Here is a 72,089-nt window from a genome sequence, read left to right as displayed (position 1 = left end):
GCGTCCGAATCAAAACTAATATACAACAACAAAATAAATAAATAAATATTTGTATCAGACAAATATTTGTTACAGATTCTTGATTGATAAAAATTCAAAAGATACCAATCTCAGCACCAAAATTCTAGCAAAATTTGCACGATTTTTCCCTTGTCGCTTACACATTCGGTTGTCGACAAATTCTACAAAATAACAAATTTGTCTATGAAACAAAAGGCATTGTTGTTATGATTCGACATCTCAAAACACTACAAATTGAAAATTTTTGATACCAATCCTTAATTCCCTTACACTAAGCTGACTTCATAGACACTTCATAGACTTCATAGCCAACTAAGCTGACTTCATAGACACTTTTGAACCAACATTGACCAACATTGGGAGTAAACTATTTGGCATTTTTGTTTTTATTAGAGTGAATAATCTTGAATAAAATTTCATAACAGTAAAATTGCACTTTTGTCCACAGAATGTTAAACAAAAAAAAGATCTGAACCTTAAAATGCTTAATGTTGAACAAAAAGAGGGCCAAACCGCTGAAAGTTTGGAATTTAATCACTGGATTGAGGGAATTTTAAGAATTTTTTCTGAATCTTTACGTTTATTTTCCGTAATAAATTAACATTTGAACCTGAATATGAAGAAACTACTTACCCGTACCAACCTCCAAGTGTGAATCAGTAATGGGCAATTGTAAATGCAAGTCTCCCATGTAAAAAAATTTGCTCGCCTTCTTGCCTGAAATTTGCTTCTTTCAGGCGCATTTTAACGACGCAAAAGACAAACTTTTAACCGTCACGGTGGCGCAATAGGGAGAACAATCATCTAAGGAGCGTGTGTCCTTGGTTTCGATCCCCGCATGGAACTTTATTTTCGCACTTGTCTTAGACTTGCCAAGTCTTGACCAAGTCTGACAAGTCTTAAATGTGTTATGATCATAGATTTGAATCAGTACTGATACATAGACTTGGAATTATAATTGTGCAGTTCTGAAATTGACTTGGCATTAAGTGCGGAAGAAATAATTTTCTATTTAAATTGTTAAATGTGTGCGTTGATTGTTGTAGCAATAAACCAGTAAAACCAATAAGATAATTGGTTTTTGAGGAAGCAAATAGAGATAGTTAGTCAATATTGCTCCTTTTTGTTCAGTCGAGTGAGCCTTTGTGTGCCTCTGCTTAACAGAGCTTTTGCAGGGTAAAGGAAAAAAGTTGCGAGGTAAAGTTCTTATAGAAGTTTAAACTTAATATACAAAGGTATTTCCGAAAAGAAATCAGTTTTGTCATTTTTCTTTGAAAATTTTGTTAAGCAACAAACAATTTTGATCATTTTTTTCTGGTGAGAAGATGAGTACGGCTCTTGGTGTAAAATTTTATGTATGAAACAAATTGACTAAAATTTAAAAAAGCCTTAAATCAGACGTAATGAGATTTAACGCCTAATCCCAGAAAATTGAAAGAAAGGATAACAAAATAACAATAATATGACATAAGTGCAAATTTTTATCTACTAAATTAAGTAATTTAAGTTGTGAAATCCTTTTTACAAGCTTTGTTGTCAATCTCAATTATATAGAAATCAATTTTTTTGTTTTAAATGTCAGAAAACTAATTTGTGGATTTGGGTAATCAATGAGTGTACTTGGAATTCACAAATGATGTCAAATACACGAAATGGACAAGAACACCATTTTTCTTTGGTAGCGAATTTTTTCATTTTTGCCATTTTAGTCTCGAGAAAAAAAATTGATCTCTTGCCAAAAAATGTCATTTTTTCATCTTTGTTTTGCTTCTGTACTAATGAATGAAACTGATGCCTGAGAGAATTCATTATTTTAAAATTGAAAAACATTAAGCAGTTAAACAAAGTGTTGGAAGCACTGTTGTTGGGCTATCAGATTTGGTTTAGAAAGAAAAGTCCTAAAATCATTTATGGTAGAAAAAGAAAACAAATTTTTCATGCTAATTTGAACAATCTTAACCTTTTAATTGAATTATTGTACCTTAACGGCCAAATGAAAAATTAATAGTTTTGAATGAAAAGGAGGAGAGCTTGTTCAGATAGTATGATTTATACCAGTTTTGCTTCAATACATTTACCCTGCCAAACCAAAGGATATTTAGATTATATAGAATCAATAATATTTAGAAAAATTATCATGATGTACAGTTTTTGTCATAAAAAATGACAACTGAAAAAAAAATTTTAAAGTCCGGTTTGAAGTTGGTTAAAAAATTCAGGATGATAACATTACATAAGCCTAAAAACAACTTTTAAATATTGCAATATAGAACACAAAACATGAAATAGAAAATATTCGTTCTGATATACTAAGGATTATCCGCAAGCAATTTCAACAAGCCAACAACATATTCAAACCATGATTGCATTTGTTACATAATTGATATTTTTCCTAATTAGCGCTGAGAAAACAATAAACATAAAATGACTAACAATGAGAAAATTGCTCTCGAATGACAGCCGGTGCATTTTAATGCAGGGGTTGTAGCCAAGATAAATTGTTCTGTATTGGTGTAATAAACATCAGCCCGAGGTAGGCTACGAACCCCAACTTCAATTGGTGTTATTTGAACAGCTTTATGTTGGGGCGAGAGCAATTGAAAACACTCAAAAATCAAAAAAGAAGTGCGTTAAAGAAGAAGTGCGTTCTCACTTGAGAATTCAAATTTTATTCTTGGAGAAAAGCGCAAAATGGTCAAGCGAAAAATTTGCATCAAAAAGAAATACACGTTTACAATAATTGCTTCTCAATCGAGAGCAATTAATTAGAGCAAAATAACACTAAAAAACAACTGCAATCATTTCTGTGTTAAAGACTGTTTAAGAAAACTGCGTTCCATTTTTCTGAACAATTGCAAATTAAAACAGTTTAAATGCCTAGCCAATGTTTTCTTTCTAATGATTCGCAGCATTGCCGAAACCAAGTCTAAGTATTTAATTAAAACCACGAAATATGTCCAAACTTTTGTTAAATATGTAACAATTGCGTCAAAGGAATAGAGAACTGTTCGATGAGTTGTAAAAGATCTTTTTCTAGCGGCAAGAGAACCGGTTACCTTTCTGTAACCAATGGACGACGAGATCAAAATAATCAGACAAGAACTTGCAGAGCCGTGCAGGAAACAATGGATTAATTTGACTCTAAAATTAAATCGACTAACGTCGGACAAATTGCTCTCCAAGAGCAGATGGGGCACTTTGATTCAGAGGGGCTGTAGTCCATGTTTTCATGGTTGCAAAAATTTCCGGCTAGGGAGGGGTTCGCACCTTAAACCTCCGATGTGTTAGCTTAAAGCATTAACCAGTCGGCTATCAGGGCCAAAATTCCTTCAAACTTTGTTCAAGGGCAACAGAAGACAAATTAAGCTTAAACTTGAGTTTCAATTAAACATTTATACCCAGCTTACAGTTCGGCTATTGTAGTTAAAAAAAAACGTGATGAAAGGCAGCATTCAAGTAGAAATGTGCTCAATCAAGCTACGTGGTGCTTACTGTTACAATAGGTTAGAGATCCTCGGATTTATTTATATATGGCTTGCTAGGGCATTCAAAATAACGACGCTTTTTCAAGAAATCGAATCCATTTAGTCATCGAGCTTTCCAATTTTTCCAATATCAAGATAATTCTGTCGAAATGCAATTGAACCAACTTCGCCTGGTATTAATTGATTGATCCTAAACTTGTGGCCGCTTTGTAAAGTAGCCTCTATTGCTCTGGTTCTCGTTTGGTGCTTTTTCTTCTAAAAAAACTTTTTTTGTGTGTGTCGTGCAAGCAATAGCGGAATAGGACATCCATTTCTTTTTTCTTCAGTTGATGAACAGTTTTCTCAGTTCGTGCAATTTTAACTAATTAAAATTTTATCCACGAAAACGGGTTTCACGAATTGATCAGAAGTTTCCCAGCAACATTGACGTCTCTTGTTAGAAAATCTCTGCGTATCATGTCAATGAGTACGTACCAAGTCAAAGTGAGAAACATTAGCGATTAACGTCGGAAGAAATGCTCTCGAATAACTAGCGGGAACAAATCTATTGCGGCCTGTTTCATATACCTTTATGACCACTAATGAAATTTAAATTGAAATAATTTACAAGAATTTTGGCGCTTTTTTCATTTGACTTTTAGTAGTAAATTGCCGCCACTTTAGTTCACCTGATGACCCTTGTGAATGAGAGAAATTTAGATCACATAAAACGCAAAAGTCAAGGGCGCAGAAGTCACTTGAAAATTCAAAACGGTTAAGAGTAAATTTTGAATACAAAAAGGCACGTTAACAATAATTGCTTCAAACTTCGTTCGAGAAATTAATCAGAATTCTAATACCGTACACAGAGATTCTCTGAATCGGCACTGCTTAAAACATTACGTTCCTTCCAGGCTAAGAGGTTCATCAGAGTCAAAGGCTGTCAAGTTAGAGTTGACCTTTAAAGTGAAGATGCTGATAGAACGACCCATCAGATCATTTTCTGGCGCGACCGGGTGTTCGCGTTACCTCACGGACAACCTAATGATACTATGCAAACTCAGGAGATAGCAGAAAAAAAAGAGTGAACTAAAACCAAGTCTATTGAATTACAATGATAATTGTACAAAATGTAACATTAAGATAGCTTAACAAATTTGCTGTGTGAAGAATAGAGTCCTTTATGTATAAATAAGCAACTGAATTAATTGATAAATTGGGATACCATTTCTGCAATATTTACTATTGACACTATCGATCGATTATTATGTCAGTAGTAGCCAAAAACAACAACAATATAGTAAACATCTACTAACACTATTTTTATTCACTCCATTTTACAAGTCACAGCAACAAAGCCCCCAGAAATATTGCTCACGAAAAAAATGCTTTCATTATTGTTTTTCACTATTTTCGATCCTTACTGAATATTTCCCGATCTATTTTCTTAACTCTGATATTTTGTATCAGACGTATTACAAGCACTTTTTTGTTCGTGTTAAAAATTACTCAAAAAGAATCTTGCTACAAAAATATAACTTTTTGAACTTTTACAGTACATTGTTGTAGATTCCTGATTTTTTTGCAAATTTTGATTTGACCTCAAAAATCACGCCGATCATGTTCGCATATCAACGCAGCATGAAAAGAACAATGGCAGAGTGAACGTTTTGTTGTTTCGAAGCGAGAATTTGAAAAATGCTGCTTCGATAATTGCTCAACTAGCAATCAAATAGCCATTAAGAAAGGAGAGTTGTTCTTTATTACCATTGTTCAGATCTAAACCAGGCGGCGAAAGTTAATTTAACAGTTGAAAAAGTTTGTTAATTTAGCTTTTATTACAATCATACGAATATCTTTTATACTGTTGTGCACAAAACGAGCGAAAGTTAAGAGTCAATTTAGAATATTATATGTTAGTTATCATTTTATGCTTAAACTAAACTCCGGAAAATTGAGCGCAAAGGCGTGTAGAATTAATAATTGCTTTTTCTGCTGGCTTTAATTTTGTCTCCAAACATCAAAGTTTGAGCGAGCAATATTTTTTGGAGGCCCTGAGCGTCCGTCGATATGAAATACCTGAACTAATAATAGTAATAGAATAAAACTAACACCAAAATAACGCACAAACACTTAAAGCGGAGAGACGAAACAAAAGCCCAAATATGTTAGCAAAAGCTAAGTAAATAAACTACACAACTCATTATTACCATCCCAGGTGAAAGACTCACTATTATTACTAACTAATTGCGAATAAACAATAACAACAACAACTGTTGAACTGAGTACTGACTTATTTTTGAGGTTCGAGAAAGGAAAACACCAATATTGTGATATAGTTAATTAAGCTAAAGTAGGTCGGTGGGCGGGGGGGGGGGGGGGGGGGGTGGTTCAAATCATTTGATCATTTAACATATCTTTCACAAAGCCTAAGAACTATATTTAAAAATGTAATAATAACGATTAATGAAGGGTAATTATACGTTTTTAAGTCAAATGATTCAAAAAAGTTGTTTTTTTTTGGGTGGGGGAGGGGGGGGATGAAAGACTTCTGATTTTGTCTGAATCTGAATTTTCATTCATCTGAATTACGCATTTGACAACCATGAACAATTTCACGCGCAACAATTATGTTCTATGAGAAATTGACTAAATGTACACAGCATGTGATAAAACCATAAATCAGAAATGAACAAAATTGCTGAGGGCTAATAGGAATAAAAATCAAATTTAATTCCATAAAAAGCACGGTGGTTATATAGAACGTGGTTAAGCAAAGCTAAAATATCCAATTTCCATATGATATTAAATTACAACAGGTGAATTTGAAAAGAATATTAATTAAAAAAGCGAGAATTAGTTAAAAACTAATAAAATAATCCTGACCCAAAAAGCAGAAAATTACGTTGAGTAAGAAATATTACAATAAAGGAGTTGAAAATTTTTGTTTGATTTTAAATGTTTTGACACAAATTTAAAAATGATATCGGCGATATAGGCGATTGGTGATTAGAAAAATTGTTGGAATGTATAAACACGTTTCAGTATTAATCGAGTATTAACAAAGTACAAAAGTACACCAAATATATAATTTCTAATATCTTCTGTGTAGTCGAGTGTGGAAAGGAATCGGCTATTTGTATTGAATTATAGCATAGCAGTTGGATTTTTTTGTTTGTAAAATTGTAGAATTTTTTGAAATTCGCACCAAGCAGTTACAAAGCAGAGCAGAGTCATGTAACACAATGAGAACATTTTATGTTCTAGGGGTCAGTTGAAAAATGGCTTTAAGGTGGGCTGGGGGGGGGGTAGCAACAAATCTGGGTTCACTCTACAACAGATGGGGAGGACGTATGGGATGGGGTTGGGGTTGAGCAAAGGAAGGACAAAAAAAAGAGCACGGTTCGGGGGCGGGGCTTAGGTGGTCGAAATGCACAGCAAAGCAATGCTCAGAAACGATGCTGTAATAGGCGCTTGTTTTTTTCAGCTACATTTACGAGGCCAGCTCATTACAGACTGAATTTCGGGAACTGTTGGACGAGACGGGAAACGGGTGGCTTATGGTGGTTGAGTTTTCAATGGGCGGTGGGGGGTTGATTAAAACTTGGGGCAAACCAGTTGCTCCAAAGTAGTTCAAACAGAAGACAAACATAGCCCAAATCATTTTATATCACAAAGGATTATATGGTTTTGTCTTGATCAGTTGATACGATTAAAAAAATCACGACTGAAAAGAAGATCTAGAAATTAAAAATCTGTTTAGGCTATGTTGACTATCAACCAAATGAGACATTATACAGCAGTTTTATAGGAACAAAAAAACAGCATCCGTTAAAATTTGAGTCTGTTGCATAACAATGCACTCATTGTGTTGAAAAAGCACTGAGGAATAATAGATGTATAAGTTCAGGAAATTTTTAATTTGAAACGAGTGGTGGTCGTAGACGCGTAGGAAGAGGAGTGGGGAGGGGTCACATATAATTCTTTTCAGCTCCCTTTGAAAACTCGAATGAAGCAATTAAGTTTAAAATGTCACATTTAATTGCTTATTTTGCAAGCATAACTCTTTGAAGTTAAAAAACGGGTCACCATAAACCGCAGGTACTTTCGAAACCTCAAGAGAAATTTCGGAACCATAATTAGATTATAAAAAGAGAAAACTGCAAAAATTGATTAATTGAACTTCGCATTTTGAGGAATGAGACGAAATTATGAACTAATTAAATTGCAACAATTACAAATTTATTTAGCACCAGTGTAGTTTTTTTGAGGAAAGTGTAGGTTGTGATATATAAAATTCTGAAAATTGCACCCCTCCAAAAATGTTTATAAGGGAGGGAGGAGAACAGATTATTTTTCTTAAAATTTCAAAGGGAAAAATTTTAGTTAAACTGACTTTGTATGACAACATAACATTTTTAAAAATAAAAGCACAACATTGTACCCCAGTTTGCTAAAAAAAATCTAAACAAATTTCAAAATGCGCTCACAAAAACTGAAACAAATCTCAGTGATAACTTAGAATCAAGTGTGTGTTCGAATAATATAACCAGTTTAACATAGATGCCGACTTAAATGGTGAAAAATTTTCCTCGAAAACGGAAAAACATACCCTACTTATCCGAAACGGAACCTATTAAGTATAACGAGACCCAAAGCTGTAGTAAAATTGGGGGTTAGAAAGGGTTTTTTCAAGACTTTTTCAAATTTTGTTCAATTTGGAAGAAATGGATTTTAACAATAAGCACGCATGGAATTGTCATAAATCGAATTCATGTGCCATCAGCGTCTGAGAAAATTTTGTGAAATTGTTTTCATTGTTTTAACCTTTACCATTTCTCTTTTAAATTCATCTATTTTTATTCTCCTGTTGTGTTATTGGCCTCGATTTCGTCTCCCCTTGTATGTCGTTGAGACAAACTCAAACAACAGGCGTTTAGCTCCCACAATAGCTCTTTGTTTACAAAATACAAATTATACCACACACACGCGCAAACAAAAACGACCGTGAACATGAAACATATTGTGTATTCTAATTCTGTTTATTATCCTCATTGCTAAATACCAAATTGCAGAAGCAAAAAAATTTGAAAGCAATTAGGGAAACGCAACAAAAATGAAAGAAAAACAAAAAATCTCAAAAATGGTAAAACGCACGAACAATAACGTATTTTGATTTTACGTTTTTGTAGCTACATAGCGCTTTTTGACACGCAGCACAAAATAGATTTTGAAGAGGCATTTGAAGGGATATTACGTTTTGTCTCATCTTAACAGTGCTAAAATTGAAATTGCCTGGGAATAGCATATAACGCATGGAAATACTCAAACAAAAGAGAAGACATTGTTCAAAATTGCTCAATAGTAATAAACCGCCTTCAAACATTGTGTTCACATTTTTCGTTTGTTTTTCTCCAATAAAAACTGAAATGTTATGGGTAAACAAAGGGCGTGTCAATTAAGAATGAAAAATAACCAGAAAAACAGCACCGAAATAAAGACTACAGTTCGCAAGGAGCAAAAGGCCATAAAATAATGATTTATGACAGTTTGAAATAATACTTTAAATGCATCTTTTCATTTTATGACAGCAGTTATTCTAAGTGAAGTATTTCAAACGAAATAGAAAAAGGAGAAATTTGCGCTTGTTTAAATAGAACTCACCCCACCCTCCTTGTTTAAAAAAAAACAAACAAAAAATCCTTTATTAGGATTTGAATAGCTAACTCCCTCATTTTTTCAACCGTTTTCGGTATAAAGTCAGTTTAAGTCAAAAAGTCGCCCATTAAATATGTTTGCTGGAAATAAAATAGCAAAATCTGTTGTATTCCATTGAATCAATAAATGTAAAACAGCACGAATCAGATTTAAATTCAAATTACCGGCGAAACAGCGCGTTAATTCGACCCGTTATCTCAATTAAAATGCCCACTTGGTGATAAAGAAACGGGATTGGGTTATTTTTAGGGTTCAACTACCATGATTCCAACCCACCTCTTTAGATCTTGTCATGACGGGAATTCACTACATAGCAGACAAAAAGCACTTTGAATTATTTGGCAGACTAATTTCGAAATTACTATTTTTGTGGAAGTTTCTTTGACGTCATAACCAATTGGGGAAGAATAAGGAGAAAGGGAAAAAATTAGTGGTCACATTTCACTGCTTAGCTGTCACTTGATATTACACGGTGACATTAAGAACCGCTAATTAGTGCATGGGGTTGGGATAGTTTAAACACACTGCCCAGAGAGGGATGGGAAAAATAAGGAAAGGGAAATGGAGGCTTCTCAAATCGGGTAAAAAGGGATATAAATGACGGAAGAGCAATCTGACACTGATTTTAACCCAGGATTATTTTGAAGGCGGGCGAGAGACCATATTTGATGGGTGGGCGAATGGGATATCGCGGTGGTGGTGGTGGACCGGTAGGGGTAGGAGAGGGGGGGGGGGGGGAGGGTTGTGTTGAGGGTTGATATTGATAAGTTTAACAGAGCAATTATTTTCACTCCATTTATAGTAACACTATCGCACGCCCACACATGATTAAGAATCGGGTAAGAAATATTTGCCCAACTTTTCCAAGCCCTGAGGTTGAAGCATGTGATCTGATTATTTTCGAATTTACATGTATAAAAGTAGACAAAAGTATACTTTAAAGCACTGCACATAATTAAACTCTTAAGAGCTGAGCTGAAATTTTGGCCAGGGAAATTTAATTAATCATGGAAAGCATTACCGTCATCAGATCGATTAATTCACCTACATTTTGATTCAACCAGACATATTTTCACTATATTACGTCACAAAATCTACACAGCAAAGTAAGCCATTTTGTTACGTCATCGATACCCAAATACACAATAAAACAAATCGGAATCGATAAGGAATTATTTCAATTAAAATCCACACAAAACGTCTTGTATTTACTAATCCCTAGGGCTTCTAATTTTCAATTATGTTAGGAGTACAAAAGATGCTTAAACTTAAGTAGAATCTTCAGTGACATAAGTAGTGAGAAATGGGGGGGGGGGGGGGGGTCTGTCGCACACTTTTAGACACATTTCTACCAAAACCCAGCTCCGTGCGGGATTCGAACCCGCGCCCGCACAAATAGGTGGATATGGTCGAATGTGTCTAAAAGTGTGCGACAGACCCCCCCTTTTGTCACTACTGACATAGTATAACAGGCTGTTTTGTTGTTTATCTTTGAAAGTTCATTTGAAAGTGATGTAAATTTTCGAGTAATTTAAAATGTCACTGAGAGTATGAATATCTGACGGAATTGATTGAGTATTCTTTGTCATATAAATGTCAGATTTATCACTCAACTCAAAAACTTTTGAGCTCTTCAGACAAACTACTTACTACTGAAGATACGTAATTAAAATAACAGCAATATACTCTTGTAAAAATGAGCGTCCTTTGCTTTCAACGCAATCTATTGTTTGATGGAGCTTTTCAATATTTCATTATTTTAGAAGTTGGCCTAAAATCTGTTCTTTTTAGAGCTCTAAAAATGACATTTAGATTACGCTTCTAATCAATAATTGAAAGGGTTTAAAAGTTCATCAACTTTCTTAAAGTAAACGGAGACTTCAGATTCAAAAATGTTGGAAGATAAAAAGCTTGGCAATTTGCTTTAAAGTATGCCGAGAAAAAAATCAAATCAAAAATGAAAAAAATTGTGCATAGTTGATGTGTAAAACGCTTTGAAGTATGTTAAATCCAAAATTTGTAAGCATGAATTTCAATTCTAAGTTTTTCCGGGAATAAAAAAGTTTTTGCATTAATCAAATCGCAATAAATAATTTCACTCGAAAAAAAAAGATCGAAAACTTGCGAAACGACTTTAGTTTAACAGTGGGGTCCGTTTTGTTGGATTTTCATCTCTTCAAATCAAAGAAATTACTTAACAAAAAATATTTCAGCTCAATTTTCAAAGTTTTTCTTAGTTTAACTTGATGATCCACTTTAAGACATATGCATGCTGGCGGCATCTTTTAAAGTAAACTGATTGAGACAATAGTGAAAAACGGTTGCCTTGTTTTGAACAGACGCGGTGGGGATCCCCGGCTGAGAACGTGAACAACAATAGCAAACTGTCTTTGAAGACTAGAGAGCCAAATTACCATCAGCCGACTTGGGGCATCAAAGCGCAAATTCATTTTAGATTGCTTCAATTATTAAACAACTCCAGACTAAATCGCAAAACACTGCAGTTAGTTCACACCTTTGCCACGTGATTAGATTAAAGAATTCATTCACTTTTAATAATATTTTTCAGCTCTCGTATTAAAATATCTTCAGGAAACGAAGTGATGTTAAAATAAATTCACTCGTGCCTAAAAAGTTTCCCTTCTCAAAAACTTAGTTTTTTAGCAAGAAGTCTATTTAACAGTTTTAAAATGTTTTGAAGTTTTATGCTAACTTTTCTCTAACAGAAAATAAACTATTTCGAAAATTTTTGCCGATTTATACAAGCACCAGTCAATAAAAATAGGGAAAAATAAAGTGAACAGTTATTTAATGGAACAGTTGGTTTTGTAGCAGTTACAAAAGCTACAAACTATTTGAGAGAAAATTCCAATTAAGGAAGGCGGTTTTGAGGTTTGCTTGGATTAAATTTTTCTTTTTTATGGAAACTTAATGAATTTTTGAGGAACTTGGTTTGAAGGAAACCTATAATTAAATTTCCTAGTTCGGTTTGCTGATTGCGGAAGAATAATTAATCTATTTTTCACTTTATTTATTGAAAAAACTGATAACTTGTCAGGATTTTTCTCCCTTTCCGTTTCGTTTTGTCAGTAGACCGAAAACCGGTCAATAAACTCGCTTTCTAGTTCATTTAATCCCTAATTGACTTTCTCCTAATGTTAGTAACTAAATAGATTTAAAGCGAGAGATTATTAACCAATCAGAATCGAGTATTTAAATACGCATAGAAATCGTTCTAATTTACGTACAAAGCTCGGAAAAAGTGCAATTAACATAATTTCAAGTAAATCTAATCATAAGACCTATCAAATAAGACATGATTCGGCTCAATATTTTTCGGCTTTTTGAATTCATTGGTACAAAATGGTGACTGGCATTGAACTAATGCGTTATTAGACAAAATACCGGCCAAATGAGCATCAAAAATTGCCGTCTAAAAAACCACTTGTTGCTATGATCGTCGTAATCTTAATACGTTAATGATGCTTATACGTTATTGGATTGTACTTTGCTTTGCTTTATATATCATTCGAATCAGTTAAATTGAGCATCCGAAAGAGTGTTTTGTCACCTTTATTTTGATGCCGCTCCCGGCTTGTTGAATGAAGTTCGTTAGGGCAAAATAATTACGATATGAAGCGCAAAACGAATTGACATGTCCTGTCAGAAGCTAAGTTTGTGCTCGGAGGCATCACCTCGAAACGTGTGGGAAGAAATTTACATTTGGCACCGCCATTTCTTGTATTTAATTACATCACAAACGCAATGTTGCAACATCCAAAAGTTATGCAGCAAAAATTAGACATGGGCAAACGAGAGCTGCGTTCTTGCCGTGCATGTCCCAGGATCTGCGACGTGAACAGATTGAAGGACAAACGATGAGTTTGCAATACTGGACGTAATCCAATTAGCCGCGCCATGTGTGCAAGAAAGAGAGTCGAAGTGTGACCTGGATGAAGGATTCCAATTTTTCAAGGAAATCATTGAGATCAACCCGAAGAACTGTGGAGTCTGGTTCCACAAACAGCAAATTATTCAAATGAGTGATAGCGGAAGTAGGAACAGTCTCAAACACTGCTATTAAGCAAACTCCGCTGTATCAAAAACTGTAAGAACAAAACAACTATTTTTGTGGCAGTAAATTAAAGTAAATATTGATTTAGACGGCAAGAGACCCAACCCGATAATTCAGGGGTATTAATATCAAACAATTACTGTGAAAAATATTCGTAACCGGTAACCATTAACCTCACAAATATAATTTTTGAGACGCAAAAACATCGATTTTGAAAATTTTTGGTCGAATTGTCGAAAACTTGTAAAAAAAGATCAAGTCGTTCCGTATATCAAAAAATTACCTCAGATAAAGAGAAAAATGTGAGAACATAATGCTAAATTGTTCAAATTTGAAAATTTTTGGTCAATTTTGAGGCAAAAAAAAAAAAATTAGAAAATCAATACCGAATATTGATAAACCGTATTTTTGTCCAGTTCACTGGATTACCGTTCCGTAATCAAGAATTTGCAGAAAAAATTGACCAAAACTTGAAAAATTTGGACAAAAGCATAAATTTTTGACAAATTCGTCAAAATTTTAGTTTTTCAAGTAGAAGGTTCGCTAATTGAGTGAAACTCAATACACACAGAAAACTTGTGGAAAAAAATCCACAACCTCCGGCCTAAAAAAAAAAAAAACTTTCCAATTCAAAGAAATTTTTCTCGTCGCCCTTTTATGCAACGTTTCGTACGCGTCCTTTTTGTTCTTTCACTCGTCAATTGTCCGTGTTCCACTTTTTTTTTCAATAACGTCGCTCTCCCAAAACGTCGCTTTTCGTTTTCTTCGCTATTTTTTCCGATTTTCTATGTAGTATGTCATATGTGATGAAGTATATTGTTGTTTTTGCTGTAGTATGTTGAGTATGCTAGTATGCTGGTTTGTTGTTTAGGTCCTATAGCTTTCTAGGGTGTGACTTAAGTTTATTCTGGAGTTACGGCTAGATAGTTTCTTCACTCTTCCAGCTTTCATAGACTACAAAAGCGCTGCATATTACTTAACTTTTGCTGTAGTTTGTTTAATATTGTTGGTATGCTGATCGGTTGTTTAGGTTTGAATACTGCTAGGGTGTGACTTAAGTTTATTCTAGAGTTACGGCTAGTAAATTTCTTGCTCTTTTCATCCATTTAGTATACTACAGCTTTGCCGTAAATTAGTTCGTTATTTGTATATATTAAGCCCCATAATGACTTGTGCTAGTTTGTCTCTTGCAGTAGCATCTCTCCTCCTTCCTAGGGTGTGACTTAAGTTTGTTCTGGAGTTACGGCTAGTTTGTGTGGTTGAGTTTGTGGCTGTGGTCTGCTAGCATAGTGGTTCCCGACCTCCCCGCTCGCTGCGTAATCGTCCCCCGCCCGTTCCGACCCGCCTTTCCGTTTCGTGGCGTACTACTCGCTCAACGCCTCCGTTCTGTCCGTCTCGTTTCCCGTTTCTTCGTGCGTCGCTCGTTCAGCGTTTCCGTCCCGTCCGTTGCGTCGCCCGTTTACTACCCGCGTTTTCGCCAGTTCCGTTCCGTTCCCTGTTGCGTTGCCCGCCGTTCGCCCGTCCTTCCCGCCCCGTCCGCTTCGTTTCCCGTTTCGTCGTGCTTCGTCCACCCAGTCCTCTTTACCCGGTTGCCTGTGTTCCTGTTTAGTCTCACGTTGCTTTCAAGCACGTTAGACGCACTCTATAATTTCTTACTCACTTTCGCCGAGTAATTCATTACTCGGTAACTTCTTTTCTGCTCTTCGACGTCTTGATTATCAAGTCGTCGTCATTTGGGTTCGGTATAACCCGCATTCCACGTGGTTGGTTGATGGTTACTCTACCTTGATAAACTAGCCATTTCAATATCATGGCCGAACAACAGCATAAATTGAAAAAGCTCTTTAATGCAAGATCTAATTTAGAATCTGAGTTATATAACATCCACAAGGACATCACAGATGCCATAGATCGTCAAGACAGGAGGGTTAAGGTTGAACGCTTGGTTTCTAAGTTAAAGGATGTCTTCAGTAAACTGGTGCATAAGAATGAAGAACTATTTGACTTAGCCAGTAAAGCGGAGAACCCAGATTCAATTTACCCTGTCCTTGAGCAATGGTTGGATGATGTAACCAAGAACAACGATAAATTCTTGCTTGCGGCTAGAAGCTATATTGACTCAGTTGCTGACCGAGACACCGTATGTGAGGGCGCTAATCTTCAAGGCCAATCTAAGAGAAGTTCACGCCGAACAACATCATCAATGTCTAGCCAGCGTAAACATGAATTTCTCATGGCAAAACTAAAACGCGAAGAGGCCGAGAAACAAGAACAAGCTGCCATGCGCCTCGCTAAACAAAAACACGAAATTGCCATGAGAAAAAAGGAGCTTGAAATACAAATGGAACAGATGGCACTTGAAGAATTGGAGGAAGACCACCGCCAGCGTGTTGCAGCAGCTAAATTAGATGAGGCTGATTTAATGGATAATCATTCATTGTTTAGTCACCACTCAAGTGAACTGAATTTGTTTAAAGATAGGGGATCAGATAGAAGTCAGGGACTTGTTCAGGATTGGGTAAATTCGTTTCCAGCAGGTAATTCAAGTGAGTTAAACTTTTCTCGTCCTGGTTCAGCAACCGCCGACCCTCCTGTTAAAGATACTTCCCCTAGTAATCCTCCAGAAAACCCAAGTGATGTTGCCGATAACTTACATCATCTTGAAATGCTTTCTCAGTACACACGGCCAGGAGTTGCAATTTCTGTTGCCCAGCAGGAAGCTTTATATCGGGAATATCTCCAGGCTCAACTGCAGCAATCACTCATTGATCAAAGAGTCGAGCAGGCACATAGTCCCTCAGGCAGTGGTAAGGTGAACCAAGTATCAGTCGACGTACAAAATGTTGCACTTCCACCACTTCAGCCACCTATGCAACCTCCCCGGCCACCGTCACCCGCTATTGCACCAACGAACGCCATCTTTGTACCTGATTTTTCAACAAACCCACAAATAAATCAATTCTTGGGTCCAAAAAGCTCCAGTGTGCCTTGTCAATTACATATGTCAATGCCTCATGTTCCGCAACAACAGAATCCACCTCAAAGTAACATTCAACACCAAACACAAGTCCCTATTGCCCATTCCCCGCATAATGTCCCTCCACCTCTAAACCCACTCGTGAACCCGCCACCCGTAATCCCGCCTCAACAATTATTAAATCCTCAGCCTCCCGTGATTCCGTCGCCCATTCCAGCGAGCACAGCAACATACTTACGCATCCCCAACATTCCACAACAAAACATTGTCCATTCACCTCAAACCCGCCTGGTACCGTGTCCTACAGCACAAAGACCTCCCCAGAACTGTAACCTTGATCTAAACTTGTGGAGTTTTCCACAGAATAAACCCCCAAACGTAAACCAGGCGACAAATAATGCTACCGCCTACAAAAATGTTCAACCGTACCTACCCCCAAGCACAGCTAACCCCACCATCAGCCATCCCATCTTGCAAATGAGTGCACAACATAATCCAAAAAGCAACTACGCAGCTAACTGTAGCATCCCTGTTAACCCCTTTAGTACAACTACTAACATCGTGCCACCCTTCGTCACGCCGGTTATACATCCAACATACGGGCATACTGCTCCAATACCATTGTGCTGGAGTGGCCCACCGCATCCCACGCCTCCAACGTCAGTATCTGAAAATGCAAGCTTGATTAAGGCATTCACTGACGCCTTAACTAGCAAGAGGAATGACCCGCTACCCGAATGGAAGTTGTCCCAATACAATGGGGATCCCCTACAGTGGCACGAATGGTATGGTCAATTTAAAAGCGCAATTGACTCTCAGTCCTTAACTGATGATGTAAAACTGACATACCTTAAGACCCTCGTTACAGGTAAAGCTAAAACAGCTATAGCTGAGTTCGCCTACTGCGGCGCAATGTACAAAGACGCACTGAGGACCTTAGAACGTAAATTTGGCCAACCACAGGCGGTCGTAAGTGCACATTTGGACAAACTCAACAGCTTTCCACCATTGAAGATGCACAATAGCGATAACATCATTAACTACTCGGGGTGCATTTCAAGTCTTGTCGGGGTATTTAAATCGCTGTCATACGATTCGGATTTAAAGAGCGCTGCGCTTCTCAACACCGCCGTACAGAAGCTACCACCCAATATGAAGGAGTCATGGTCACTCTTCACGGTCAAAAAGCATTGGGTGAAACCTACTCTTCTTGATTTCAACGATTGGTTAAAAGAGAAGGCCGAAGCGCACGATTTAATGAAGACTACCGCACTTAAAGCAAGGACTGAGGATACCAACAACTCAGTAACCAGATCAAAAGTTGCTTCAAAGGCATTTGCTGCAAATACGCAACAGAAGAGTAACTTCAAGCCGCAACAGAGATCTCCGTCAACATCAATCTCTAGTTGTATTGTATGCAAAGGCAGCCACCGGCTGTGGGAATGCCGTGTCTTTAAGGAAAAGACCCCCACACAGAGAGCCAAGGTCGTGGCTGAGGCAAAGCTCTGTTTCTCTTGTTTGCGTGATAAACACATGTTTAGGCAATGCCCAAGTCCCCGTAAGTGTAGGAAAGATGGTTGCAACAGCTCCCATAACACCTTACTTCATGGAGCTGAAAAGGTTTTTCCAGCTAAACCCTCAACAAACAACAACATCGATACTTCGAAGTCGAACGCAGGTACAAGTAGGCCATCTACTGGTCAACAGCAACCAAGCAAAACAACCACTTTGTCTTCCGTGACGGATGTCAAAGGCCTCCTTCAGGTCACGGAACTGAAAGTTACTAATTCTTCTGGTCTTAGTACTACGGCGTTGGTTTTATGCGATACCGCTTGCAGTAACTCTTGGGTGTCCGATAGTCTCGCAGCTAGACTCGGTTTGCAGGGTACCGCATTAAAACTGACCGTCAAGGGTATAAATACGGAAGAACTCATAGACACTAAGGTGGTTCAATTGACTGTGACACCTCATAAAGATCAAGACTTCGAAGCATTCACTGTGCGTCCCTACGTGAGGGAAACATTAAATGTAGGTTCCGACATCATTGACGTCAAGTCCATGCAGGAAACTTACCCACATTTGGCAGTTCTAGATCCAGTAAAATATAGCTATGGAGAAATTGAGATGATACTTGGACAGGATGTCTACCATGCCATCCGCCCGTTAGAGTATTTTTCAGCCGACGAAAAGTGCTCACCGTTCGCTGTCCGCTTGCCCATAGGTTGGGTTTTAAGTGGCCCACTCCCGTCAAGTTCAAGTTTAGTCTCGGTGTGTTTCAAAGCAAATATTGAACAGGATTTTGAATTAGCATGTCAGGTTAAATCTTGGTATGATATGGAATCGTACGGCGCGTTCAAGCAAGTTGACCCACGATCCGCAGCGGATGCTCGCGCGCAGGAAATACTTGAAACAACAACTTTCTATAACGGCCAAAGATACGATGTCGGTATGTTATGGGCTGATGACAACATCCAGCTCCCGAATAACTACTTTTCGTCACTGGTACAGCTCAAGTCTCTCGAAAAGCGGCTATCGAGAGATACATCTTTGAAAGAAACTTATGCTAATACCATCCGTGAAGACTTGGAAAAAGGCTACTTGATTACAGTCCCTGATGCCCACAAGGTAGAGCAGCGGTCGGATAGAGAGTGGTACCTACCACATCATCCCGTAATCAATCCGAACAAACCGGGGAAAGTGCGTAGGGTATTAAATGGTGCAGCAAGGTTCCACGGTACTTCTTTGAATAAATCTTTGCTCACTGGCCCCGACCTCCTCCAAAACCTAATCCATGTACTACTTAGGTTCCGTCAGCATCAATTTGCCGTGTCCGCAGATATCGAGGGTATGTTCCTTCAAGTGGGTGTCCCTGATTGGGACCAGCCATCACTGCGTTTTTTGTGGCGGGAGGACCCCACAACAAATGTTGTAGTGTATCAATACACGCGCCATATATTCGGGGCTAAAGACTCGCCCACATGCGCTAACTATGCACTGCAACGCACGGCCCGAGACAATGTCAATCAGTACCCGGAAGCAACCAAAGCCGTCCTAGAAAACTTCTACATGGACGATTACTTGGATTCGGTGGAGTCACCTGAGAGGGCTCTCAAAAGATCGAAGGAGTTGGTACATCTTCTCCATCTAGGTGGGTTCAAGCTTACCAAGTTTGTAAGCAATGTACCAAATCTGGCTGATCGAATTGATGGGTCAACTCAGTCTACCGAACCAAAAGTAATTGTCTCATCCAAGGAGGATTCTTCGCACGTGCTTGGGTTGAAATGGGATCATAACAATGATACTCTTGTTGTGAGCCGGGGTACCTCCAGTACAGTAACTAAGTCTTTAACACAACGCTTGGTATTGAGCCTAGTGTCTAAGGTGTTTGATCCCATCGGCCTAGTGGCACCATTTACTGTTGGTGCCCGATTGTTACTAAAGGACATCTGGCGTGTCAGCGGGCAGCACTGGGATGAAGAATTACCAAAAGACACTGTTGAAAGGTTTCTCGAATGGAGTGTAGATCTACCCAAGCTTGCCGCAATCACTATACCAAGGAGCTACTTTTCCGGAAACTTTGAACACCTGGAACTACACATGTTTGGCGATAGTTCACAAGAAGTTTTCAGTGCCGTTGCATTTCTCCGAGCTCAAGTAACTACTTCGAGTGGGTCCCAAACGGAGCTTGCGTTTGTCCTGGGTAAAGCTCGCGTAGCACCTATGAAGGTCATGACTGTTCCAAAGCTGGAATTACAGGCAGCGCTTCTGGCCGCTCGATTGAAACAAGATATCTGTCGAGCTCTCACAGTAAAAGTCAACAGGGTTTTCATGTGGACCGACAGCACTACTGTCTTGCAATGGCTTAACTCTGCAACCAAGCACCCAATATTTATTGCAAACCGTGTTTGCGAAATCTTAGAACACACTAGCGTTGACGAATGGAATCACGTTGCCTCAAGCGATAATCCGGCAGATGCTGGCACTCGTGGTATGTCCGCTGAGGTTTTGCAATCAAGTAGCTGGGTGAGAGGTCCAGATTTCTTAAGAACCAAGCAATTCCCGTTCGAACCAAGCACTGAAGTAGTTAAAAACATCAAACTCGGTATAGTAACTAAGGAAACTGACGAAACCAATACATCGTTGGCCGCATCCGTAACCAAGTCAACTAAGGAACCGCCCCCGCAACTAATTCCCTTCGATAAGTACAGTTCTTATCAGAAGTTGCTACGGATAACAGCGTACGTACTCCGCTTGTTACCTTCTCACGAATGTTACCGTAATGTCGATGGTAGCATCATAGACCCCATGGAGCTTGACGAAGCCGAGCGTCATCTCCAGTATCTTGTGCAAGGGGAGTCATTCAATGCAGATAGAAAAGATCTTCTCGAAAACAAACCCGTTAAACGGAGTAGCCGTATTGCCCCGTTTTCTCCCTTTATTGGGCCAAACCGTCTAATCCGATCGGCAGGCCGCATCAAGCGGTTGGTCGAAGTTGACTTTGATGTAAAACACCCTATCGTTCTGGACGCACGCCATGCATTTGTAAAGTTGTTCCTCAGGCACACGCACGTTAAACATCATCATCAGGGTATTGATTACCTGCGGGCAAAAGTACAAGAACGTTATACCATCCTTAAATTACGTTCCTCACTACGTTCCATTAAATCTAACTGTCTTACGTGCAGGATGTTCCGCGCTGCCACTATTCAACCCATCATGGCTGACCTCCCAGTAGAAAGACTCGCATACATGTCTCCTCCCTTCACGAACACCGGGGTCGACTACTTCGGCCCGTTTTACGTTACTGTACGTAGGACTACCGAGAAGAGGTGGGGTTTCCTCTTCACATGCTTAACTACTCGTGCCGTTCATGTTGAAATCGTTCCGTCCATGGACGCCAGTTCGTGTATAATGGGAATGGAGCGGTTCGTCTCCCGTCGGGGTACACCAGCCATTATTTGGTCAGACAATGGCACTAACTTTGTTGGCGCGGAAAAAGAACTACGCGAGAACATCGAAAAGTGGAACACCATCAACATCGCAGTGGAACTTGCCCACAAAGGCATCAAGTGGAGGTTCAACCCGCCCAGTGCGCCACACCAAGGTGGCATCTGGGAGAGGCTAGTACGTAGCTTCAAGCGCGTACTTTACACAATCCTTGGAACACGTCGCCTCACAGATGAGGTTTTAAGTACCACTTTTTGTCTGGTCGAACATGCACTTAATTCACGTCCGATAACGCCCGTAAGCGCCGACCCGTCCGACCTAGGCGCATTAACACCTAATCACTTTCTCCTCGGTAACCAAGCACGTAGTCTCCCGTCCATCATCGGCGTAGATGAGTTTGATCACCGTAAACGTTACGCACGCGCGCAGTCTTACGCTAACGCTATTTGGTCTCGTTGGATCAAAGAATACGTACCGGCGCTGAACCGACGTTCCAAGTGGCAGACGCCTGCCGAGCAACGCCTTAAGACCGGCGACTTGGTCTGGGTAGTTGAAGAGACCAACCCGAGGGGTTACTACCCAACTGCTCGGATCACTGAACTTCGTTACGGTTCCGACAGCGTCGCACGCTCCGCCGTATTGCGCACGCCCTCCGGATCGCTCGTTCGCCCGCTTGTAAAATTAGTACCAATTCTCCCAGCATTTTCTTCTGGGCCGGAGGATGTTAGTAACTAAATAGATTTAAAGCGAGAGATTATTAACCAATCAGAATCGAGTATTTAAATACGCATAGAAATCGTTCTAATTTACGTACAAAGCTCGGAAAAAGTGCAATTAACATAATTTCAAGTAAATCTAATCATAAGACCTATCAAATAAGACATGATTCGGCTCAATATTTTTCGGCTTTTTGAATTCATTGGTACAAAATGGTGACTGGCATTGAACTAATGCGTTATTAGACAAAATACCGGCCAAATGAGCATCAAAAATTGCCGTCTAAAAAACCACTTGTTGCTATGATCGTCGTAATCTTAATACGTTAATGATGCTTATACGTTATTGGATTGTACTTTGCTTTGCTTTATATATCATTCGAATCAGTTAAATTGAGCATCCGAAAGAGTGTTTTGTCACCTTTACCTAAATTTTTTATTGACGCAAGAAGTCATATCGATCACATAATGTGGGGATGAACCCCCACCTATATTCACAAACAATCAACTCTCTTTTCAAAAGCAACTTACACAAACAAAAGCAGAAAAGAAACCGCTGAAAAAAGCTTCTTTGTAAAAAAGGCAATTTAAAATCGAAATTGGCTCCGCGAAATTGGCGGATTAGGAGGAGAAATTAAAGTGACTTAATTTCGGTTATCTTCAGATTTGGGAAGCAATGTGGTGAATTATAGGAGATGGTGACGATAATGCGTTTTGAGCAACAAATAAATTGGATTCTCTACTTAGGCGGGACTTGTTGAAAAAGACATGAAATTTGAATTAAGAACCGCTGTTGTTGAAGCATCAGAAATAAAATGAACCGCAATAAACCGACATTTGCTGCTAAATCGTTCAAATTTTGGGCAATTAATTAGCAAAGAATACATCTCGCTCTTTAAGATATGATCAAATGAAGCAAGATTAGATATAGCAACATCAGAGTTTGAATCGAATCAATAATTTTTGAACATGACAGGAGGAAAATATGTCTTCATTTCAATATGTCTTCATCATGTCTTTTGATGAAAACTGAAAATATAGCACATAGTTGATATTGTTTAATAATGCCCTCCAAAATTCAAGGTAGTATTTTTGAGAGCGTTTCAGAGCAAAGCGATTTTGCAGTAACAGGTATCGACGGGTCATAATATTACTATCAATTATATCCAGCGCTGAGCAAATAATTAAACCTCAAAAGGAAGCAATTCAATGTAACAAAAACTCAAACTAGACAAATGTGTGTATGAGGGCAAATTTCTAAGCGAATGTTTCTTCATCTGATAAAAGTCACATTTCTTCTTTTTTCACATTCAGTTATTGTGAACAGACTTTGTATAAACTCACTTCAAGGCGTTGAGGATTTCCAGTTCTCTTGTTGATCTCAGTTGGCGCCCACTCGGCTGGCCAGATTAGCAAAGGGTGGCAGGAAGGTATTAGAAACTGCATTTGTGGAGTTGTTGGCACTTGCCGTGACTGCGGCTGCAGCCTGAAACTGCTGTTGATACCTCAAAGCAGCAGCTGAAGATTGATTCCAGCCGGAACCGGAACCACTTTCGGGAGATCCAGCAAAGCCGGACGAAGAATCATAGGAGCCCCCCGAACCCAATCCAAATGGCTGTTGGTTGGCAAATGCGTGATTGCTTTGTCCTCCAAAGGATCCTTGAGCCGCCGAGTTTGTGAAGAAGGAGTTAAGATTGTTGCTTTGGCGGAAGAAAGGGTCATCACACATTTCGTTAACCAGCTGATCAAAGTTCTGCTGGGCATTTCCCAGGATTCCATTTTGTCTTCCAACCATCCCATTTGTTGACATTTGGGATCCATGTTGTCCACGGATGAGACCTCCGTTGGGAATCAATTCCGACATTGCAGGAGACGGGAATCCAGGATAGGATCCGCAAGGCGATGGAGTTGAGGTACTGCTTCCGCTGCTGCCCCCTCGCCCAACTGGGCTCAGGGGTCCATAGTAACCACCACTGGGAGTTCCATGATTAGACCCTGAAGAACCCCCGTGATGTTGGGATCCAGACATCATTGCCTGTTGTGACTCGCGGACGTTGTTAGAATTGGAGTTGTGATGTCCTGGCGCGTTGCTGGTGTAGCATCCTCCCGATGCTGGGTATGCGTCAGTGTAGTTTGTATGGGGAGGTCGGCTATGCATTGTTGAGGTTTTGTGCCTCATGTACGCCTGAAAGCATTAAAACTTTTTCTTCTTGGATGTCGGCAAAACATTCACTTTGTTTTACCTGCTTAATTGCTCTCAAAAAAGTTTGAACTCATCGTTCGACTTTTGTATTTGAAAAGTAAATATGTTCATCCCAAACATGAGCGAGGGGTACATGGAAAAACAAACTCAGATTAAAAATGACGAGGTGAAAGACTTGTACTGTTTATCTGGTTTCTAAAATTAACTTCGAGATTCATTGCCTAAACTAATCAAATTGTTTGAAAAAATTAGCGATATCAAATGCTGCAACCGGCAACGTTTTCGCTCATTTTTAAATGCTGTTCCTTTTTTGTAGATTTATAGATATTCCAGATTTATCCAGTTTTTTATTGTAAACACAGCGATAATTTTGGTTCATTTTGCCTTAAATTATCGAAAATTTTAACAATGGTTTTCCTTTTCATATTGAAAAAGAATGCATCAATTCAAAAGCTAGTTATTCATTGAATTTGTCTAATTTCTTACTGATGTGCTGAGTCGAAGACACAAATGCAACAATTATTAAAAACAATCAGACAATCAGACTGTTGCTAAGTTGCTCTGAGGTATCTGGCTATAAAAAAAAACTGACAGCTCAGTTAATTGTTTGTATTCCAGTAATCGTGCATCATCTAACAAGATGGCATGAATAAATAAGACTACTCAATTTTATTATGAACTTCTATCAATTTTCTACGGCTCGAATGATATTCCATTTTACAGCAGACATACAGCCACAATTTTCATATGCATTCGAATAGGTCATTACCTTATTCTAAGAGATTTTGGTACTTATAATTATAAGGCACTCTGCTAGTCAATGCAAGACAATTTTTAAAATTCGTCGTTTGTATAGACCATAAAAATTATATTTTATTTGGGACGTTGCTCGGTTAGACTTAAGAAGAAATTGGAAACATAACCGACTAACGTCGAGCAAATTGCTCTCAAAATACCGGTGATCTGCTGGCTTCCTCAGAAGCTAGCCACGGTTTAGTGAGGCTAGCTTTAGCTTAATTGAAGGGGAGTGAGGTGAGCGCAGCGCGAGGGCGGTTACACAGCCGCGGGGAGGGGGTGGTGAAACACGGGGAGTGGGTGGCTGCACGGGACCCTTACGGCCTGAACGATGTGCAGAGGTGGGGATTGGGGGGCTGATGTGGGGGAGGGGTGGGGGTATGGGATCAATTTCTAAGAACCGCCCTTCACCATAAGTATAGGTCTCCAAAACAGTTTCTGTGAATCGCAAACTTGGAGAATAGTGAGCTGAAAGGGCTTAATGGCCTCTGGGCGCTACCTCTTTATCCCATTTCTGAGGACGAAAAAAGAAATGGCTCAGACAAAAATCGGTCAAGCAAAAAATCGCATAAAAAACCAAAAAGGATTAATATAATTCCTAGAAACTATGTTTGAGAGCAATTAATAATAATTTCCTAAAAAGTGCAGTAAAGTCATTTATGATAACATTTCTACTATAATTCAGCATTAATGAGGGTAACAGATGATGACATCACGCCGAAAAACAGCAGCTGAAGCCCCATCAACAAAAGTAAAAGAAAGAGAGAGAGGGAGAGAGCTAGGAATGATGAGATTCGACTCTGTAACTTCAACTTTTCTACCCTTGTTAGTAATTAAATCAGAGAAAAAAAACTGAAAACTGCAAAATTTTAAATTTTCGAGATTTCGCAGTGAAAAAATGTTCATAAGAATATTTTGTCTCTGAGTTCTGTCATGTAACCCATCTGCAACACTTAAAACATTTCGTTAGCTAGTAATGATATTTAAACTCAGAATGTTCAAAAATGTTCAAAAAATTTTGAAAAAAATTACAAATTTTCACAAAATCTAGCATAAATTCGTAATATTAGAATCTTCAGAACCAATTCATTGTCTCAAGAGACCATCCAGTATGTAAAAGACTATCTAAAAGTATCTAAGGAGACATCTGAAACAGTCTGAAACAATCCTGAACAGTCATCTGAAAAGTATCTAAAGAGGCTATGTAAAAGATCCATACACTTGGAACATGATAATTTTCCGCAAATTTGAAAAAAAAATGAATTTTATCGAAAAATCGCTACAACTCTACTCATTAAAATATTGATAAGCATTCCATTAACTCTAGAAAATATGCAGCAGCTTATTACCAAACTTTGGAGGTCCCTGGTGCCAAAAAATTCTTGAAAAACATTCCTTTACATCTAAGAACTACGCAGTAAACTACCATCAAAATTTAGAGGAGGTTCCGTGGCTCTTGATGCTGGAAAAACCTAAAAAAAAATGACGAAAAAGTTCAAAAAAACATGAAAAAAACTGCAAGTTTTATCATCAAATTGCTACAACTTGGGATAATAAAAAGTTGAAAATAAATCCAGGGCTATAAAAAATTTTCCAGTGACTTATTATCGAACCCGAGCGGAGGTTTTCTGACCCCCTGAGGCTGAAAAAACCCGAAAAAAATCCAAAAACTCCTGATGTTAAAGTCTTGAAATACATTCCATTACATCTAGAAACTATGCAGTAAACCATTATCAAACCCCAGAGAAGATCCCTTGACACCTGGGGCTGACCAAAATAAAAAAAAGTCAAAAAGCTTGAAAAAAATTGTGAAAATTAGTATAAATTTCCTTGTTTTTTTCGGATTACCAAAACATATAGCTCCGAAAATGGTCATTAAAAATTTATGTCTTGCAAAAGACCTTTATCAACTTTGACCAGCCTCAGTTTTAGTCTGGTCCAACAAAAAAAATTCGAAAAAAAACGAAAAATTGCAACATTTTGGGCTGAAAAACTCCTAAAAAAGACCTTTTAAACTTACACTACGGCCTTCCCAGTAGCTTCACCACACTATGCACTTGAATGACAACTAAACGTGGCTAAGGGCATCTAATAAAACTCAAAGTCCGCTGGGCGCTACCTATTTATTCCGTTTTTATGGGCGAAAAGTCACATGGGTCAGACGAAAAATTGCATAAAAAAGACCAATAGGACTAATATAAATGCTACAAACTTAAATTGAGAGCAATTAAAAAAACAGTTAAAAAACTGTTTCTTTTCACTTTTTATAGTTTTACCAATAATAGCCCGATTTTAACAAAAAAAAACAAGAAGTTGCATGGTCAGTTAGTACGTTCTTAATTCACTGGAAAACACAAAAACAAACTGGCATTTAAGCCAAAACAAAACGAGTCAAAATTTCTTGCGTTCCAATTAAATCAATAATCATTAACACAATCATAAGCGACTATCGCTGGACAAACGTGGGCCAAGCCGCAGTACGCCGAGTGTGGTGACGGAGAGGTATCAAACTAACATTAATTTGATATTGAACTTCACGCCTTGAAGTTCTGCTTTCCCAGCAGCTTTGATGAACCGTACAATTAGAAACTAGTAAAGCTCTAAGGAAGCTTCTTAGACATTTAATACTCTCGGGCTTCAGCAGTTTATCTAATTTTTGAAGACGAAAAGTCGCATTAAATCGCTCAGGCATTTAAATCGTTCAGAAAGTCAAAACTATCAACAAAAAAGAATAAAAATACACATGTTGAGAAACAAATTTCTTCAAAGCTCGTCCCAGATCAGTTTAACGTATCCTTACTAAGTGTTCTGAGCTGAGCCAGAAGCTATGTAACTAAATTATGAGAAAATCAATTTCCTCTTCCCAATAATTTGCGCAATCTAAGATTCATGAACATTGTTGCTATCAATTAAAAGCCCACTTTATATCAATTTTAGAACTAATTTAATCCCATGAAAGACAACTTAGCTAAAAATATGAAAAACCATCAGTACTTTAAAGATTTTATGGTTTCTTTATTTCAGTAGCGCACACGTCTTTCAGAACAACAGCTGCTACAATTGCTTTACCATTAAAAAAACAGAGATCTTGTTCATGGATAAAGGATATTTAAAGATGTTTTTACTGATACGAAGGTGAAAAAACCTAAGGATACAGGTTTTGTTGATATTCTGGATCAATGCGCCCCAACTGCGGCAGCTTTCTTGTTTAAACAATAGCGACCGCTTTTTGCAATGATTTTGTCAGTTCGATTTTACACATCAGCAAATTTTTCCATGCATAATATCTGGATTTTGGTTTCATCTAAATCGTCCTTACCCACTATATTAAAATTAGCTGAGGGCAATTGCGCCCCTTTTCGGAGGCAGTTAGCTTTCCGATCAAAAAACGCCGACTGCAGTTCATCAGTTTCAAGAAACGCATTTTTGCGAGTTCAAACGCAAGGCTGACTAAAATTAAATTTCTAACGGCGTTAGTAGAAAAAAATCAGCGTTATGGGTTAGCTTTATTCACTAAAGCCAGGCAACAAAGTATTGATTTATTAATATTTTGATTATTCTATTGTAAACGCATGTTTTTTGTGTTTGCTTGGCTAGAGCTAATATTACGCCTCTAATTGTTAACCACTAACATTCAAGACATTTTCACAGTGCTCGACAGACTTTTAGACTTGTTCAGGCGGAATGTGAAAAAGCTGTAAAAATGTTGTTGAAAAACGTTTGAGAGCAATTTAAAATGTATGAACTTGTTAGACAAAACGGATTAAACTTTCACAACCAATTGTAAATTGATCAGAATTCAGATTAACAGTGCAGCTTAGCTTCATTATGACAAGCCATAAAGCATTACGGCAACCATATCAATTTATAGCTTTAGTTTTTGAAAGATTAATGGTTGGAAGCAGGCCACGCGTGACTGGCAATAAAAATGTTTTTATCAGCAACCAAAACATGACAAGCATTAATGGCGCAAGTTGGCTATCAAAACAAACAAATCGCCTTATGTGACGACAGATTGCCTGGCCGAAATATTAACAAATAATCACTTAGCCTAAAAAAAACTTGATTATTGAAAACGGAACCCAAAATATTGGACGAAATTCTTTAAAACAGAATAATGAAGACTAATTCATAATGATACATACTTCGGAACCAAAAACAACCCAATCTTAAAGCAAAAGAGCAAAAAAATGATGACAGTTATACTTTATCAGTTCAACTAAATTGATTTTAGAGAATGCATTTGGTCTCTTTTTCATTGAGAAAAAAATAACAATATCATTAACTAATTTGTTATGCTGAAGCCTTAGTTCCCATACGCCCCAAACACGTAAACAAGGCATGAGAGTTCGATAAGTGAAATACCTTAAATCTAAAATTTCTTAAATTGGAATCGCAAATTTGAACAGCAAACACATTTGCGTATTGAATATTACAATTTTAGGATTATCCTCGCAAATTCCAGAAAAAATTAACTGTAATCCATGCTTTTAAAACGTTTTAAGCTATCAGACAAGCTTTTCCTAGTGAAACTTTTCCTGTTACGATTGACATTATCCACAAAAATTGAACTAAAAACGTTTTTTTTTAATATTCACCAGCAGTACATGCCATTTGGAATCGAGATTCGGTCCAACAAGCTATCGGCTAAGAATGGCAATTGGCTAGCGACATGAACTAAATTTAATTCACTTTTTAAATCTACAACACGTCGTGAAGTTAAACACTTCCAAAAGGGTGGAGGCTGGATTAAGTCGGGAAGCGAGCGGGATTTAAATCAAGCTGACACCGAATTGATTTGCGCAGTGGGTAACGCTTCCTGCCCCGGCACAGCAGATAAGCTATCGATATTTTATAGGCAACGGGCAAGTTGGGCAAATTAAAAATGAAAAGACACATTTGCATTCAAATAGCACTAAGTTACCCTCTATCTTGAATCAGACGCCCCTGTGGGTTGTTACGTAGGCGACTTGGCAAACCCCCTTTGGCTAGGAAAAGTGTTAAAACTGCGCAATCAAAAATGGTCAGCAAAGTGAAAATGGAAGTGAAACAGTATCCATCACATCAGATATTATTGTGAGAAAATGTAAGAAAAAATCAGCAAAAAATATTTCTCAGATTATTACGAAATCACATTAAAGCACGATTCTCGAGTTACACTGATTCCGGAAACCAATTTTGAAGCTTTATCTATTTGGCTGCAACGTAAATTGAAAATCTCCTCTTAGAAAGCGATTAAGGGAATTAGAGACACCAAAGATTTCGAACATATAGATTTATCTAAAAATAGATCTCTGTAGCTCACAAAATTACGTAGGCGCTAAATTCATTTTTTTCCCTATAAGGTTGAGAACATTTTCCTTATGCGCTTCTTATGAGAGTGTTAAAATTACTATGTAAAACGAGATCAAAAGGTAAAGCGAATTAAAAAAGGAGAGCGCCTAAAATAATAAAAGTTTACATACAAACAACAATTTTGACTCGTTCAATTAACGCTACGAAAACAACCTTATTAAAATCACTGCGGTATATTTTTTTTAAAAAACAGCCTCGAAAAATTGCACGCTAATAGAAATATTTTTTGCATCTCAACTTCGTTAACAGCGACATGAACAAAGTGATAACCCTTCCTCTCTCAGCTCTGCTGTTCAAAATTGTTCGGCAGACTTCTTCATTATTCCTCTTTGAGTCATAGAAACCAAGAATACCATAATATAGCTACGCTCAGCTTGTAGCTATAAAAATGAGGGACGAAACAAAACAGTAGGACGAAACAAAACAGTACAAAACAAAAACGGTACACGAGAAATAAAGGATGAATCGTTGTCCCGTCTGTCAGAAATCTGAAAATCTTAAATTAAGAACCTGCACACAAAACGTAACCAATCACATTAATGGAACTTAAAAATAAGTTAACAAAACAAGTTAGTTGACAAAGAAAAGCAACAGTGTTGATAATGGAAACATAACCGACTAACGTCGGGCGAATTGCTATCAAACGATCGGCGAGAAGTTGGCTTCGTCAGCAGCTAGCCACGGTTTAAAGATCTCTGGGCGCTACCTCTTTATCCCGTTTCTCAAGACGAAAGTCAAATGGGTCAGACGAAAAATCGGCCAAGCGAAAAATTGCATAAAAGAGACACAGGATTAATATATTTGCTACAAATTGCTTTTGAGAGCAATTAACAATAGTTTCCTAAAAAGTTCCTGTTAGGACGTTTATGATAGAAAAACAATTCTACTATAACTCATTGTTAATCAGGATCAGAGATGATGACAAGGAAAGGAACCCTAACCGACAGAGAGAGATAGAGAGACCCGAATATTTTCCATGATGGGATTCGACTCTGCAAATTCTAGTTTTCTAGCCTTGTTCGTAAATAAATGGTATAGAAAAAACTGAAAAAGGCAAAATTAAAAAAAAGTTTTTCAACTTTGCAGTAAAAAGTTCAAAACAATTTTTTGTCTCCAAAGTTCTGTCAAGTAACCCATCTCGGAGATTTGAATAGCTTCGTTGGCCAGTACTGGTCGCTAAACTCAGAAAAGGACAAAAAATATTGAAAAATCTTGGAAAAAATAGCAAATTTTAACAAAAATCTTACTCAAATTCAAGATATGAACATCTTCAGAACCATTTCATTGTCTCAAGAGATTATCCGGTATCCCTGTTTCAAGCCTGAAATAGTTTCACAGGCTCATAATGATCCATACACTTGGAACATAAAAATTTTCCAAAAATTTGCAAATCTTAAATTTTATCCAAAAATTTACTAAAACTGGAGTGATAAAACATAACCGACTAACGTCGGGCGAATTGCTCTCAAACGACCGGCGGGCGGTTGTCAGCACCTAGCCACTGTTTAGTGAGGTTAGCTTTTGCTTGATTGAAGAGGCGTGAGGCTAGGGTAATAGACGATATTATCACGCCACATAACAGCCGCTGAAGTCAACAAAAGAGTTAAGGAGAGAGAGAGAGAGAGAGTGCGAGGTAAAACGTGAGCGAGAAAGAGAAGGAAAGAAACGCCAACCAACACACACACACAGAGAAAGAGAGAGCTAGAAATTTTTTCCATGAGATTCTAGCCTTGTTAGTAACTAAATCATATAAAAAACTGATAGTGCAAAATTCAGAAGAAAACTTTCCACATTTCGCAGTGACGAAAATGTGCAAAGAACATTTTTTGCCTCTGGATTTTTGTCATGTAACCCATCTGCAAGACTTAAAAAGCTTCGTTGGCCAGTGTTAATCGTTAAACTCAAAAAAGGACTCAAAAACTGCAAATAAAATGACAAAAATTTCAAAAAAAAATTTGAAAAAATAATAAGTTTTATTAAAAAATCGATAAAATTTGTGATATTAAAAAGTTCAAAACTATTCTATCGCAATAAAAATTGTTCAGTAACCTATTATCAAAGCCTATACGAGGTTTCTTGGGGCTGGAAGAACTTAGATAATGACAAATTTTGAAAAATTTGAAAAAAAAATTCAAGTTTTATCCAACAATTGCTAAAAATCGTGATGTTCAAATGTTGAAAAACATTCTATTACCACTAGAAACTATGCAGCAACGTATTATCAAACCCTTAAGGCGGTTGTCTGAACCCTGAGGCTGAAAAATCTTGAATAATGAAAATATATGTCAAAAAATTTTAAAAATATAGCAATTTTTGTCAAAAAAATGCTAAAATTCGTGATGTTTAAATCTTGAAAATGATTCCATTACTTCTAGAAACTACATAGTAACCTATTATTAAACCCTCGAAACATTGAAACTTTCAAAGACATTGAGAAAATTTGCAAAATTTATCAAAAAAATGCAAAAAATTCGCAGTGTTGAAATGTTGAAACCATTCTATTACCACTAGAAACTATTCAATAACCTATTATCAAATCCTAGAGTAGATTCCTCGACACCTAGGGCTGCTAGGGCTGAAAAAACTTAAAAAACTGACAAAAATTTTCAAAAATCTTGAAAATTGTGAAAATTAGTATAAATTTGCGTTTTTAGCTAGCGGTTGTTCGTCAGTAGCTATCCACGGGTGGGGGGAGGGTGCACGGGGGTGCCGATGGGGGTGGCGACAGTCGGTTGGGGGGGGGGGTGGGGCGGGCAACAGGGCGGTGGGGGGGCAATAGTGGGGGGGTCAGCAGTGGGGGGGGGGGTCTTCAACCTCTAAGAACCGCTGTTCACACCATAAGTATAAGACTCCAAAACTGTTTGAGCTGAAACAGAGCTAAAAAGCTCTAAGAGCACTTAATGCCCGCTGGGCGCTACCTGTTTATCCCGTTTTTGAGGACGAAAAGTCAAAAGCGTCAGACGAAAAATTGGTCAAGCGAAAAATCGCATAAAAAAAAAGACCGACAGGACTAATATAATTGCTACAAACTTCGTTTGAGAGCAATTAAAAATGTTGATCACCATCCCATCAACTCTAGAAATTAAGCAACAGCTTATTATCAAACTTTGGAGGAGGTCCCAGGGCCTCTGCTGCCGGAAAAAATTCAAAAACATGAAAAAAATGCAACTATTTTTAAAAATTGCTTAAATTCGTGATATTATAATCTTGAAGAGCATTCCATTACATCTATGAACTATGCAGTAACATATCAAACACTAGAGGAAGTTCCGTGACTCTAGAGACTCTGAGGCTAGAGAAACCTAAAAAAAGACATGAACCTAAATAAACCTCAAAAACTTAAAAAAAAAAAGCGTGAAGATGGGGGTCGAACTCTTCACACAATAAATTTATGTCTCCGTGAATTTTTGAGAGCTATTAATAGTGCACTCACTTCAAATTGCGTGGGAGACATCTGAGAGAGGTTGATATTGGATTTTCGGGATTTGAGTTTTGTGGATCCAAACTTAGTGGCGGCGAAGGCGTCCGCTGTCATCAATTGTTGCTGGTGTGGGTGGTGACCTCCGGGATGGGCTCGCGAGTGGTGGGCTGGCTGTGCCTGTCAAGGTCAAAATGTTATTCAAGAATAAAATCAAGGTCAAAAATTACTCATGATTGAAGCCACCGTTCAAAACGTTATTCATTAATGAACTGCCGCTTCAGTAAATCATCTTCAAAGTCAAACTGACATTAACGTGAGCTCGCATTAATTAATGATTGAAAAATGTGGCACTTTTCAATTTACACAAGAATCACAAGAAGTAAAAAAAATTACTACCAAAAGATGACATTCTGAGCGTAACGGGAGGCAGATCAAACTTATTGTATGAAACCGGAGCAACTGCTGTTTTCAGCATGATATTTTTTGCCATTATTGGTATGGAGTATATTTTTCACAAGTTACTTATCCAATCCATACATAGAAAACCAAATTTGCTCAGCAGTAATGCATGTTATACCTGTTGCTGGTTCATTCCAGAGGAATAGCGCGTAGGCGGAGAAATGGCTTCTGGCGTCTGGCCACTTGACAGACCAGACGGCACCTCTCCATTACTCATTGACACAGTTGCAGATCCAAAATTTCCACCAGCAACAGACGAGTTTGAAGCCAGGGGCGTTGCGACGCTATTGACGGAGCTGGTATTGGCCAGGGATTTAACATTGCCATTCGAGCCTCCAATTTGGGCACTGGATGGAGGAGTAAATTGTTGACTCTGGTTCTGAAGAGGAGATCCAGATCCAGTCGAGCTTGACGACGATGAACCCGCAGGTGTGCCAATCATCGAATCCTGGACAGACGTCTGGTTTACAACTTGATTTGAAACAAGCGAAGTTGGAAGGGCAGTGTTGTTGCCCGCAGATGAGGTGGAACCAGTGCCAGAAGATGGGGAGGAAAGGGTAGAGGAGACTTGGGCCTGGCTCCCCTCGATATTAGTCCCACTGGATTGTGACTGGGGTTGCTGGGTAGTGGAGTGGGGTGCTTGAGGTTGGTTCAGGTTGCCAGAGCTTTTCATTGACGGGGACCTGTTCAAAGAAGAACAAAGAAATTAACAAAGGTTCGCAAGCAGCGCATTTTTCATGAATTGTTTCAATTCCTATTAGCTATCGGCCATTATAAATACCGCATATCCAGGGCAACATTTTCATTTAAGATTTAAGTGCTTTTTCCCCACAATACCATTCTGGATGTTAGAAACCAGAGAATATTTTTCACGGAAATCGACTGGATATGAAAGAGGAAATAGTTTTTATTTAACTGAACTCGTTTGATAACATTCAGAAATTCAAAGAGAGTTACGGAAATTTTCATCGGATTTCTCAGAAAAGCGTAGTTAAACGTATAAACTTGAACATCGATTATATTCTATCAAACCGAACGTTCAAGTTTGATTCAACTGCCTTATTATTACTCATACGGTAGAGCTTCAGGGGCCAAAAAGTTCAATTTCAATTGCTATAACTGCATCTCAGTGCACGATCAGTACATAATTGGGCGTGGTTGCAGACTACACTTTAAAAATCTGAACAAGATCTCATATCGGTTCAAAAACATCCCTTGACATACTACAAGAGCAATCAAATCGGGAAATGAACAACTTGCTCTCAAAAACTGATCATATCAATGCAGACTTTTAAACTCAAAAGTGCGTGATGTGATGAGAATAACACAACTCTTAAACGAACATTGCTATATACACAGTGAATAAGTTGACCTGATAATAAAACAAAAGAAAGAAAACAAAAGACATCAAAATTGAAACAAAATGCCGAATAACACACAAAGACCCCTCGCGTCGCATCGCTCATAAGTTGACCATAGCTAATAAAACGCATTAAAGTGGTACAACGCGATTGTGATAAATAATTTATGGTCTCGTATAAACGCTCTTCTCGCTTCATAGCTATCAACTGTACTTCAGAAATCAATCAAACATCCTCAGAAATCAAATCAGACATCAAAAAGTGAAGCCAAGATTGGCCATCGCTGTCAAGCAATGACAATAGGCCTCGATTTGCAACAGCGCAGTGGCTTTTATTACCACAAATCAACAACAGCCACAATTATCAGCTTTCAATTGATCAAAGAGTCACGCTGAGGCACAGGTACTCGAGTCGGTTGCTAGAGCTAATTACGTAATCAACCACCAAAACACTACACCATGATGCAACTGTTGTTTTTTTTGCACAAAATAAACAATTTAACGTATGGTCACCAAAAAAATGGTAGCTCTTACTTTTAAAGCAGAGCATCCACTGTAAAATTTGAGTTACATCGTTTATACCACTAATATAAAACTCCTTCTAATTAAAACCATAAAATACTTATAAAAACAGATGAAGAAAAACATCGTAAATTAGAGGGCAGCAATAACCCACGGCACAAAAAATGATTAAAAAGAGTAATTTTTTACAAAAAAACTGCCTCCCTCCCTAGCTTAAGCTGCATATTGTAGCTGATGATCAATTCCAGACGCCCGAAGACCGATTTAAAAATTCGACACTGCAACCGCTAAAAAGAGGGCAGTTAATATTTGTTTTAACCAGTACCTGCCCGCTAAAAGAGACTTTACTTTACCTTAGTAAAAATATGTTACTTTACATATCAAGAAAACATATCTTATAGTTCCAACTGTTGTAAAAGTAATGACTGAGAATCACAAAGAATGTTGAAATCAAAACGGAACGACCAAACGCACAATTTTAAAACGTAAACCGACTAATGACGGAAGAATTGCTCTCGAACGACAGGCGGGTGGAAAAATATTCGACCCCACCGGGAATCATTGACCTACCACTTCATAACTATATGCACTGCCGACGGTTCCATCTGATCCTTAACTTTGCTACGCTGCAACCGACTTTATATTAGCAACAAGCTTTAAGTGAGAGCATTAGAGATCACTCAAAATGAAGAACGAAAGCGTGACAAAGTCACTTGGGAAGTCAAAGAATGTTCTAGAAGAAAAGCGCAAAATGGTCAGGAGAAAAATTTGCATAAAAAAGACCAACACGTTTACAATAATTGCTATGAACTTCGTTCAAGAGCAATTAAACATACCCGACCAATGTCGCACTAATAAATCTTAAATTCAGGGTGAGATAGGTTTAAAATTCCAAAAGAACTGCCCATCATGTCATGCATTTCTGGCTTTTTAAGAGTTTCCGTGAAGAGTAGCTCTAAGGGAACTGCTCAGTGACATAATTATCTCCAGCCGTTAACCGTTTATCATGTTCTTAACGATGAATAATTAAACGGGTCAGACGCAAAATCAATTAAACTAACAAAATCGCATTAAAAAGACCACAGGACTAACTTAGTTCGAGAGCAATTAAACAGAATTCGAAATCTTACATTTTTTTATTCAAGACCAATAAAGCGGTAGCTTAGTGAAGATATATAACTATATTAGACAAACATGGCTGGCAGATTGACAGAAAATAGTCGCAATAGCTTCGTAGATTTGCAGTATTATGTGCCCTCAAAACCTTTCAATCAGAACGACTCACACTCACTTGAACTTACCTCTTTAAATTAAAGTAAATAAAAGTGAGGAGGTCAATTTTGAGAGTGAGGTAAGTAATTTATGGTCTCGTATAAACGCTCTTCTCGCTTCATAGCTATCAACTGTACTTCAGAAATCAATCAAACATCCTCAGAAATCAAATCAGACATCAAAAAGTGAAGCCAAGATTGGCCATCGCTGTCAAGCAATGACAATAGGCCTCGATTTGCAACAGCGCAGTGGCTTTTATTACCACAAATCAACAACAGCCACAATTATCAGCTTTCAATTGATCAAAGAGTCACGCTGAGGCACAGGTACTCGAGTCGGTTGCTAGAGCTAATTACGTAATCAACCACCAAAACACTACACCATGATGCAACTGTTGTTTTTTTTTTGCACAAAATAAACAATTTAACGTATGGTCACCAAAAAAATGGTAGCTCTTACTTTTAAAGCAGAGCATCCACTGTAAAATTTGAGTTACATCGTTTATACCACTAATATAAAACTCCTTCTAATTAAAACCATAAAATACTTATAAAAACAGATGAAGAAAAACATCGTAAATTAGAGGGCAGCAATAACCCACGGCACAAAAAATGATTAAAAAGAGTAATTTTTACAAAAAAACTGCCTCCCTCCCTAGCTTAAGCTGCATATTGTAGCTGATGATCAATTCCAGACGCCCGAAGACCGATTTAAAAATTCGACACTGCAACCGCTAAAAAGAGGGCAGTTAATATTTGTTTTAACCAGTACCTGCCCGCTAAAAGAGACTTTACTTTACCTTAGTAAAAATATGTTACTTTACATATCAAGAAAACATATCTTATAGTTCCAACTGTTGTAAAAGTAATGACTGAGAATCACAAAGAATGTTGAAATCAAAACGGAACGACCAAACGCACAATTTTAAAACGTAAACCGACTAATGACGGAAGAATTGCTCTCGAACGACAGGCGGGTGGAAAAATATTCGACCCCACCGGGAATCATTGACCTACCACTTCATAACTATATGCACTGCCGACGGTTCCATCTGATCCTTAACTTTGCTACGCTGCAACCGACTTTATATTAGCAACAAGCTTTAAGTGAGAGCATTAGAGATCACTCAAAATGAAGAACGAAAGCGTGACAAAGTCACTTGGGAAGTCAAAGAATGTTCTAGAAGAAAAGCGCAAAATGGTCAGGAGAAAAATTTGCATAAAAAAGACCAACACGTTTACAATAATTGCTATGAACTTCGTTCAAGAGCAATTAAACATACCCGACCAATGTCGCACTAATAAATCTTAAATTCAGGGTGAGATAGGTTTAAAATTCCAAAAGAACTGCCCATCATGTCATGCATTTCTGGCTTTTTAAGAGTTTCCGTGAAGAGTAGCTCTAAGGGAACTGCTCAGTGACATAATTCTCTCCAGCCGTTAACCGTTTATCATGTTCTTAACGATGAATAATTAAACGGGTCAGACGCAAAATCAATTAAACTAACAAAATCGCATTAAAAAGACCACAGGACTAACTTAGTTCGAGAGCAATTAAACAGAATTCGAAATCTTACATTTTTTTATTCAAGACCAATAAAGCGGTAGCTTAGTGAAGATATATAACTATATTAGACAAACATGGCTGGCAGATTGACAGAAAATAGTCGCAATAGCTTCGTAGATTTGCAGTATTATGTGCCCTCAAAACCTTTCAATCAGAACGACTCACACTCACTTGAACTTACCTCTTTAAATTAAAGTAAATAAAAGTGAGGAGGTCAATTTTGAGAGTGAGGTAAGTTACGTGAAATCAAAAACTAAATCACGCAAATGAACAAAAGAATTCGGTCCCATAAGAGTGAAAAATGAAGTCACGCATGCAATTCAGCTGAAATTGCAAAAAAGGAATGATTAAAAAGCAGATTTGAATTGGTTGTGACGTCATATGGTTGGAAAAAGATCCTGACGACGAAACAAAAAACATAGCAGGACAGGTCCTGACCAACAATTCCAAGAATTCTCAATGACTAAACAAAAACTAGACCTAGAACGGACTATGAGTGAATTGGAAAAACCATTTCCAAAAAATCAGATCAAAAAAAATTTTTTAAAAAAATGAAAATCAATGTCAAAATACCACATGTGAACAAAAAACCACTAGCTAGAAAGATAAATTTGGTTCAAACGAAACACTAGGCCAGGAATGAACTATGAATGGATTGGAGAAAACCATTTAGAAACAAATCCAATAAAACAATCGAAAAAAAACAGTAAAAATCAAAGTGAAATTGCCGCATGTGAACAAAAACCACTAGCGAGAAAACGAATTTTTGTTCAAACAACGTTTTCTCACTGTACTTTTAAATTAGGGTACTAAAATTTCAGGCCGCAAAACCACTTGCATTTTCGCTCCATTTCTTGTTTCGCGCGTCCAAAACCACTACTCCAGTTTGACTTCAAAGATCATGAAAATGTGTGAACAGATCAGAAAAAGAATACAATTCAAATTTTTTGAATTGTAAAAAAGAGAAGGCCAATATTAGCCTCAGCTATCGCTTTGCGGCTATTAATCAGAAAAACAGAGCCGACTAACGTCGGGCGAAATTTTCTCAAAGGATCAGCGGGGGACTGAGAGAAGGGGGTGAAACTCTTGGATTCAGAATCACTCTTCACACAATGCTTCAAACATTTTCAGTGAATGGATCTAAGAGAGCTGCTCAGCCAATTAATTCCCTCCGGTATTTACCGGTTTATCCCGTTTATGAGGACGAAAAGTCAAATGAGACAGACGAAAAATTGATCAAGCAAAAAATCGCATTAAGACAGCAGGACTAATATAATTGCTACAAACTTGAGAGCAATTAAACAACTGCAATTTTAATAAAAATAATAATTAAAATTCACAGTCCAAATAATAATCTCCGAAAGTTGATTACCTAAAAAGAAATCTTCTATAAAGCATCATCTTTGTAACTTCATTGAATCGAATTTAAGACTTTATTCGGTACCGTAAACTATAGCGATGATTCATTTTATACAAGCTGCTTGTTCTTTCACCTTCGCGTTAAACTTGCATTTACATCAAGTCTGTTACTCAATTCACGACCAAGGTGTTTATTGTTTATGCAAAGCTTTCCAAAACTTTTCACACAACGGCTTCAAGTTTATAACGTAGGCTATCAATGTCAATTTTACAATGGCATCAAGACATTGATAATGGTTATCAAACAACGTCTTATCTTCAAAAGAGCAAATACTGTTTTAAATTGTGGCGCTTTATGGCCTAAAATCGATCAAAAAAGACAGTAATTGTTTCGTTTCAAAATAGAACAGTTGTTAGTTAACTTTACAAGAGTGAAACGTTTTTAGAAACCTTTTTAAATCAAAACATCAATTTAATTTTTCTATCTCAATTGCGCTTTGACACCAAATGGATTCAAATCAATTTTCGAAAGAATCGGAGGATTGCTAGTAATTTGAATTGGAGCCGAAGACCTCCCACCTCCCCCCCCCCCCCCCCCCCCCCACCCGCTCAGTAGACATCTAAGGCGTTTATGTTCTGAGAGAATCACTTTAGGCCTGTTTGAGCTGCATAAAATCAGACTTTTTTTAAGAAAAAAAGTTATATGCATAATCCCTTTAATAAATAAAAACATTTCCACCTACTGCAATAGACAAAATTCCAGAAAATTCTTAGCAATTTAAAGTGCAACTTTTGCCTGGATCTTAAAATGTCATGCTGCGTTGACTGAGCAGACGATCAAGCACAAAAATTGCCTCATCAATAATTCAATAATAAAACTAAGTAAAAAGTGCAAGTGCTAGGCGGAGTTTGAAATAATTTGGTGTTAAAAATTGCAACAAAAGAATCCTCTCGCTATTACATATTAAACAGTATTTAACATTCCAGGTTCGAACCAGAGCATTGTAGACTCTAGAAAGTGGCTTCCCATTGTAACAATTCCAAGTTTATATGCCCATCAAACATTTCAGTTAGGACAACCTACCGTAATAAATAATTCAACGCGTGATTCCCTCAAATAGAATCGAAAACAAGAGAACATCGCAACTTAAAAGCTGTCTGATTTTGCCGACTGCATCTAAAACTGTTCAGCTAGATTCCTAATCAATAAAACTGAACACATCTATTTATTCATGCGCTTTTAAAAGAAATATCACCAAATAATTGATTTGATTTTCGGCTAAACAAATTTGAGAATGTGAAAAGATGACGTATTTTGTAAACTTATGAGACCAAAAAATGACCTGCTATTGAAGTGGACAAATTAAACATTTAGAAGGTGACATAAAAAAGTTGTTTTTCAAAAATAAAATGAAATGTGACCTGTTATTGTAAGCCGTCCCATTTCCATAATCGACAGGTGAACCACCTCTAAATGCTTGCTGGTGTTGCAACAACTGCAGTTGGGCCAAACTATTGGCAGTCGAGGAGTTGTAGAACCTTTGTGGCGGCGAGACCAAACTTGAAATGCCACTTCGACCGCCTGGAGGCGATGGGGTGTTTGCAGAGTGCTGGGAATTGTTCCCACTCATAGACATTACAGGAGGAGCATTGCCAATATTTCCAGGAATACCGCCGACTACATCTTCAGATGGAAAATTTAACAACCCGCCTATAACCGGGGCATTTTGCCCACCTCCTAGAACTCCAACAGTTCCAAGGGCATCATTCTGGGAGCCCGTTATTGAGGGCCCGTAATGGTTACTCATTGGCGTATGAGCGGACACAGGATATGGTGAGTTGATGTTGTAAGAACCTCCCGGATGTGGGAGAATGTGCTGTTCGGGCGAATCTGTGGGGGAGAATACGGATGCGTCCGGGTTTAGAGGCCCAAAGGGTGAGGATTGCATGTGTGATTTGTTGCTGCCCAATGAAGAGGCTGATTTCCAGAACATCCCGAGATCTAAGCAGCAGAAGAGTAAATTAAAAAGTAAAAGCGCCCATTTAAAGTTTGCTAACTTAAGTCTATGTTTATTTCATTTTCATGAATAACGGTAGTAGTTTCAAGAATGCTCAACTGAACAAAGCTCTTGTTAAAATGGCAGTAGCGGTCAGGTCAATTCACTTAAAACGACAACAGGTACCGCTTGAAACTAGGTTGAAGCTGTTCAATTCACTAGTTTTATCTCAATTGATTTTCAGTGCAGTCATTTTTAGAATCAGTTGCTATGTGATATCTCGACAAATAAACTGGGTAATAAAAGTTTTCTTTATTTAAAAAAATGAGAAATCACGGAATCTTCTGCACCCGTGATGAAATCAGATTTAACTGGGTAAAATTTAACCCAGGGTCGTGAACATTAATTTACCTGTTCAAAAAAGATTTAAATAGTTCGAAACTTACTTCTGGATACGTTGGCGTTTCTTGTCATTGCACTGTTGTGATGGCCATTATTCTGAATTGGAGAGCTGAAAGGCGCCCCCAGATGGGCCAGGGCCGAAGGACCGACACTTCCCTTCACACCCGGCAATGTTGTGGGCCGGCTAGTCACCGGATGGTACCCAAAATCACCAACAGTACCCAGTCCGGAATCCATCATGTTTGCTGGGTGCGAGATCTGGCCTCTTGACCTCATAATACCAGCAGGATCCAGCCCTCCTAGACCTGCCGGTTGCATTGCCAGAGGTGGGGAGGAAAAATCATTGGCTGAGTTGAGCACGTGTGAAGAGATTGCATTAGGGTGTTTGGCGATTGGGGGGTTCTGGAGGCCAAGAATGCTCGCGGGTTCGTCTCCCAGAATTGATGGAGAGGGACCGTGATTTCCCAAGATTAGGGATCCAGAGGAATATTTTTTGAAAGGGGCGCCTCCAATGCCATGATTGCTGAAAAAAAATTTAAAGAAAATGCTCCCAAAATTTTTGCGACTTCCAATTAAGCAAAGCAAAAGTCATTTATTCTCGCATTACTATCATTTCATGGGATTTTTACCCTTTCCTCTTCCCCACATTTTAATGGGAAATATTGCGCTGGTCTGATAATGATAATAACATTTATCATTCTATGATTCATTTTAACACAAAGGATAGTGCGAAATTGGTAGCTCAGTTAAAGGTTTTTCTTTAAAAAATTCTGCGCTTTAAAGAAATGCTGATTGCTGTCATGTCATCTTATTGTATCAGGTTAGCTCTTTTTGTTTTCGAGGACAGCAAATTTTTTAAACTAATTTAGGCAACAAAAAATTACGAATTGCGAAGATAGAAGATACCTGAGAGGATTGTTTGCGATGAGAACATTGTTATTATTCGAGTCCTGCTCATGTATGGACAGGTTAGGTTGACTTGATTTCTTCGCTCGCTCTTGCATCTTCAGATTCTTCTCGTGACCAATTGCAAACGTCTTTCCAGACTGGGACGAATGCAAACGAGGGGCCGCCGGGTCTTTATCACCCGGGCATGGCTTGCTGTATACTGTTGTGAGAGGAACTGAATCTCCAATTTTGTAACTGACCTGGAAAGAGAAAAAAGATTTAAAAAATTAGTGCCATATAAAAGTCATGAATATTATTAGTAAATTCGTATCTGATTTAAATTGGTTTAAATTAATCATTGTGATACAAATTTAAATCCACCTTTTCAAAAATATATATCGTCTATTACAGGTGTGAAAATAATTTTCAGATTTTGGTCAGCAAATGGCTATCAGTTTTATCACGGCTAAAAGATCGTTGGTGTAGTTTTTGTCTAATGCCAAAGAACCAATTCCAGCCTAACAATTGACGTGAGTTTTGATTAACTTCTTTTTGAACGGGTTCAAAACTCTGGTTCGTTCAAAACATTCAACAGACAAAAACATAGCCGGCAAATTGCCAGAAAATAGCTGAGATAATTTTGTATATCCGTAGTACTTCAAGCAACTGAGATCAAAAATATTTTGGACTCTTTTGCCTATATTTTTGCGATGTCCGAAAGTTTGTCTGCGGCATCAATATCTTCCTTTCCTAACCTAAAGTGTAATGTCCTCAATTCACATTCAACCCTCCAGCAAAACACAAGTAAACAACGTCAATTTGAAATAGTGAGAAGTCAATGGTGATCACAAGGACGATCAAAAACTCACTGAACTGAGAGCATAAACGGGACGCATAAAATTTAGCAAAGAAAATACGTGTATTGATGGATGAAAAGCTTTCGATGTAGCGTGAGGAAAAGATTGTGAAAGAAACACAAACTTTTAAAAAAAACACAAAATGCCATTAACGGCTCAATTAAGGTATCGCACACAAAGCAATTAAAAAGAGAATTATATTGTTAAAAAGAGAATTATATTGTAAACTTTCCTCAACTGAAATCTACTATATTAAAATTGTTATAATTGAAAACAGATCAACAAAAAATACTATATGAAAACGTATTATAAATACAGACAGAACGGAGGCCGATCAACAAGACGACGTTTCAAATGGACGACACTGAACTTCATTTCAACTGGACGACAATTTCATGCATTCTCAATGTTAATCATTGCTGTTGACTATTTGATTTGACGTTTTGACTATTTTATTCATAATGTTACAAGCGTTGATAATGACTAAATTGAAGGAGAAATAAGGAAGGAAAAACTATGCGAACAATTCCGGACCGCTGTCCATGGCCATGCCTCTCACTTGCTCTGGGATATAATTCGGAAACAACGGGAAACATCGCAGCGAAGCCGGGACGCGCGCTCACCGGCCGGTCAACTAGGTCTAAATTATCAGCTCATAATGAGATTTAGCATGTATTAATAATTTCTGTAGACAAAACGAGCTCCTTCGATTTGCAAACAAATTATGAGTAAACAAAAACTGAATTTTATTTTTAAAGCAATAGACAATTCAAATCTTGAGATCTCGACAGACAAATAAAATCAGGACCAAATTGCAGAAATTATCAAAAAAAACTGCTAAAGCGAAATGGCAACGAAGCTCAATTATGCTATAAACAAAAAGGAGAGTAAAATGATGACTTAAAAAGAACAAAGTGAATTATTCAACTTCATTTTGCTCACGCAGAATCATTTTAAACCTAAAAAAGCGACAGTTTCATAGGTTGTCTGTTATTGCTGCTCATTTTAATTGCAATGAAAGTATCCAACAATATAATCCTCAAAAGTCGAACTTTGCCCCAGTTGAAAATTTCAGTCAAAGAATTTGACAAGAGGATCGACAGAGACTAGAGACATTGGTAATCAAGAGAAAATTCTAAACGTTTACACGCCCCTAAAAGGTAAGAACAGCCAAACGGATGTCTGGAAACAAATGAATAATGTAATTAAATAGCTACATATCTTGAACAGACTTCAGAAAAAAGCCATTTCCTTTCTTATAATAGAATGGTAGAAAATATAATGTTCTAAAGAATTTTTGCACCAATATTTAGGGCTATATATCTTGATCACTAAAAACGAATAGCCACGTCTGTTTTTCTACCAATTGTGGGCAGTAAAAAGAACATTATCATAAAATTAGCTTCATGGCAATAAAAATAAATTAAACGATTAAATATTTAAAAATCAATCAAACATGGCAAAGAAAGATTCCTTAGATATTAATAATAGAATTATTGGTCATATTTTATTTTTGTTACGAAAATTAAGCTGAAATTGGAAATTTAGCACTTAAACGTGCGATAATCCTGAGAAATGAAGCAGGTATTCTATTCTTTATAATTTAAACGCGCACACCTCAACATGGATACTTTAAAATGTATTTTATTTATCGAATTAAGGTCACGGTAGCCCAAAGAGTCAAAATTTTTGCTCAAATCAACCTGCAGAGCAAAGACCAGCACGACTAAAATAATTGCTGCAAACTACGTACGAGAGCAATTAATCAGCTCAAAGCAGAAAAATCTTGAAGGTTGATAAATTTAGAGCCAAGCCGTCAGTGAGACAGACAGACCTTTACTTTCATAGACCGTCACAGGGGAGCTCAATTTATGTCAATTCATCTCAATTCATATCACTAATTATGCGCCCTTCCGTTTTAATCTTTTCCTCAAAAGCAGACAAAATCAACAAAATCAAATCTCATATCATCAATTTAAAGTCGGTGTATCAACATTTTCCCGATCAGCTACTTTCTTAGATTACATAAAACATGAAATATGAGGAACAAATTGAGTTCGCCAGATAATTTCACAACCACAACTAAACACATGTATAGTATTATGTACAAAAATAGAGCAAGGAAATGCGCATGTAGTAAAAAGCGAATACGAGTCAAAAATGACCTCCAAAAAGTAAGTCAAAATGGCTGCGCATAATCTGATTGTAATTACATAGAAAGAAAGAGACCACGGAATAATTCAAGACAACCAATCTCAAATTAAGCCGAGATTAAAGTAGCTTCCTTTCTTCCATGGCGCTTTAATGTGGCGTAATTGGAAACTAAACGCGGATTCCAAACAAATATCCCCCTTTTCCATTACACGTTTACAATCACTCCCTACGCTCTCGTGTGCTTTATAACAATGATTTTCCCTGTCATAAAACCACCCACAAAAAGGTCAACAATCTCTTATTAACAAAATTTATAAAACCCTGAAAAAAAAACTAAAATTAATACAAAATTTTAAAAATCGAATTTGCAGTCAATATTATACGGTTTTAGAGGCTGAAGGAGCAATCGTCTGAGCAAAATTATTATTTACCTTTAATCGTTGTAATTATATAGCTGAAAGCTATAAAAATATTGAGTGCGTGGGCTTAAAAATTTAATGCAATTTTGCAGAAGTCATACATATCCTCAGAAAGTATTTTTTGCATAATTTCAATATCAAAAAGAAAAAGAAACCGCTTCAGCAATTACGATTACATTAAAAGAGATAAAAGTTTACTAAATGCATCGCTGATCAAATGACATTCAGGAAATTCTGTGAAAAGCTTCAAACACAAGATCAAATATTGTTACACTTAGATCACACAAAAAATTGGTCATATAAATTTTTGCGTTCATGATTCAGAAAAATTGGAACAATAACACACAAATTGAAGAACAATTTTTCTTGAGCACCTCGAATTTTTTCATGAATTATTCACGTTTTAGAAGGCGATAAATGTTGCAACAATTTTAAGTTGATCACAGCCTTTGAAAGAAAAACACAATTCATATAATTTGTTCATATTACTCACATATATTTTCACAAAACAACTTGAAAGCATTGTTTAGAAAAATTGACAAGCTACATGTCTACTACCGCTGTCAGACAAATTTATCTCAAAGTAACAAAAACATTTGCAAAGAAACTAATGAGAAAAACTAGAAACTCGAGAGCCGAACTGATGCGAAACTAAACAAAAGTTCTTTATAGTTTAAACAAGGAGGATCTTCAAAACACAGGACGTTTTAACCTAACAAGAAAACTTGACAATGGAATCGGAATCATCTATTTTTATAATTGAATGGATACTTGATAACTGTTGAACGGATGGCTAGCATTAAAAACTAAAAGCCGCCATTGTGACCATCAATGGCTTAATCAAACAACTATAAAGGAATCATTTGTTTGTAGCCAAACACACAACTGGTCTCTAACACTTGTGTCAGGCATAAATTATAATTTGATTCATGCATAAATGGCCACGGTTTGATGCCTCATAGAAAAAAAATGGGAAAAATTCTGCCAAGTTTGAAAGAGTATTTTTATGGAATTTTAATTTCAGCCCAATTTAAATGCAAACTTATGATAGTTTCTCACATTTAGAAAAATACCATGGAAGTTCAAAATTTTAAAATTCAGAAACTCTGCTATTGCAGTTACTATTACCAATAGCAGCCGAAAAAATAATTTAAAAAATACTGCAATTCCAATAATAGATTCTGCACTTTAATTCTAAATTTTGAGCCCTTTTTGTACATTTTTTTCCAAAGACATCTGCACAAGAATTTGACTACATCAAATTAGCAAAATTAGAAAGTAGGACGTACCGCATTTTGAATCACCTTCTAACGAAAATATATTTTCTGTCAAAACCGTTTCCACTATAAAAAAAACGTAGAGACTACGCATTAAAATAGCAAAAACACAGAACAGGTGTTTTGCTAATAATTACCGGTCCAGACATGAAGTACCTACTGATATCTTTCCAGTTTTTAATAACATTTTTGCAGATTATGCTTGGGGTGCACTGATAGAGCTCTCATTTTTGAGGACATTGAAAATTACTTCGGGATTATAAATCTATTGCAATTGAACTGTGATTCAAAGGAAGATTTTTTTCAAAAACGTAGGCTTTGAGCAAAAATGAACCAATTTTTTAAAAAAATCAAATCAATCGAAAACCCACCAAGACGGCCGTGAGAACTCAACAAATAACAGACTCTTAAAAATCATACAAAGTATATCATAAACTCTTCTGAGCAATTAATAAATCTTAGAAAGGATAAAAAGATAACAAGGCAATTTTAAAATTTCTGACTTCTTCATAATCATAGGCAAACAAATTATATAGTTATTAAACAAGTAGGCGTCATATTATATTGCACAAGCTAAATATGAATGTTAAGATAATTTAATTCTCCAAATAAAGGTGACAAAATTGTTAAAATTTCTTAAATTCTTTTGAATAGGCAATCAATTTTGTCTTTGATACCAAGCCAAGAACGAATGAGGGTTTTTCTGTTAAAATTACTGATAATTGATCGCAAAGTGAGAAGACAATTCATGCTTCGACTGAAACTAGCCTAGAGTGAAAATTTTCTAAACCTTTCCTCATAACAAAAATTTTTATTGTACAGGCAGAGAAACACTAATAGTGCTGCAGTATATTCAACTCTTATACAGAGCATACTAAGCCAGAATTAACATAATCGAGTAGCGTCTGAAGAATTGTTCTCGAACGACTAGTGAGAGCTCTAATCTATTGCAGCCTGCTTCAGTTGGGGGTGTAACTAAAATCACTGAGGCAGGCTTCAAATGACGTCAATAGAGGTTTTTATATACCACTATGACCAATACTAAAATTTAAAGTGAGAAAATACACTTGTTTTGGCGCAATTTTCATTTGACCTTTAGTAGTGAGCTGCCACCACTTGAGATCAACTACTGACACTGTGAAAAAGAGAGAGAGAGAGAGAGAGAGAGAGAGAGAGAGACATTAGCTGATGGCATCTTAACCCTGTTACTCATATGATATATTAATAATTAATTCTTAGCAATAATACAAAGATCTTATTTGGTGGATATTAGTACTAATGCCAAGATACTATAAGAGTCTCTGCAATAATAGCATATTTGTATGAAAACATGATATTTCTATGCTTAACCAAAATATTAATCCCAAGCACTATCAGGTCATTTAAAACCACCCTTATCTTGTGTATCTGGCGCTAAGTATATTTGAGAAATTTAAAATTTCTCAAAAACGGAGCTAAGAAACTAATGATGTCACGAGTTTTATTTTTTAACCAGCACAAATTTTAATGTTAGAGCGCACCAAGTATTTAAATTAACTGTTCCTTTTGTAGGAGGGGCTAATTATTGCGTCAAATGCTTTATGTGAAGATGGTCATTAAAAAACACAATCCAAATGATGTGCAAACGCGATGAGCTCAAATTGCTCAAAAGTGGTGTTCAAGTTTTGCTCGCTCGCTTAAAAAGAAAACTACTTTGTGACCTTTCTGCCGAACTAGAACTTGAAAAACCATTAACTTACGGTCTGAGATTTTAAAATATATATTTATTGGTGATTAGAAAAAACAACGATGTTTTTTGTGAGAAACTTGAATAAAACTGGAACTCTGAAAACATGAGAAACCTGTTTTTAATCAGGAACGAGAACAAACTGCTTGCTCCATCGTTCAAATAAAAAACTTCAACAATTTACTTTCCGACTATTTCCGACTATTACCATCGTATGTCCTAAATTGAACCATGAAAAATGAACATTAGAAAAATTTAATATTGACGAAGGCGTTTTGAGAGATTAAAAGGATAATTGTCCGCACAGTTTCCTTCTTTACAAAGGGTGTTTCCTGCTTTTTAGGAGATTAAAAAGCAAATTAAACACAGCTCAAGACAAAGCACAAACAATATAAAACATTGATTGCATTGAACAGAACAGCACTCTGAAAGTAAACAGCTTCCGCCCGTTATTGTCTCTGTTTCTCTTTTCTTTTTTATAAAAACTCAATTTTCAAATTTTTTTCACTTTAAGTGCCTATTTATCGTAAATGCATTTTCAAAATGAACCATTTTTTTGTTTCCAAATGGCTCGCATTATCTAAAAATACATACGATACCAATTTATATTAAGCAACAAAAAAGCTGTTAAAAATTCACCAATGTCCTATTTCGCTTTGATGATGAAAGGTTGAAAAAAGAACTACTTTTGTACAATTTAGCACAGTTGTTCGAGTTCATGTATGGAAGGGGAAGTGTGTATGAACATAGTGTTGTTATCCTACCATAAAAGGATTAAATTGTCAACTATTTTAAGCACACTTAAGCAACACGTGTACCTCAAATGGTTTCAATGTTTTAGTACAACGATTGACGTACTTGAGTGAACTTAGCCTGTGATTAAAACATGAAAAATAATGAATAACACCGGGAAAATTTTGTCCTGTAAAATATGGCACACAATTAACTAGAAAATTTAAAAAAAAACTGTCAAAATCAGCCCTGTTAAGCCGAAAGGCAAAGGAGACGAAAAATATTTTAAATTTTGTATAATCAAGCCATAACCTTAAAAGAATTCATTACATAAGTATAGGTCAAAAGTATAAGTATAGGTATAATAAAAGTTTTATGTAAAAATTCTCTGTCAATTATAGAAAATCTGAAAAAATGTACTTTTTTTATGTAACAGAGATTGAAAAAGTACATTTTTTTTTAAATTCCTAGAATTGAAAGAATTTTTACATACCACCACTCTAAAGGCGACACTATTGTGGCGCTAAAACAAAAGCTTTCTATTTTTTGCACTTTCATTTTCCTTTTAATTTTTCTTCTGTACCTTAATTGTCAATCTCATTTGAAGTCCGACTTTGTGAAAACTTCAAATTTCGACTTTTAACAGTTGGCGTCAAACTCTGTAGAAATGATGTTGCGTTCTTTTCGTTCTATCTATCTAGTGCCACGATTTATCATTATGGGAGCTATAATTTCTGAGGGCACCAAACAGGAAAAAATCGCAAAAACTCAATTGTTATTTTTCCATGTTTCTTCAAAGTTGTTAACCTCGCGTCAGAAATAACTGAAGCATTAAAAACTGAAACTTCATTTAAACGCACGGTCGCCTCTTTCCCTCCAAAAAAGGAAATGAAACTTGTGAAACCTATTTTTGAAATAACACGTGTTGTGGTTTCAAAGAACAGCCGAAAATTTTTCAAGGATGACTACATCAATTTTGCCATGAATTCGAATTTCCACAGATTTGAGTTTGCAGGTTTTGCAAACCAGCGGCGAGACCTTTTCGAATGACCGATTCTCATTCATTCATTCATAAAAGCTTAAAACAAGCAATAGAAACTAAAATGACATGTAATAAATACATAAGAGACAAATGACATGATTCATATTTCGGCTCATTCCCATTATAACCCCCCCCCCATTACGGTATAATTAAAGTAAATTGTGGAGACTATAATGAGAAAAATCTCGGCGTCATAAAAAAATGTGTCAACACTTAACGTCATCAGCATCTAGTGATAAAATTTAATTTAAGTACTCGTACACCAATGGGGGGGGGTGCTGGGGTGGTTTGGAGAGGCTATAGGCACGAGGGTGACAATTTTTGAAGGTAGAAATACTAAAAAAACTATTTCATCATCAACAATAATACTGAACATTGGAAAACTTGATGCCTCGAGTTCTATTTTTAGATCGATTTTAATCAAATCGATTAAAAACTGTCATAACAAACAGTAAAGCGAAACACATTGTAAATTATTAAACAAAAATTGAACGGCACACAGTGCACATTTTTAAAGCTAGCTTTTTTAAAATTAGCTCACATCTGTCGCACACAAAAAACAAGTCTTTCCTGAAATATTAATCAACATTTCCCAAATTATCAATTCATCAAAATGTAGAAATACTAAAGCAGTGCGCTGCTTTCTGATGAATATTTAAAAATTTGTTAGATAAACATGTTCCGTGTACATTTTGTCTTCAGAAGTTTTTGATTGTTGAAAACAAAAGCAGCTGTCAAAAACAGGAAGTGAGCTAACCACAGTCGACTTCAAGTACTTGTCGACAATTAGACAAAACTCAGCTACTTTTGATGACCACGTCAGAAATGCTACAACTACGATTTTCTATCGCTTTCATCTTTCATATTATAGAACTAATGTCCATTTCTGAAGATAAACCATCGATTGAAAAGAACACATCCTCCCCCCCCCCCCACACACACACACACACACCCACAAGCAACATTATTGTCTAATAAGCAGGGCTATAGTATTATAGCCAGCTAATGACGTTCAGGTCATTGAGATTTTCAAGATATAATGAGCACAAATTGCGGTCCGTTGGGTTATCAGAAAAAAACGTTCACTGAAATGGCAACGGGTTGGATACTCAAGAACGTCAAAATAAGGGCATGCAAAAATAAGGCATGCAAACCCGTAAAAAATGAGGGCAGGCAAAAAATTGAGGATAAAATTTGATGTAAAAAATTCAAATATTTATCTGCAAATTACTCCGAAATATTTAATTGAAAACAGAGCTCTTCAATCACATAGAACCATTTTCTGCAAAAGAAAGGACGCAAGACAAATTATTGGAACCTTGTCCAAAAATATTTGTAGAAAGGATAACTTAATGGCATGATTTTTAAAATACAAATGTAAGAATATGATGATCGTGGACTCTTTATAAACCAGATTCAATTTAAAGTATTTTGGGCACTTAAAGGGACTATTTAACAGACAAAACTTGTAGGGGAAACTATGAAGCTTTCAGCGCAGATATGTGAGCTGGAAAAGACTAAGAAAAAAAATTCTTCAAAAATTATGCCACTCATTACCATCTTTAACCTTTGCAGCTTCTCCTTGTAAATGACGTTTATCAACAATATTGACATGAACAACAAAAAAATACACCACAGAAATCATGTAAAATACAAAATGCAAAAATTTACGTACATTATTGAGACCAGGAGAGAAAAACAAATTTGACACATAAACCAACTAACGTCGGATAAATTGCTCTCGAAAGACACTTTTCTTTGTGGGTGCAAAAACATCCGACAAAGGTAGGGTTCGAACCCCTACCTCCTGAGTTCAATTCCTTTACCTCGACAGAGGCAAATCGAGCACTCTAAAAACACTCTAGCTTCTTGTAGAACTTTGAGCTTATCTTACGTACAAATTATTTCTATTCAATTTTCAAACTTAAAGGAACAAGGAGAGAACAATGACCGAAAAGTAAAAATATGATGTAAAATTTGCTCCAAAAAGCATAAATATGATGTAAAATTTTTAAAAAAAAAACTTGTTGCCACCAAAATTTATTGTAAACAAAAATGCAAAAAAAGGAAGCAGTACTGAAATAATTGCGACAAACTTTGGTTGAGAGCAATTTAAAAAGATAAACCGACTAACGTCGAAAAAATTGCTCTCGAATGACAGGTGGACAATTTAATTCAGGGGCTGTAGCCTAGATAAATTTTTCTTCATGTGTGCAAAAACATCAGGCAAAGGTCGCTTTTGCATCCCGACCTCCTGAGTCCGATTCCGTCACCTTGACAGAGGCATTGACCATTCTTCTATCAGGACCTTGTCATCCTTTTTCTAACAATCTCTGTTTGTTTGAACAACAAACTTTATTTCGGAGTGAGAGAAATAGAAATCACTCAAAAAAAGAAAAGTGAGAAAAGGTCACTTGAGAAGTCAAAGATTATTCTAGAAGAAAAGCGCAAAAACGGTCAATCAAAAAATCTGCATAAAAAACACACGCGTTTACAATAATTGCTTATCATTTGAGAAAAATTAAAAATCGAAAACCAAGAAAGGGTCTCACAACGTGCCTTAAAATTTATAGTATAATACCAAATAGCTTCTACAAAACAGTTTATACTCCCTAGCATGGGGGACTGTTCCAATTTTTTAATTGCTAAATTTAAAACACTTGTTTTTGTTGTTTTACTGATGTTTTATTAGTCAGTCTTGTGTCTCTGCTTTCTTGTGTATCCCCCCCCCCACTTGTTTCTCAGTTGGTTGGTTGGTTAAAACAGACAAGACTTCCTGTCAAATAAAAGCACATCAGCTATTCACGCCTGTTTCAAACAGAGGCCTGGTAGAAAGAGAAGCTGAAAAAGTCTAAGGCGTAGGCGCCTATAAAAGCCATTTACATGTGCGCAGACTTTTTCCACCACATTTGCTTAAGCGACACTTGTATAAATGAGCGCCTGGTATTTAACAATAACTTCGACTGCCATTAAGCTCAAGAAAAAAATCAAAATAGCTTTACGCTAAATTGATACGACTGTTATTTTACTGATTTTAACAAATTCGCTTAACTAGTTTTGTAAGCAACGCTGTGAAAATGAAGGTTCAGGTTTTAATTATGATTTTAATCAAAAACATCACGCTCGATGTATCTTCGAGTTATATTTGTTAATTGGAGCACCCAAAAACAACAACAAATTATAAATGTTAAACTATAAATGTTAATAAATGCTGACGTCACCAGTTTCGGTTTCTTCACTGAAGAACAAACATGAATGAGAGCTAAAAATCAATACCTTGTAATGATTACCTTCTAGCAACCTTTAACTCAACCAAAGAATAATGTTCAACTATTATGTTTAACTTAGCCGAAAATTGTAAAAGAACGTTTGGACCGAAAGTCATACCCGTATAATTCAATGAGATCAATAAGAAATCGTCATTTGAGACCCAATTGTATTTCCAATTTGTACCCTAAAATTTGCCCTAAATATATCAGCACAGAAATTGATCATATATGCTTAGATGCAGCTCAACGAATAGCTCAAATTGTATCGCTCTTAATTTCTCAAAAGCACCAATGTCCGATTGAACAGAATTAAACTCACGATTTCTAAAAAAATCGATCCATTTATTTTCACTTTGAAATCATACATGTTTTTCCGTCTCTTTGTAGGGAAGCAGGGGGAGGGGGTTAACAGAAATGTAAAATGAACAACATCGACTTCATAACTACGTCAAAAATATTAATTACTAAACGACTTAAGAAACTGAAATCATTCAATTCTTATCAAACCACAGTAATGTCTCATTCGTTAAAAATTGTGCATTATCTATATTTGAATGAGTTTTTATCCGGATCATTAGATATAAATTTGCAAATTCATTTTATTGACCTCTGGTAAGAGTTTGAGAAAAGACAAAAAGTTTTTCAGTTTGCAATTTGTTCTCTAATAGCAGAAATTGAAATTCATATCTCGGGAGACAAAAGCTTTCAAAGATACATAAATTTGAGGGCATTAAACGCTAAAAGCCTTTTTATTAACAATTTTGTGCTGCAGTTTTTTCCGATCAAAGCGTTCAACTTAGCATAAATAAATTAGGCTAATCGGAAGTAAACGCACAATGTAATTAGTTGAGTTTTTGCCCTCAAAAGACCAAAAAAAGAGACTAACAGCTCTCTTATTCCATTTCGAGATCGTATTCCTTTACGTTCAAGTGTTTTTGTTACTTGAAAAGAACAAAAAATGAGATTAAAAAAGGGGGCAAAGAATTGATGCGACAAAACGGAAACCGTTCACGTACTACACGCAGCTCTTCAAAACAAAAGCGTTGAAATATTCTGAACTGTTAGACCGCAAAAGTAGTCAATTATTCTAATACCAGCAGCGAGAAAAACCAAATTTATGCTTTTGAAGATGAGACAATAGATTATTTTACGCGCATCGAAACTTCAGAGGTCGCGAATTCAAACTAAATTGGAAATTCACGACATTTTGTCGTTTTGTCTTTCATCAGGGACTTCATAAACTCTTTTGTCGACATCCAATCAGACAAATTTACTTATATAACAAATTTTCTATGAGCTGTTAGTGTATAAAATACATGGCGAGTTGAAAAAGGCTCAGAACCAGCGCAAAATTTTTTTTAAAAAAAGAGAGAGTTGTACAATTTTTAAAAGTCACCACTGTACTTTCTGAAAAATTACAGGTAAATTTGACAGTTTTGGATAATGGCCAAGTTGCAGTTCATGTGATTTCTTTTTAACATCAAAAGACGTTTATGAAGTCAAAAACGTGGCTCCATTTTGAATGAATTGATATTATCTACAAAAGACAAACCATAAATTGATTAAAGAATCATGTTTTGATTTTTTTCAAGAATCAGTAATGCCTCATGACTTGAATCAGGCAAAGCCACTTAATAAAGCGGCTGTTGAATTTCAACAGATCGTAACAGCCAGCTGTATTGCGCAAAAATATATAGCCAGCAGATTGCCGGACAATAGCCGCGAAATAGACTGTTGAGATCCTTAGTTAAAAAGACCACTTGGGCCGCAGACAAAAGAGCGCTACTCAAAAAGTGCTTATTATAATTATTTTCATATAACTTTTCAAACACCAGTTTATAAGCTTCATAATAATCAAGTTAGGGTGACCACTATTCAACTCATTTAGAGCTTTGATTCTCAATATTTAAATTTAAAGGCAAGTCAAGTATGATCAACAATTTATCAAACGTTTGATCAAAAAACTCATACCAAGGGATTAACAATTGACGCTGTCACGTACACAAATTCAGCTGCAAAGGGGGGGAGTCAATAAGAGTTCCGCTCTTGAACTTCTTGGTGCGAGACTAAATTTTCAAAGCAAAACAAAACGAACGGTAAAACAAAATCTAAACTCGCTAATGTCGGACAAATTGTTCTCGAACGACACGCGGGGCAATTTTATTCCGAAACTTTCGGTTTTTAGTTATTGTATAGCACCTTTTAATACCTGTTAAACCAGCAAGTTTGCGTGGGTTGTAATTAATGCGCTCCAGAAATGAAATGGGTGGCACTAACGAATAGTATTCAAAAACTATTTCACAACATTAACATTATAGACAGCACAACCCCCCCCCCCCCAAGCGCATAGTACATGTACGAACTTAATGAGGGTTCAATACTGTAAAAGACTCGTTTTTTGTGGCATAGTTATGTGTCTATTGATAGGGTTTAACAGTACTGACCTCTCCGGGGTCAATCCAGAGAATGAGGTCATTTGGAATGGCGTTGACGATATCCTGCTTGTGAATGTGCAGCTTGCCGACAGACTCACAGGCCGAAATGATGGCCATGTCTACACTGCCTGCTCCGAACTTGAGACACCGGAAACCACTTCCCTGAAAAATTCAAACCCGGTCATTCTGAGCGCAAGTTAATTTTGTGGTTGCGACCCCGTAGGATACAAATATTTACTTCAATGAGAAAAACCGTAGGCGTGAAAGTCTGGATTCAATGACAAAATCCACCCTGTCTCCTCATTCTCCTCCCCATTTCCCCTCCTGTCCACCCGCATGTATTTTTACAGGGTATGGGGCTATATAACACAACATATTGAACAACTGGGTCATGAACGTCAGTGGGGAGGGGGATGGGATGTTGTTGACAGGAGAGATAAGGGGGGGGGGGGGGGTAAAGCGATAAGGACATGTGTAAGAGATAGGGGAGATGCTTGAAGAAAAGATAAGAGGTGGGGAGGGGGGGGGGGGGGCTGGGGTCTTTGACAGAGGAGCTCCAAGATCAGAAAATTATAGCTAACCTTTGAAGGCAGAAGAGGGTACCAATGACCTTCAAATTTGGCCTGAAGTGCTGATACGAGTGCCTGGTGAAGTATATTCTCCAACGAACACTCGTCTTCCAGTTCACGTTGATCACCATCACTTGTTCTGGAATGTTCTGGAATATTCGTTTCTTCTCCGTTGCAAATATCGGAACTTTCGCATAATTCAATGCTATCATTGTTTGGCTGTTTCGACTTCAAAATTACGTAATTTGTTTCCGAAACAGACGAATTCTGAGAAGACTTCGGAATTAGGGGTTTGAGATATGTGGCAATTAGGGCCACCGCAGCATTTAGTTCGTCTAACATTTCTCACATTTGATCTGAAAATTGAGCAACTGTTTCATTATAATGGACACACAACATCCAAACGACAAAAAACTGTCAACCAAAACGATAGGCTGAAAATCAAAGGGTAAAAGTCATTCATCATAAGAGTACGGTGACTAACTGTAACTTAGGCATCTTAAAACGACAGATGACACCAACTTTATAATTAGGTCGGTTCGATTGTGATCAGAAATCTGACGCATCAATTGCAAACTTTTAAGTTATCTAATTATTAATCATCTTTTATAGCATATATTTGATTAATATATAAAGGTTACCCTACCATTAGATAGCCGGAAATGTTCAAAAGATGATGAGCAATCGATATCAGATGGGAGTTTAAAACAAACTCATACCTTTGACCAAAATCATAATTTACACTAATCAGTGTTGAATTGTCGCCTCAAATCAAACTTAACATGTCTAAAAACACAAAGCGACTACATAACCACTAACTAAGACCGCTAAAACCTGCCAAATTTAACACATTTAATTCTATTGCGGCATTTCATTGAAGGACTTACGAGCCTAGTAAAAATAAAACTTACAAAAAACGTGAAATACTTTCGGTCGCGGTTGAATAAATTGCTTAAAAACTTAGTCGCGACAAATTGCAAACATTGTCAAAACTAAAATTGCCCCCGAATGACAAAAGCAAACGATTAAGAGTCCGAAAGGTTCCTAAATAACCGTTTGATTAGACATAACAGTTTTCAAATTATGAGAAAGACAATAATTTGGAGTTTTACAATTCTAATTAGTCGAATTCGCTGACTGGATGGGCGACCCTGGGCTCAATAGGGTGTGATCATCCCCTACCGATTAGCCCAATGGGCTTGATACACGCCAACACCTGTAAAATAATCTAGTTCAAATTCTTTACATGTCTTTAACATCGCTTAACCGTTACTTTCGCCCCCACAATTTAGACAATAAGAAGCAAGTGTAATCTCTGTAATCTCGCGAAAAAATAATTAATAGGACAAAAAAAAGTATTTTTGCTTGATTCTGCCAAATTCTGACCACAGATTGATAGTGCAAATTAGCTCTATCATGTTTTGTTATATCAATTGATATTTATTGAATTATCAATAACCGAAAGCTCGATTAAAGTAAACATAACTGATGGAATCTATTCTGTTTTAGCCTCCCCCCCCCCCCCCCAGCTTAGTGGGCATAAAAAAAAAATTTGACACCCCCGGCGTCGACCGTGCTATTTTTTCACATAGTAACAGGCTATATAACAACACATCATTTGTAAGTGGGGGGCTATAAAAACAATGGGGGGGGGGGGGGGGGGTAGATCCCAATTGATCATAACAGAAAAAGCTATGGAATTACTTAAGTACTGATAGTATTGAGAAGCAGCCACGTATAAAATTCTTGTGTATAGGTACAAAAAATACTAAATTCTTTATTCAGACAAACTCCATGTGTTCTTAAGTGGAGGTCTAGCCATTAATCAGGCCTTAAATTAGGTTATTAAAAAATAAAACACTTAAAACTGATTAAACCGTCTGGTAAAAAAAGTACGTTACATGCTTTGAATTTAAGGGAGAACGCACAAAGGAAAAACGTGTAAAAAGTAAGTTAAAAAATGGCTATTAACAGACTTCGGGTCTACTTATTAAAAAAACAAAAAGCTTCAACAGCATAAGTGAAATGAGTTCAGCTTTTACACTATATCACAATGTCTGAACAAAACGCGTGAAAAGGGAAATTGTATTCTTGATACTCTAAAAAAATACCCCCCCCCCCAACAGACCCAAGGTAAAATGAAATTTAAAGCACTGTATACTTCAAGATGAAACGTGTAGGTGTCAATTTTTTTCGCAAACAAAGCCCTTGATAAAAATGATATTTTTCAGAAAAAAAAACGATAAACTTTTTGGAAATCAATTTTCGTTTTCCCCCGTTTTTTTCTAAATAAAGATATAAATCAATATGCTAAAATAATACATACCATGGTTGCGCTTTGTTTGAAAAAAGAGCGGTTTTATGATAAATTGAATATAAATACAAAAATATGCCGATACGATTGTACGTATTAGTGATTCTAATAACCTAATTGCAACTGACTAGTTTACAATGTATGCTTTACTGTTAAGTGGCGTTTGTTCAAAGGAGCAAAAACGTATTGTATGATATTATTCCCTGTGTGAATAAAAGATGGATTAGAAAGATTAAATGAGAAGAAAACGGAGGAAAAGCTAAGCAGAAAGCAGAGAGGGATAAGTTTTTCACAACATCCACAGAGAGAAAGAGAGAGGTGGGGATGGAGAGGGAGGAGGGGTGGGGGGTTGAGGTTGATTAGAAAAGCATTCTTGCCTAACGGAAAGACCCAACCCAACAGCAAATTAAGGGTGCATATAAAAAATACAAAAGTGGTGGTTGCAGAAAAACTAAAGCGAAAAAAGGCAGGGTTACAAGAGTGAAGAGATTTAATTGGACGAAAGGTTCAACTTTCAACAGTTCATATCAAATTTTGCACACACCTCCAAATCTCCAGCTGAAAAAATTGTGCGTCATTTCAACAGTATTTTTTGCATATTCGAGGTCTTTTCGGTTCACGATTATCAAAGATTTAAATACATACATACGATTTTAGTTTTGGTCTATAGGAAGAGAACAACTGAGAGCTAGTGAGCCAGAAACTACCGCTTTATTAAACAACTTAGTTTCTGCTAGCGAGACAATTTAGAGAAAGAAAAATCCATGGCTACTGAAACATTCAAATTTGCAAAAATGCCCTACTAATCGAAATTCGTTTTCGTGATAATGAAAAGACTCGGAATATTGTCGCAAAACGTAGAATAAAATCTTAAAGCATTCATTCCAGGTATTATGAAACTATTAAATTAGTTTTACAAAGAATAGTCTGAAAGTTGTTTCTAGTCACCATAATTCTGTCTGAGAGGTACAACGATAAATCCAAAAATAGAATGGTAAATAAAGGGAGCATTATTAAACTTGTAATTGCTTTATTAGTCTGCTAGTTCATAATATCCAATAACTAACTGTTCGCTTAATACAATCTTCGGATTTAGCAAATTGACAGATTTGCAAATGAACATCAAGTTCGGAACCATCCGATTTGACTTCTCTATTTTTCAATAAAATCTCTAAAGTAAATGATCAACCAGGAACAAAACTTGTTTCTGGAGAAAGGGAACCATAAATGGCTTATTCTATAAATGTTACAAGAAAACATAGTGAAAAACAAAAATTGAAACTAATTCAAATGGCACGCAAAAATAGAAGAAGTTGATAGATGCAAATGTATAGAATTGGAACCACAAATGTAAATGTAGTAAAAATTCATATTAAAAAAGATAACACCAAAGACTGTATTTTAAAACTTTTCTCGGAACTGTAAACTATACACCGCAGTTCGTTACCAAGTATCTGAACGCATATTGAAACACTAAATATATTACTAAAGCGTATCATCTGAACTTGATGGAAAGCTTTAATAGAGCTTTAAAAGTTGTCCTACATATTTTGCTTAAAAATAAAGTTGAAAGTCTTTTAATTTAAAGAAATTTAAAAATTTACCTCAAATATGAAATTATATTAGAATTTATTAAGTTGTTTTTGTTCGCAGAAAATCGAATCCTTAAACAAAATGTTTTTCAGATACAAAAAAACCTTGAGACACCAATATAGAAAGACTAGCAAAATTAGGTCAGTCGAAGAAAAATTCAAACGAGACTGTCGTTCAATTTTTTTTTTAAAAAAATCTTGGTCTGTTAGAACTAATGTGTCCTCAAAAAGGCTTGTTTAATTCCATATATACATCTTCCGTTACCGATAAAAAAATCTTTTGAAAACTTTGAAGGCTATTAAACGTGTGTCTTTATAACCAGCACACACTTATTAATCAGAACTTTATTAACAACATCTTAAATTTTAAAGATTAAACGATATACCACAATGCTATAATACGCATAGTGCAAAATTACCCAATCTTGTAATCCCTAATGAATCCGCTTTGATCTTTCTGTTCAAAGGAATCGAATACAAAATAGCAGGTACTACAAGCATGTTTGGACATAATTAAACAAAACTAACATTATCTTATCTTCGGTTATGATAGTTTCATATAAAGTCCCAAGGGATGACGAAGCACGACTTGAGCATGGTTACGCCCAAAAGGATAGTCACAAATAAACGAAGCAATTAGTGTTTACATAGATGCAAGCAGAAACCACGTCTCAATTCCCTAATGCAAAAAAAAAAATTTGAGCAGCCGAATCGAAAAAAAAATGGAATTTTTAATTGGAATTTGAGTTTTTTTTCACACCCCTTAAAACGAAAAAAAACTATTACCTTAAGCTATTTCAAACAACATCCGGATCTTTTCCGTTAGTGCCCCCTCCCCCACCTTAGTGGGTGCATATTATTTTCACTGCCCAGACGCACGTGCCAAATTTTACATAATGATTTGCCATGTTCTGTAATTGGGGGGAGCATAACGTACTGGGGGGGGGGGGGGGGGGGCAAAAGATCCCAACAACCTTTAAGGAAAAACAAAATTTGCCGTGACAAGACATTAAAAATTCAACAAACTTAACTCTGAAAATTACAAATTTTAAAAAGACTCGAAACATTTTTTTTTTGTATTAAGCGCAGAATAGTGAAATTTGTCCATTTTAGAAGAACACAAATAAGAAATGACAATAAAATACTCTTGGCAGCAAATTTCAAGCCTCCTAAGTTTGCGAGAAGCACAGCAATCAATTTATGGAAATTCAGGAAAAAATTAGTTACAAACATGGAGAAAAAATCAATGAACAAGCTACGCACAGTGACAGAGCTGCAGTATTAACAAAATACGAGGCTTTTGATTGCGCCAGTTGTTGTTCAGATCTGTTTTGATGGTAACAAGACATTCGATTCTTCTGTACTGCATCTGTTTTTAATAGAAAAAAATGAGTCCTTGGGTTTTGACGATAATTTTCTCAGGTTCAAGCTTTCATATATTATGATGAAAAACAATTGGTCAAAGAAAAGAAGGCGTTTTTTCTTCAGATACTACAATCGCTCAATATATCTGTGTTCCCGTTTGCTTAACTCAAATCGAAAACTTGAAAAGCGACAATAACGCGCTGTTAGATGGATTCTCAATACAACCTTACCAGAGAATTCAGGCGGCCATTAAATGCTCTTCAGAATCATGAACTATTGGACGTCAACGCGTGCAAAAGAACTAGAGCGACTAAGAACGATTGCTTTCCGATAAAAAAAATATGGACAAATCATCTTAATGCGTCATACCGTTGAATAAAACCAAAAACGCTATTGACAATTAACATTGAGGCAAGATTCCTTTTCTTTAAATTTAACGAACTTAACGAAATTTAAAGTTTTGACGGTAATTTGCTTTAGTTTGTTTCTTGGGTTATTGTTTCTATTTGTTTCATCATTTGTTGACTTGTTCCTCTATGTCTTTCCGCAGATCGGAATTAGAGTATTTTTTACTCTAACTACTACTAAACGCTAAAACAGCTTGTTAAATTGGCGAAATAGCTTGAAAATCAGCTTAGTTATCAAAATTTTCGTCACTCAGGTGAAAAGGATAATTCGTTAGGGGTAACTTAGCACTTAATCTTCTGATATTTTTACTCCCCTCTCATTGGATGCGAAAAAGTTTAGGTAAATTATCAATATCCCCGCCCTTCAGGTGACAATAATTCAAACAATCTTGGCTCTGGTTGGGCGAGTAAGTAACGTAAAACAGCAAACTAGAGAGCTCTTACTAATAACATTGTTGCTGATCCCCCAACAGCGGTTATTGATAAGGATTGTACGACTTTACTGAAAGCTTGAAAATAACCAAAAACCTATACTACCGGTGAAGTCCGGATAAAACAAACTCAACTACAAAAAATCTTTAAAAAAACTCACCATGAATTTAAAGCTTTGTTGCGATAACGTGCTACAAAAAGTAATTGTCCAAAGTTAGTCAAACTTTAGACACTTCTTGGAGAAAGACGCGAAAAAAGGCAAAAAAAATTCACCTCAAAAGTGCAAATATATCAGGCAGCTAAGTTAAAAATGAAATTGAATTGAATTGAAAAAAATCAAAAGTGCACTCGACATAACTTTTGATAGTGTCTAGACTAATAAATAATTGATTTCAATCAAAAATTTACGAAAACCCGTTCAGTTTACCTCGATAAGGACCAATTAACAGGCTATTTACAAATACATCAAACTGTTCATTGATTCAGGCAAGATTAAACTTAAGGTAGCGGCAATGAAGAAATTTTTGGAGCCATCAGCATCGATTAATCAACATTTAGTAAAATCAAATAGCAAACAAAAGGTGTAATTTGTAGTAAACAATATTATAATGACAAATTGCCGGTCGTTATAACAAAGAAAAGCACTCGGCTTTAACTTATGACGACAAAACCAAAAATAAATCAATTCAAATACAAAATCCAGCAACCATTCAGGTAAATAACAACCAATACAAACTCACTCAAAGATCTCTGCAAAATAATTCAATTATTTGCGTCAAAAATCGAGAATGCGATAATTACAGTAATATGTGACGCACATATAATATAATTTCTGTTATGAAAACGAGCAGTAAACAAACCGTACACCAACAAAGCAGAAAAACGTGAACAAAATGTTTGGAGTGACATTAGTTATACTGAAAAGCGCTTTAAGGGAACAAAGAAATTTGTTCTGAAATAATTTCAAATTTTAACTCCCACGGGATTTGAATCGAAAACCAAAACTATAATTAATAATAAAAATTAGCCGACTTAAAAAATGCTAGTATTAAACAGAAATGAATAGAAAAACTTTTTGGAGGTCAAAATTCCATATTTATATGTAGTAAGCCAAGCGAGAAAGACAGTCAAAAATATCAACAATAAATAACTTTTTTCAATTCAAATAATAAACAATTGTCTACCACGCGACTAACCGATTGAATGCAAAAAAAGCGTATCTTTCAGCTCGAAGAATAACATTTTGTCATGTCTGAACCAAGTTCAAATACTGTCTGGCAAATTGTCAACTTGTCAATTTCTGAGGTCTCTGCCAACAGCCATAAACAACCCCCCCCCCCCCCCATCTCCCGAACGCCCGCCACCCACTGTTAAAATGGTTTTGAAGTCTGGTGTATGCTGACAACAATTGGAGCAGCAAAATTTAGAAACCAAATTTGGGAGTAAAAGTCTGGTCTGAGGAAGTATGAGTTTGAAAAGTTGGGAAATAAAATTTTCAAAGGAATAAATGCCGTGGGAGCAAATGTGAAAAGGCCAAATGGCAAAATAGTTCAAGCAACTCTGTGACGAAAATGAATGAACGCTCTTTGAAAGGAGGGAATAAAAATAAAATTACATCATATAATTCCACCATATATGGAGTGCGACCAAAAAAGGGGAAAGATTTTACTAAATGTGGTTAACTTCGATCCTCAAAAACCGAAGAAATAAAACAAAATTGCGCTGTTGCTATCGTGAAATTTGATTGGTGGAAATGACAAATTTAGCTTATAGTTACAAGAGATATGGTACGGATCTGTAAGAGCTCGATATTGATTTTAAGTAGGCAGGAAAAAAGAGAGAAAAAAATAACAGGCGAAACTCTGAACTGAATTTCAATTGGCGTAAATTTTAATTCCATCACCACAACACCACAACATAACTTGGTATATATGTTTCCTAACCAGGTACCGTCAAAATTTGCTCGCTTTTTTCCTTTACAAAATCAACTCAAAAGCTCGAAACGAATGCAGTGTTGGACAGCCTGGAAAATGAGGAATGAAAGATGGAATAGAAAGAAAGGGGGAACTTGAACTTTAACTGGAATTTAAATAATAGGTGAAACTTATCTTCAGTTAGTTGTACGTACTGTGAATAATGGTACGACATCTTAGCATCAATGTTACTAAAGTTCATACTACAAATCGAAATATCGTTCGGCCGAAAATTACCAAAATTTAAGCTTTAATTAGAATTCCTGTAATCAGTTTTTTAAGTTGTAATAAAAAATCCCAAATGAAAAAGAAAAGTTACAATTTCTCAGTGATAACCCGGCTGATCAACTCTAAATTCAATTTCGGATATTCGGCTTTGAGAGCAGTGATAATAATTCGGCTAATAGTGACTGCTAATGTGAAAAACACGTTCATGTAAATCGTGTTAGGTGCGGCGGCGAGTTGGGAAACCGAACACCTAAGCATAACGATAACAAAGTCTAACATCCGAGACTAAAGTGTGAACCCTGGTTGCTATGTATGCATAAATTAAGAAGACATACTGATTGCATCATGACTATGACGTCAGAAAAAGATATTACGTAACATGAACTCGTAAACATATGTTTTGAATTACTTCAAATGTCTCTCTATATTTGATGCCACGTCACAGGAATACGTGGAAATAATTATAACATGATCAGTAAAAAGAATTCGCCTTAGTGGTCAAAAAGCAGAAAGCACAAAATGCCGAAAATTGAAAATACATGTAAAGTCGGCGATGGAACCATCAGACTACAGACGATTCCGATCCCCCCCCCCCCCCCCCCAACGAGAAATTGTAGACCTCTAAATATGGCAAGGTAAAGGAAAGGCGGCTAAATTATTTACAAAGATTTTGGTGAGACAAATAAGTTGAAGTATTTCACGAAAGATAAAAGATGTAAAATAGGTTAACTTTGCAAAGCGTGGGGGTTATTCGGGCTAAACTTAAGATTAAGTGACTTAAGATTGAAAAAAAAAACGATAAAATTGGGCTACTCTGACTTAGAAGATTAATTATTTGAGTACCACGAACAGCTTATCTTTTATATTTTTTTAATTGAAAAAGCGACACGTTCGAGACAAAACCAAGAGCATTTAGGTTAAGCTTATCGGACGAGCAACATTTTGACATAAGTCAATTCAAAAACATACCCCTCCCCTCCCCTCCACCCTCCAAACCCAATCCCCATTCCGTTGCATAGCCCAAGATAATCTACATGAAAAACAGGGATGGTTTTCGATGCAACCAAATTCTTTCAGAATTTATTGAAAAATTCTGAAAAATAACTCGAAAAAAATACTCACTCAAATAATGGTTTCAATCCTAGTCAAAAGTAACTTTGTCACTTGAGTTTTAACAAAAACATTTGACAAGGCGAATAAATGCAATAATGAAAATTTATGTGTAATAGCGTGGAAAATGTGGTTAGCAGCGGTTAGTTATCAGTGGTTTATAACCATGTATTACTCTGTTATCACTAAGTAAAGAAATAAACATTACAATAAACAACACAAATGGGGGGGGGGGGAATGGATTAGAGATTATCATTATTATTACTTCTATGACGTCAAAGATTAGTTACATTGTCTGCAGACTACAATAGTTTTGCATTCCTCAAATTTTCCTCAAAACCAATTGTCACATAACTATTTCAAACGGTATCTCGTTACCTATTTATTACCCCCCATTAGCCACTTATAACAAGAGCAGCAGCAATTTAGTAATTACCGAAGCGTTTAGCATAACAAGCAATATGTACATTACAACAGAATAAGCAAAAAGCACTAAAAATAAAAATAAAAGGGGGAATAACACCACTAAGGCGTTTGACTTATTAGCACACACTGTAGGGAATGGCAAGTGTTTTAACCGAGCTAAAAATAAACAACATTCTTGTTGCTTTCAAAACCAGGGAAGTCAATAAATAAATAGCTATAATTTCTGTGACGTCACTCAGCACACACATGCATTTTATCTATAAACAAATTCGATCGCACCAATGAAGCAATAAAAATAAAGAATGCGATACAAATTCATCGATAAAGAAGAGGTTAATATTGTTATTTAGAAACATACGTGGCAATGTCTATCTGAGGCATGTTGCCTCTCTCACTAATATCACTCTTCCCCCGAACTGCGGGAATGCTTTATTAGGAAATCGCACATTCTATTCACTAAAATAGGATGTCCCGCTAAAATGACAGCTCCATAAAGAACTAAAAAAGAAGCTAAATTATATATATTCCATGTCATAAAAGCTAAAATACGGAACTAAATAAAGCCTTTTCCTTAATAAACGGAAAAAAATTAGGAAAATATTGAAACGACCTAAATGGTTTATTAGAATGCCCAGAACAAATATAACGACCAAAAGATAACATCACGCCGTTCGAACTTTCTAGACTCCTTGAATTTGCACAAATAAAATTAAATTTGGTAACAAATCTGTCAAAAACTAAAAATTGTCAATCCCACACTTTTTTATCTACTATTAAGCCAACTTGTGTTTCATATAGTTTTCACTTTTTGATATCTGATTGTTTCCAAGTTAAACGTTTCTAAGTTGGGCTAAATTTCTCATTTTTTTTTCTATTCGGCAATCTTTCACATCGGGGAAAATTCCTAGAAATCAATTATGTGTTTCTAACATAAATAAGTGAATGTTCGCACACATTTTTGAATCTAAGTGTGTGAGCTGACGTTAAACGTTATCTAAAAACAATATTAGTTGACATTAAAAAAGCGTTTTTGTACCAGCTCACAGTGGAGGATCAGAGAACAAAAACTTACAACATTAAATGTAAAATTTCCACGTAAAAGTTCCACATGATTTCAATTGGGGCAAATGTGATTGCACAAAAATTGTATTTGTGATTAAAAGCTGAACTGTGACCTGATAAATTGGCTCAAAAAAGTTTTCGCAAAATTTAATTGATGCAAAGGGACAATTTAGGACGCTCCATTATTAATAATTCTCCGAAATTGCTTCGCCAATCCCTCAAAATTTGACCTCCGAGTGTTTCAATGGTTGAAGTAATTAGTCAAGAAACCAGCCATTTGCACCCAGAGTCAACTAATCTTCAACAAGTCGAAATGCAAAAATCAATATCTTTTGTTTCTATCAGAGAACGCAGATAACTTTTCTGGTGTCCCGCTTTTTCACCCCTATTTATTTAACCCCCCTATCATTTAACCCCGATTTTTTCACCCCTCCATCATTTAACCCCTCTATCATTTAACCCCTCTATCATTTCACCCCGATTTTAATCTTTTGTAAAATAAGGACTATTTAATTAGCAATATAGTCATATAGTCAAAATATTTCGAAAAGTTATAGTACCCAGATATAATTTATAAATCAATACAGTTTAGAAGAACAACCAATCTTAATATTAATTTGGAACATTTTTCAAAAACGGCGAATAGAAATTTCATCTGTATAAAAAAGGCACTTACCGCCACAAATCATTTCTAAAATTTAACATAAGACATTTTAGCATAATGGGAAACCAATATGCCCTAGAAAAAAATTACTCGGGTCATAGAAGCTAAGCTCAATAATTCAACATTCAATTCATTCACTAACTCAAAACCCAGGAGTTCCAAAGATTGAGTCCTATAAAAACAATAAGGAAGGAACGAACTAACTGTAATTAAAATGAAGGAAAACTGCTCAAAACTTATCACTGTATTGAGTAACGTAGGGCAGAAGGAATTCTCATCAGTAAATACAACCCATTAGAAGAGAAGGAAAGATGTCAATAGAAAATCATACAGCTTGACTCTCCCAGCAAAACAGGGTTTTCTACAAAAACTAATTAAAAATTAGAACCGCGAGGAATGAAAACATAAATATCCCGCTAACTCTATAAATACTTGAAAAATCAAGTTAAGTTTGTACAAAAACCTTACAATTGTCAAGCTCAAAATAATCATTTTTATCAAAATATTGCTAATCCAATGAAATCAAAAATTGGAGCAGAATATGTGAAATTCTCTTTTGGGCAAAAAGTTAATTTCCATTTATTTTTAACTCATGTGTCCAATATTCGCAAAGTATTGTATTTTACAAATTAAAGCGAACCAGGAAAAAAACTGACGTCTCTTTATATCAATTAACTTAAGCTAGTGGATTCTGGGGATTCCATGTTCCAATGAATTTTGAATTGAATGACGATATGTTCAATAGTCACTAGTAAACAAGTAACTTTATCTTCGTTCTCAACAGATCATTTCGGATGCAACTCTTAATTAACTGGAGTTTATGGTTCTGCAAAAATAATTTGCAGCCGGAATGATAAACGTTTTAAACATTCACTAAAATTTACCTTTATTATTGGAATTGATATGGAATTGGTATTGGAAGTATCCCCTGCTTCCGTGAATCTGTCTGTGTGAGGATGAGCTCTTACCAAACCATAGCTTCAGGTTGACCATAGCCTGACCAATGTTGGCTGCAATGTTGGTACCACGTGAAAGTTTCAGACGCAAAAAAAGTGGCCATAGTCACCAAAAAAGAGCAATGCTGCTCATAAAAAGAACAGTCTGAAATGCGGGGAGTAATAAAAAAGGGCAGCTGAGAACAGGCCGAAGTCGCCTAATGCTGTTCCGCTGCGATTACGCAGGAAACAAAATTATTATTATTATATTGTATGGACTCCTATCGAAAATCCATTCAGTCAAATATGAAAATAATTGAGCATTTTTATTCGTTCTATCAAAAAGTAGTTAATTTTCTAGTCTTTCTTTTTAAACGACGCTTCAAGAACTAATTCACTAAATTTAATGCCAACTTGAGCACAAGCAAAACTACGATGAAGGGTTATCTGGTATAGCGTGATAGATATTTAAAACAAAATTAAGTTTTGTTTCTAAAAATATCACGAAGAGCGTTTTTTATGAAAGCAAAATATTCAAGTGACCGCCTAAACATTTCAGTCAAGTTAAATTATCACTCAGTTGTAACCCAGGTGAGAGCTTAAATTGGAAAATCTTTTGAAGTAACAGGATTAATCAAAAGAAAATAGAAAAAGGACCATTTCCTATTTTTTTTAGAAAACTTTTGATTTTCTGCTGTTCGGCTCTCAAGTATCCCATACTTGTGCGCAGAAATTGATAAAAAATATCCTTTGTTAAAATAGTGCTTGATCTTTCTATTTAATTTAATAATTTTAAGTTATTTTTAAAAAACAAATACGTTGAATCGACAAGAATTAGTTGAATCGACAAGAATACGTTGAATGGCTACCCTAAATTGCAGACAAAATAGCGCGTCTAGGTACAAAAATCTGGACAAAGAGGAACGTAGTAACTTAATTTTGTTTATTCTTTACCTCGTTCTTTAGAAAAAAATATTTCATAAATATTTTTTGTACGTCAGGAAAATACAAAGTTGTTCACTTCGATTCAGTTTCAGGCAAAAAATCTACAGAGAAAAATATGAGATATTATAAGTTAGGTTTAAAATAACAGTTTTTAGATTATCAATTATTAATTTAACATTTCAGGGCAAAAAGGAAGCAATTTCTTTTCTTTTTCATTTAATAGATTTTCAGCGTCTTTTCTGTTAAATGTTTTCGATTTCAGAGATTTGCAATATTTTTCTGTGTTGATTTTATGAGATACCTTTAGAATTGCAAAAAATAAATTTTTAAAAAGGACAACCTAAAACAGGAGAAGGCGCCTGAAAATGTTATATTGAAAATTAATGTTTGTCTTTTGAAAACATGGATTTTTTATAAAGGTACAAAAACTTCACTTTTGCTTGCAAATAGCAAAAAGCTATTTGGCTTATAAATATTGCACTATGAACTAATGACCAAGCTTGATCATTTTATCGAGTTAAAAGAAAAGAGTTAAAAAACGAAAAAATCTTACAAGGCAACTGACTTAAAAGTTACAAAAAATTATTTCTTTTTGTTCCGACCCCTCTTGAGGGGGGGGGGGGGGAGGGAGGAACTATA

The 72,089-nt window shown here is 36.3% G+C and overlaps 1 protein-coding gene across 1 annotated transcript; it reads right to left on the bottom strand.

The window, feature by feature from the left end:
• Window positions 1-22,568: 22,568 nt before the first annotated feature.
• Window positions 22,569-58,353, bottom strand: LOC142337437 (uncharacterized). The gene is made up of 8 exons (XM_075386662.1): window positions 58,010-58,353; window positions 57,438-57,590; window positions 43,536-43,777; window positions 42,674-43,152; window positions 41,653-42,232; window positions 34,270-34,834; window positions 33,705-33,869; window positions 22,569-24,103 (listed from the first exon to the last, which is right to left on the bottom strand). The coding sequence occupies exons 1-8, from the start codon at window positions 58,337-58,339 to the stop codon at window positions 23,300-23,302; spliced, it is 3,318 nt and encodes a 1,105-aa protein (XP_075242777.1). The 5' UTR covers window positions 58,340-58,353; the 3' UTR covers window positions 22,569-23,299.
• Between the last annotated feature and the right edge of the window lie 13,736 nt (window positions 58,354-72,089).

This window comes from Convolutriloba macropyga, chromosome 4, assembly GCF_964194025.1.
Source record: "Convolutriloba macropyga chromosome 4, txConMacr16.3, whole genome shotgun sequence".
In the NCBI taxonomy this organism is placed as follows: Eukaryota; Metazoa; Xenacoelomorpha; order Acoela; family Convolutidae; genus Convolutriloba; species Convolutriloba macropyga.
This window is presented reverse-complemented; position numbering and strand designations above follow the sequence as displayed.

What these genes read in the sequence shown, in the direction of transcription:
- LOC142337437 (XM_075386662.1), bottom strand. Translation starts at nt 58,339, where the DNA reads ATGTTAGACGAACTAAATGCTGCGGTGGCCCTAATTGCCACATATCTC. An exon ending in TCTGGATTGACCCCGGAGAG is followed by an intron (nt 43,778 to 57,437) that starts GTCAGTACTGTT and finishes TTCTCTTTCCAG; the next exon opens with GTCAGTTACAAAATTGGAGA. An exon ending in GGGACGGCTTACAATAACAG is followed by an intron (nt 34,835 to 41,652) that starts GTCACATTTCAT and finishes TTCTTTGAACAG; the next exon opens with GTCCCCGTCAATGAAAAGCT.